This window comes from Staurois parvus, unplaced genomic scaffold (assembly GCF_062004578.1).
Source record: "Staurois parvus isolate SC_StPar_1 unplaced genomic scaffold, SC_StPar_1.0 ptg000575l, whole genome shotgun sequence".
Taxonomy (NCBI): domain Eukaryota; kingdom Metazoa; phylum Chordata; class Amphibia; order Anura; family Ranidae; genus Staurois; species Staurois parvus.
Window position 1 is genome coordinate 2,021,782 of NW_028318371.1, and position 72,089 is coordinate 2,093,870.

The 72,089-nt window shown below is 47.4% G+C and overlaps 1 protein-coding gene across 2 annotated transcripts; it reads left to right on the top strand.

Moving 5' to 3' along the window:
* The first annotated feature begins 602 nt into the window (after positions 1–602).
* On the top strand, positions 603–31,576 carry LOC149450318 (E3 ubiquitin/ISG15 ligase TRIM25-like). 2 transcript variants are annotated; one of them, XM_089692035.1, is made up of 2 exons: positions 603–1,272; positions 30,651–31,576. In XM_089692035.1, the coding sequence occupies exons 1-2, from the start codon at positions 603–605 to the stop codon at positions 31,574–31,576; spliced, it is 1,596 nt and encodes a 531-aa protein (XP_089548161.1). The 2 variants fall into 2 exon arrangements, with proteins under 2 accessions (XP_089548161.1, XP_089548162.1); XM_089692036.1 differs by having other exon boundaries at positions 603–1,263.
* Positions 31,577–72,089: the final 40,513 nt, after the last annotated feature.

The window sequence follows — 72,089 nt, forward strand, 5'->3', positions numbered from 1 at the left end:
GATTGAAATGTAGGTGCTGCCTGGTCTGTGCAATCATATGCCAATACCACATGTGTAAATGTGAACCGCAGATCAATACATAACATTAGGAATAAAATAGTGAAATATGCAAATATAAATGAATAAATAAAGTTTTTTCATTTATAAACATTTACTTTATCCACAAACTTCCAGGCATGAGGAAAAAACAAGTTAAAAAATATATTATAAAAATGCTAGGGGGTTGGTGGGGGAGGGGGGGCTCAGCCTGGAAAAGTATGAAGCCTGAAGTTGGGCTTTGACAATGCCGCCAATGGGGTTCTATAATGTGATGCCGGTAATGACTTTAATAACCCTCCAAAGTATTTTGTTTCCTCTCTTTTGGAGCCCCTCAAATTATACAAAGGGTTTTTACTCCTGACAAACTCTGACCTCTAAATTAAATATTAACACCCCAACACTGCATGAAAAGAAAAAAATCACAGCAAAGGTGGAAATAATAAAATAAAGACATTGTAGATAAACCCAGCTCAGCCCCGCCCTGTGCTGAGAAATGTGAGATGACCTTTAGATTTTCCGTGTCGGAGACTTTTTCATTTCATTTCTCTCTTCTGCGGTCAGCGATGGCGTCTGCTGATCTGAGAGAGGAGCTGGACTGTTCCATCTGTCTGAACATTTATACTGATCCTGTAAACCTGAGATGTGGACACAACTTCTGCCGGGTCTGTATTGATCAATCGTTGGATACACGGGAGGGGTCTGGAGGTTATTCCTGTCCTCAGTGCAGAGAAGAGTTCCAGGATCGGCCTGCATTGCAGAGGAACATCACACTACGTAACATAGTGGAGACCTTCCGTTCTACTCAGCCAGATGAGAAGAAGACTGGAATCTTCTGTACTTACTGCATTCACTCTCCTGTACCCGCTGTTAGATCCTGTCTGATGTGTGAAGCTTCTCTGTGTGATAATCACCTGAGAATCCACAGCAAGTCACCAGAACATGTCCTAACTGACCCCACCACTTCCATGGAGAACAGAAAATGCGCCATCCATAGGGAGCTTCTTAAATATTACTGTGCTGTAGATGCCGCCTGTATCTGTGTGTCCTGCAGTTTGGCTGGAGAACACCAGGGACACAAGGTGGAGACTCTGGATGAGGCTTCTGAGAAGAAGAAACAGAAACTGAGAAAAGTTCTGCAGAAACTGATGACAGAGACAGAGAAGATGGAGAAAAGAGTCCAGAGTCTGCAGGAACGTAAGGGAAAAGTACAAGAAAAATCAGCTGGTCTAACAGGTCTAACAATTTTTTATTTATAATTTTTTATTTATATTCTATTTTTTCAAATTGTTTTTCATTATTATTTTTTCCGATTTTTTTTTTTTTTTTTTAATTTTCCCAACTCCGTCCCAGATTATATGGTCCTTCTACCACAACATCGTGATCCTATCTATGCATCATCCCCCCGCTGCTTCATAAATAATTAATAATTCCATTCCCCATACCTACATATATATATATATATATACATATATATAAATAAAATAAAACATTATATAATTTATTATCTGGCCATACTAGCCGTATCAACTTACTTTCATTATATTATCACTAGAGATGAGCGAATCGAAGTAGGCGAAGTGGAATTCGTTTCGAATATTAGGAAAATCCGAAAATAAGCAGACTTCGGATGCGCGAATCGAAATTTTTCCTAAAATGGCGGCGACATGTGCGGCGACGGAGCGGGGATGTCTGGGAAGGCACGCAGACAAGGCGCGCTGACCCATAATGCATTCATTCATGACATGTGATCGCATTAGCCAATCAGCAGCCAGCCAGCACTGTGTAATGGTCGAGCTATAAATGGCGGCCATTTTAGAATTCTCCATTTGCCTCCAGTCATTCAACAGAGGCAGACCTGGCTGTATTCAGGGAGAGAGTTAGGGACAGAGAAACGTTACTTAGGGACACAGAAACGTTAGTTAGGGCCACAGAATCGTTACTTAGGGCCACAGAAACGTTACTTAGAGCCACAGAATCGTTAGTTAGTGCCACAGAAACGTTACTTAGGGACACAGAATTGTTACTCAGGGACAGACAGAATTGTTACTGAGGGATACAGAATTGTTACTGAGGGCCACAGAATCATTACTTAGGGCCACAGAAACGTTACTTAGTGCCACAGAATTGATACTTAGGGACAGACACAGAATTGTTACTGAGGGACACAGATTTGTTACTGAGGGCCACAGAATCGTTACTTAGGGCCACAGAATTGTTACTTAGGGACAGACACAGAATTGTTACTGAGGGACACAGATTTGTTACTGAGGGCCACAGAATCGTTACTTAGGGCCACAGAAACGTTACTTAGGGCCACAGAATTGTTACTTAGGGACAGACACAGAATTGTTACTGAGGGACACAGATTTGTTACTGAGGGCCACAGAATCGTTACTTAGGGCCACAGAAACGTTACTTAGGGCCACAGAATTGTTACTTAGGGCCACAGAATTGTTACTTAGGGACAGACACAGAATTGTTCCTGAGGGACACAGATTTGTTACTGAGGGCCACAGAAACATTACTTAGGGCCACAGAAACATTACTTAGGGCCACAGAATCGTTACTTAGGGCCACAGAAACGTTACTTAGGGCCACAGAAACGTTACTTAGGGCCACAGAATTGTTACTTAGGGACAGACACAGAATTGTTACTGAGGGACACAGATTTGTTACTGAGGGCCACAGAAACGTTACTTAGGGCCACAGAATCGTTACTTAGGGCCACAGAAACGTTACTTAGGGCCACAGAAATGTTACTTAGGGCCACAGAATTGTTACTTAGGGACAGACACAGAATTGTTACTGAGGGACACAGATTTGTTACTGAGGGCCACAGAAACGTTGCTTAGGGCCACAGAAACGTTACTTAGGGCCACAGAATCATTACTTAGGGCCACAGAAACGTTACTTAGGGCCACAGAAACGTTACTTAGGGCCATAGAATTGTTACTTAGGTTCAGACACAGAATTGTTACTGAGGGACACAGATTTGTTACTGAGGGCAACAGAAACATTACTTAGAGCCACAGAAACGTTACTTAGGGCCACAGAATCGTTACTTAGGGCCACAGAAACGTTACTTAGGGCCACAGAATTGTTACTTAGGGACAGACACAGAATTGTTATTGAGGGACACAGAATTGTTACTGAGGGCCACAGAACCGTTACTTAGGGCCACAGAAACGTTACTTAGGGCCACAGAATTGTTACTTAGGGACAGACACAGAATTGTTACTGAGGGACACAGATTTGCTACTGAGGGCCACAGAAACGTTACTTAGGGCCACAGAAACGTTATTTAGGGCCACAGAATCGTTACTTAGGGCCACAGAAACATTACTTAGGGCCACAGAAAGGTTACTTAGGGACACAGAATTGTTACTCAGGGACAGACACAGAATTGTTACTAAGGGACACAGAATTGTTACTGAGGGACACAGAATTGTTACTGAGGGACACAGAATTGTTACTCAGGGACAGACACAGAATTGTTACTCAGGGACAGACACAGAATTGTTACTGAGGGACACAGAATTGTTACTGAGGGACACAGAATTGTTACTGAGGGACACAGAATTGTTACTGAGGGACACAAAACTGTTACTTAGGGACACAGAACTGTTACTTAGGGCCACAGAAACGTTACTCAGGGACACAGAATTGTTACTCAGGGACAGACACAGAATTGTTACTCAGGGACAGACACAGAATTGTTACTGAGGGACACAGAATTGTTACTGAGGGACACAGAATTGTTACTCAGGGACAAAGAATTGTTACTCAGGGACAGACACAGAATTGTTACTCAGGGACACAGAATTGTTACTGAGGGACACAGAATTGTTACTGAGGGACACAGAATTGTTACTGAGGGCCACAGAACTGTTACTTAGGGCCACAGAAACGTTACTCAGGGACACATAATTGTTACTCAGGGACACAGAATGGTTTAATTAAAGAGTATGTCAGACAACATGCAGAGGAGTGGCAGAGGAGGCAATGTTTTAGGAGCGAGCAGACGTGGCAGCAGAGGAAGGGGTCGAGGCAGCACTATTCGCAGCCAGAAGCCAGTGCTCCCGGTGTCATCCACTACAGTGAGGAAGAGCTAACAGAGGGCGGTCAGGAACGGGGGGAGACATCCGCCTCTTCAGCAGCCAGGCGAAGAACTAGTGGCGAGGAGAGTAGCTCGGTAGCCGGTCAAGAGACAGGTCTGTCTCCTGACCCACACGCAGCCGAGGGGGCTAGTAGTGAGGCGGAGACCCTAATTGATGATGATGAGGCTGATGGCACTTGGCAGCCTCGTCGTCATCAGGCTATTGCTTCCGCATCATCAGGAGAAGAGGGTGGCAGCTTGGCAGCGAGCAAAACAGTCGGTGGGTTGTCTCCATCGCCACACTCTGCCATGTGCCACTTTAAGGTCTCCGCACACACTGCTGGTGTGTTCCATTTTTTGTCATAGGGTGCTGGCAGATTACGGGCCTCCCATAGCTGCTGCCAGGCCCCTAATCTGCCATGGGCCCCTATACCGCCTCCTCATGCTGCTGCCAGGTCCAGAGTGTCTCATGGGTCCCTGTACGGCCTCCCATTGCTGCTGTCTCCATCGCCACACTCTGCCATGTGCCACTTTCAGGTCTCCTCACACTGCTGGTGTGTTCCATTTTTTGTCATAGGGTGCTGGCAGATTACGGGCCTCCCATAGCTGCTGCCAGGCCCCTAATCTGCCATGGGCCCCTATACCGCCTCCTCATGCTGCTGCCAAGTCCAGAGTCTCTCATGGGTCCCTGTACGGCCTCCCATTGCTGCTGTCTCCATCGCCACACTCTGCCATGTGCCACTTTCAGGTCTCCTCACACTGCTGGTGTGTTCCATTTTTTGACATAGGGTGCTGGCAGATTACGGGCCTCCCATAGCTGCTGCCAGGCCCCTAATCTGCCATAGGCCCCTGTACCGCCTCCTCATGCTGCTGCCAGGTCCACAGTGTCTCATGCCATGTGCCACTTTCAGGTCTCCTCACACTGCTGGTGTGTTCAATTTTTTGACATAGGGTGCTGGCAGATTACGGGCCTCATATAGCTGCTGCCAGGCTCATAATCTGACATGGGCCCCTATACCGCCTCCTCATGCTGCTGCCAAGTCCAGAGTCTCTCATGGGTCCCTGTACGGCCTCCCATTGCTGCTGTCTCCATCGCCACACTCTGCCATGTGCCACTTTCAGGTCTCCTCACACTGCTGGTGTGTTCCATTTTTTGTCATAGGGTGCTGGCAGATTACGGGCCTCCCATAGCTGCTGCCAGGCCCCTAATCTGCCATGGGCCCCTGTACCGCCTCCTCATGCTGCTGCCAAGTCCAGAGTCTCTCATGGGTCCCTGTACGGCCTCCCATTGCTGCTGTCTCCATCGCCACACTCTGCCATGTGCCACTTTCAGGTCTCCTCACACTGCTGGTGTGTTCCATTTTTTGTCATAGGGTGCTGGCAGATTACGGGACTCCTATAGCTGCTGCCAGGCCCCTAATCTGCCATGGGCCCCTGTACCGCCTCCTCATGCTGCTGCCAGGTCCACAGTGTCTCATGCCATGTGCCACTTTCAGGTCTCCTCACACTGCTGGTGTGTTCAATTTTTTGACATAGGGTGCTGGCAGATTACGGGCCTCCCATAGCTGCTGCCAGGCCCCTAATCTGCCATGGGCCCCTATACCACCTCCTCATGCTGCTGCCAAGTCCAGAGTCTCTCATGGGTCCCTGTACGGCCTCCCATTGCTGCTGTCTCCATCGCCACACTCTGCCATGTGCCACTTTCAGGTCTCCTCACACACTGCTGGTGTGTTCCATTTTTTGTCATAGGGTGCTGGCAGATTACGGGCCTCCCATAGCTGCTGCCAGGCCCCTAATCTGCCATGGGCCCCTGTACCGCCTCCTCATGCTGCTGCCAGGTCCACAGTGTCTCATGCCATGTGCCACTTTCAGGTCTCCTCACGCTGCTGGTGTGTTCAATTTTTTGACATAGGGTGCTGGCAGATTACGGGCCTCCCATAGCTGCTGCCAGGCCCCTAATCTGCCATGGGCCCCTATACCGCCTCCTCATGCTGCTGCCAAGTCCAGAGTCTCTCATGGGTCCCTGTACTGCCTCCCATTGCTGCTGTCTCCATCGCCACACTCTGCCATGTGCCACATTCAGGTCTCCTCACACTGCTGGTGTGTTCCATTTTTTGTCATAGGGTGCTGGCAGATTACGGGCCTCCCATAGCTGCTGCCAGACCCCTAATCTGCCATGGGCCCCTATACCGCCTCCTCATGCTGCTGCCAAGTCCAGAATCTCTCATGGGTCCCTGTACGGCCTCCCATTGCTGCTGTCTCCATCGCCACACTCTGCCATGTGCCACTTTCAGGTCTCCTCACACACTGCTGGTGTGTTCCATTTTTTGTCATAAGGTGCTGGCAGATTACGGGCCTCCCATAGCTGCTGCCAGGCCCCTAATCTGCCATGGGCCCCTGTACCGCCTCCTCATGCTGCTGCCAGGTCCACAGTGTCTCATTCCATGTGCCACTTTCAGGTCTACTCACACTGCTGGTGTGTTCCATTTTTTGTCATAGGGTGCTGGCAGATTACGGGCCTCCCATTGCTGCTGCCAGGCCCCTAATCTGCCATGGGCCCCTGTACCGCCTCCTCATGCTGCTGCCAGGTCCAGAGTCTCTCATGGGTCCCTGTATGGCCTCCCATTGCTGCTGTCTCCATCGCCACACTCTGCCATGTGCCACTTTCAGGTCTCCTCACACTGCTGGTGTGTTACATTTTTTGTCATAGGGTGCTGGCAGATTACGGGCCTCCCATTGCTGCTGCCAGGCCCCTAATCTGCCATGGGCCCCAGTACCGCCTCCTCATGCTGCTGCCAGGTCCACAGTCTCTCATGGGTCCCTGTACGGCCTCCCATTGCTGCTGTCTCCATCGCCACACTCTGCCATGTGCCACTTTCAGGTCTCCTCACACTGCTGGTGTGTTCCATTTTTTGTCATAGGGTGCTGGCAGATTACGGGCCTCCCATAGCTGCTGCCAGGCCCCTAATCTGCCATGGGCCCCTATACCGCCTCCTCATGCTGCTGCCAAGTCCAGAGTCTCTCATGGGTCCCTGTACGGCCTCCCATTGCTGCTGTCTCCATCGCCACACTCTGCCATGTGCCACTTTCAGGTCTCCTCACACTGCTGGTGTGTTCCATTTTTTGACATAGGGTGCTGGCAGATTACGGGCCTCCCATAGCTGCTGCCAGGCCCCTAATCTGCCATAGGCCCCTGTACCGCCTCCTCATGCTGCTGCCAGGTCCACAGTGTCTCATGCCATGTGCCACTTTCAGGTCTCCTCACACTGCTGGTGTGTTCAATTTTTTGACATAGGGTGCTGGCAGATTACGGGCCTCATATAGCTGCTGCCAGGCTCATAATCTGACATGGGCCCCTATACCGCCTCCTCATGCTGCTGCCAAGTCCAGAGTCTCTCATGGGTCCCTGTACGGCCTCCCATTGCTGCTGTCTCCATCGCCACACTCTGCCATGTGCCACTTTCAGGTCTCCTCACACTGCTGGTGTGTTCCATTTTTTGTCATAGGGTGCTGGCAGATTACGGGCCTCCCATAGCTGCTGCCAGGCCCCTAATCTGCCATGGGCCCCTGTACCGCCTCCTCATGCTGCTGCCAAGTCCAGAGTCTCTCATGGGTCCCTGTACGGCCTCCCATTGCTGCTGTCTCCATCGCCACACTCTGCCATGTGCCACTTTCAGGTCTCCTCACACTGCTGGTGTGTTCCATTTTTTGTCATAGGGTGCTGGCAGATTACGGGACTCCTATAGCTGCTGCCAGGCCCCTAATCTGCCATGGGCCCCTGTACCGCCTCCTCATGCTGCTGCCAGGTCCACAGTGTCTCATGCCATGTGCCACTTTCAGGTCTCCTCACACTGCTGGTGTGTTCAATTTTTTGACATAGGGTGCTGGCAGATTACGGGCCTCCCATAGCTGCTGCCAGGCCCCTAATCTGCCATGGGCCCCTATACCACCTCCTCATGCTGCTGCCAAGTCCAGAGTCTCTCATGGGTCCCTGTACGGCCTCCCATTGCTGCTGTCTCCATCGCCACACTCTGCCATGTGCCACTTTCAGGTCTCCTCACACACTGCTGGTGTGTTCCATTTTTTGTCATAGGGTGCTGGCAGATTACGGGCCTCCCATAGCTGCTGCCAGGCCCCTAATCTGCCATGGGCCCCTGTACCGCCTCCTCATGCTGCTGCCAGGTCCACAGTGTCTCATGCCATGTGCCACTTTCAGGTCTCCTCACGCTGCTGGTGTGTTCAATTTTTTGACATAGGGTGCTGGCAGATTACGGGCCTCCCATAGCTGCTGCCAGGCCCCTAATCTGCCATGGGCCCCTATACCGCCTCCTCATGCTGCTGCCAAGTCCAGAGTCTCTCATGGGTCCCTGTACTGCCTCCCATTGCTGCTGTCTCCATCGCCACACTCTGCCATGTGCCACATTCAGGTCTCCTCACACTGCTGGTGTGTTCCATTTTTTGTCATAGGGTGCTGGCAGATTACGGGCCTCCCATAGCTGCTGCCAGACCCCTAATCTGCCATGGGCCCCTATACCGCCTCCTCATGCTGCTGCCAAGTCCAGAATCTCTCATGGGTCCCTGTACGGCCTCCCATTGCTGCTGTCTCCATCGCCACACTCTGCCATGTGCCACTTTCAGGTCTCCTCACACACTGCTGGTGTGTTCCATTTTTTGTCATAAGGTGCTGGCAGATTACGGGCCTCCCATAGCTGCTGCCAGGCCCCTAATCTGCCATGGGCCCCTGTACCGCCTCCTCATGCTGCTGCCAGGTCCACAGTGTCTCATTCCATGTGCCACTTTCAGGTCTACTCACACTGCTGGTGTGTTCCATTTTTTGTCATAGGGTGCTGGCAGATTACGGGCCTCCCATTGCTGCTGCCAGGCCCCTAATCTGCCATGGGCCCCTGTACCGCCTCCTCATGCTGCTGCCAGGTCCAGAGTCTCTCATGGGTCCCTGTATGGCCTCCCATTGCTGCTGTCTCCATCGCCACACTCTGCCATGTGCCACTTTCAGGTCTCCTCACACTGCTGGTGTGTTACATTTTTTGTCATAGGGTGCTGGCAGATTACGGGCCTCCCATTGCTGCTGCCAGGCCCCTAATCTGCCATGGGCCCCAGTACCGCCTCCTCATGCTGCTGCCAGGTCCACAGTCTCTCATGGGTCCCTGTACGGCCTCCCATTGCTGCTGTCTCCATCGCCACACTCTGCCATGTGCCACTTTCAGGTCTCCTCACACACTGCTGATGTGTTCAATTTTTTGACATAGGGTGCTGGCAGATTACGGGCCTCCCATAGCTGCTGCCAGGCCCCTAATCTGCCATGGGCCCCTATACCGCCTCCTCATGCTGCTGCGAAGTCCAGAGTCTCTCATGGGTCCCTGTACGGCCTCCCATTGCTGCTGTCTCCATCGCCACACTCTGCCATGTGCCACTTTCAGGTCTCCTCACACTGCTGGTGTGTTCCATTTTTTGTCATAGGGTGCTGGCAGATTACGGGCCTCCCATAGCTGCTGCCAGGCCCCTAATCTGCCATGGGCCCCTGTACCGCCTCCTCATGCTGCTGCCAGGTCCACAGTGTCTCATGCCATGTGCCACTTTCAGGTCTCCTCACACTGCTGGTGTGTTCCATTTTTTGTCATAGGGTGCTGGCAGATTACAGGCCTCCCATAGCTGCTGCCAGGCCCCTAATCTGCCATGGGCCCTTATACCGCCTCCTCATGCTGCTGCCAAGTCCAGAGTCTCTCATGGGTCCCTGTACGGCCTCCCATTGCTGCTGTCTCCATCGCCACACTCTGCCATGTGCCACTTTCAGGTCTCCTCACACTGCTGGTGTGTTCCATTTTTTGTCATAGGGTGCTGGCAGATTACGGGCCTCCCATTGCTGCTGCCAGGCCCCTAATCTGCCATGGGCCCCTATATACCGCCTCCTCATGCTTCTGCCAGGTCCAGAGTCTCTCATGGGTCCCTGTACGGCCTCCCATTGCTGCTGTCTCCATCGCCACACTCTGCCATGTGCCACTTTCAGGTCTCCTCACACTGCTGGTGTGTTACATTTTTTGTCATAGGGTGCTGGCAGATTACGGGCCTCCCATTGCTGCTGCCAGGCCCCTAATCTGCCATGGGCCCCTGTACCGCCTCCTCATGCTGCTGCCAGGTCCACAGTCTCTCATGGGTCCCTGTACGGCCTCCCATTGCTGCTGTCTCCATCGCCACACTCTGCCATGTGCCACTTTCAGGTTTCCTCACACACTGCTGGTGTGTTCAATTTTTTGACATAGGGTGCTGGCAGATTACGGGCCTCCCATAGCTGCTGCCAGGCCCCTAATCTGCCATGGGCCCCTATACCGCCTCCTCATGCTGCTGCGAAGTCCAGAGTCTCTCATGGGTCCCTGTACGGCCTCCCATTGCTGCTGTCTCCATCGCCACACTCTGCCATGTGCCACTTTCAGGTCTCCTCACACTGCTGGTGTGTTCCATTTTTTGTCATAGGGTGCTGGCAGATTACGGGCCTCCCATAGCTGCTGCCAGGCCCCTAATCTGCCATGGGCCCTTATACCGCCTCCTCATGCTGCTGCCAAGTCCAGAGTCTCTCATGGGTCCCTGTACGGCCTCCCATTGCTGCTGTCTCCATCGCCACACTCTGCCATGTGCCACTTTCAGGTCTCCTCACACACTGCTGGTGTGTTCAATTTTTTGTCATAGGGTGCTGGCAGATTACGGGCCTCCCATAGCTGCTGCCATTCCCCTAATCTGCCATGGGCCCCTGTACCGCCTCCTCATGCTGCTGCCAGGTCCACAGTGTCTCATGCCATGTGCCACTTTCAGGTCTCCTCACACTGCTGGTGTGTTCAATTTTTTGACATAGGGTGCTGGCAGATTACGGGCCTCCCATAGCTGCTGCCAGGCCCCTAATCTGCCATGGGCCCCTATACCGCCTCCTCATGCTGCTGCCAAGTCCAGAGTCTCTCATGGGTCCCTGTACGGCCTCCCATTGCTGCTGTATCCATCGCCACACTCTGCCATGTGCCACTTTCAGGTCTCCTCACACTGCTGGTGTGTTCCATTTTTTGTCATAGGGTGCTGGCAGATTACGGGCCTCCCATAGCTGCTGCCAGGCCCCTAATCTGCCATGGGCCCCTGTACCGCCTCCTCATGCTGCTGCCAAGTCCAGAATCTCTCATGGGTCCCTGTACGGCCTCCCATTGCTGCTGTCTCCATCGCCACACTCTGCCATGTGCCACTTTCAGGTCTCCTCACACACTGCTGGTGTGTTCCATTTTTTGTCATAGGGTGCTGGCAGATTACGGGCCTCCCATAGCTGCTGCCAGGCCCCTAATCTGCCATGGGCCCCTGTACCGCCTCCTCATGCTGCTGCCAGGTCCACAGTGTCTCATGCCATGTGCCACTTTCAGGTCTCCTCACACTGCTGGTGTGTTCCATTTTTTGTCATAGGGTGCTGGCAGATTATGGGCCTCCCATTGCTGCTGCCAGGCCCCTAATCTGCCATGGGCCCCTGTACCGCCTCCTCATGCTGCTGCCAGGTCCACAGTCTCTCATGGGTCCCTGTACGGCCTCCCATTGCTGCTGTCTCCATCGCCACACTCTGCCATGTGCCACTTTCAGGTCTCCTCACACACTGCTGGTGTGTTCCATTTTTTGTCATAGGGTGCTGGCAGATTACGGGCCTCCCATTGCTGCTGCCAGGCCCGTAATCTGCCATGGGCCCCCGTACCGACTCCTCATGCTGCTGCCAGGTCCACAGTGTCTCATGCCATGTGCCACTTTCAGGTCTCCTCACACTGCTGGTGTGTTCCATTTTTTGTCATAGGGTGCTGGCAGATTACGGGCCTCCCATTGCTGCTGCCAGGCCCCTAATCTGCCATGGGCCCCTGTACCGCCTCCTCATGCTGCTGCCAGGTCCACAGTCTCTCATGGGTCCCTGTACGGCCTCCCATTGCTGCTGTCTCCATCGCCACACTCTGCCATGTGCCACTTTCAGGTCTCCTCACACTGCTGGTGTGTTCCATTTTTTGTCATAGGGTGCTGGCAGATTACGGGCCTCCCATAGCTGCTGCCAGGCCCCTAATCTGCCATGGGCCCCTGTACCGCCTCCTCATGCTGCTGCCAGGTCCAGAGTCTCTCATGGGTCCCTGTACGGCCTCCCATTGCTGCTGTCTCCATCGCCACACTCTGCCATGTGCCACTTTCAGGTCTCCTCACACTGCTGGTGTGTTACATTTTTTGTCATAGGGTGATGGCAGATTACAGGCCTCCCATAGCTGCCGCCAGGCCCCTAATCTGCCATGGGCCCCTGTACCGCCTCCTCATGCTGCTGCCAGGTCCACAGTGTCTCATGCCATGTGCCACTTTCAGGTCTCCTCACACTGCTGGTGTGTTCAATTTTTTGACATAGGGTGCTGGCAGATTACGGGCCTCCCATAGCTGCTGCCAGGCCCCTAATCTGCCATGGGCCCCTATACCGCCTCCTCATGCTGCTGCGAAGTCCAGAGTCTCTCATGGGTCCCTGTACGGCCTCCCATTGCTGCTGTCTCCATCGCCACACTCTGCCATGTGCCACTTTCAGGTCTCCTCACACTGCTGGTGTGTTCCATTTTTTGTCATAGGGTGCTGGCAGATTACGGGCCTCCCATAGCTGCTGCCAGGCCCCTAATCTGCCATGGGCCCCTGTACCGCCTCCTCATGCTGCTGCCAAGTCCAGAGTCTCTCATGGGTCCCTGTACGGCCTCCCATTGCTGCTGTCTCCATCGCCACACTCTGCCATGTGCCACTTTCAGGTCTCCTCACACTGCTGGTGTGTTCCATTTTTTGTCATAGGGTGCTGGCAGATTACGGGACTCCTATAGCTGCTGCCAGGCCCCTAATCTGCCATGGGCCCCTGTACCGCCTCCTCATGCTGCTGCCAGGTCCACAGTGTCTCATGCCATGTGCCACTTTCAGGTCTCCTCACACTGCTGGTGTGTTCAATTTTTTGACATAGGGTGCTGGCAGATTACGGGCCTCCCATAGCTGCTGCCAGGCCCCTAATCTGCCATGGGCCCCTATACCACCTCCTCATGCTGCTGCCAAGTCCAGAGTCTCTCATGGGTCCCTGTACGGCCTCCCATTGCTGCTGTCTCCATCGCCACACTCTGCCATGTGCCACTTTCAGGTCTCCTCACACACTGCTGGTGTGTTCCATTTTTTGTCATAGGGTGCTGGCAGATTACGGGCCTCCCATAGCTGCTGCCAGGCCCCTAATCTGCCATGGGCCCCTGTACCGCCTCCTCATGCTGCTGCCAGGTCCACAGTGTCTCATGCCATGTGCCACTTTCAGGTCTCCTCACACTGCTGGTGTGTTCAATTTTTTGACATAGGGTGCTGGCAGATTACGGGCCTCCCATAGCTGCTGCCAGGCCCCTAATCTGCCATGGGCCCCTATACCGCCTCCTCATGCTGCTGCCAAGTCCAGAGTCTCTCATGGGTCCCTGTACTGCCTCCCATTGCTGCTGTCTCCATCGCCACACTCTGCCATGTGCCACATTCAGGTCTCCTCACACTGCTGGTGTGTTCCATTTTTTGTCATAGGGTGCTGGCAGATTACGGGCCTCCCATAGCTGCTGCCAGACCCCTAATCTGCCATGGGCCCCTATACCGCCTCCTCATGCTGCTGCCAAGTCCAGAATCTCTCATGGGTCCCTGTACGGCCTCCCATTGCTGCTGTCTCCATCGCCACACTCTGCCATGTGCCACTTTCAGGTCTCCTCACACACTGCTGGTGTGTTCCATTTTTTGTCATAAGGTGCTGGCAGATTACGGGCCTCCCATAGCTGCTGCCAGGCCCCTAATCTGCCATGGGCCCCTGTACCGCCTCCTCATGCTGCTGCCAGGTCCACAGTGTCTCATTCCATGTGCCACTTTCAGGTCTACTCACACTGCTGGTGTGTTCCATTTTTTGTCATAGGGTGCTGGCAGATTACGGGCCTCCCATTGCTGCTGCCAGGCCCCTAATCTGCCATGGGCCCCTGTACCGCCTCCTCATGCTGCTGCCAGGTCCAGAGTCTCTCATGGGTCCCTGTATGGCCTCCCATTGCTGCTGTCTCCATCGCCACACTCTGCCATGTGCCACTTTCAGGTCTCCTCACACTGCTGGTGTGTTACATTTTTTGTCATAGGGTGCTGGCAGATTACGGGCCTCCCATTGCTGCTGCCAGGCCCCTAATCTGCCATGGGCCCCAGTACCGCCTCCTCATGCTGCTGCCAGGTCCACAGTCTCTCATGGGTCCCTGTACGGCCTCCCATTGCTGCTGTCTCCATCGCCACACTCTGCCATGTGCCACTTTCAGGTCTCCTCACACACTGCTGATGTGTTCAATTTTTTGACATAGGGTGCTGGCAGATTACGGGCCTCCCATAGCTGCTGCCAGGCCCCTAATCTGCCATGGGCCCCTATACCGCCTCCTCATGCTGCTGCGAAGTCCAGAGTCTCTCATGGGTCCCTGTACGGCCTCCCATTGCTGCTGTCTCCATCGCCACACTCTGCCATGTGCCACTTTCAGGTCTCCTCACACTGCTGGTGTGTTCCATTTTTTGTCATAGGGTGCTGGCAGATTACGGGCCTCCCATAGCTGCTGCCAGGCCCCTAATCTGCCATGGGCCCCTGTACCGCCTCCTCATGCTGCTGCCAGGTCCACAGTGTCTCATGCCATGTGCCACTTTCAGGTCTCCTCACACTGCTGGTGTGTTCCATTTTTTGTCATAGGGTGCTGGCAGATTACAGGCCTCCCATAGCTGCTGCCAGGCCCCTAATCTGCCATGGGCCCTTATACCGCCTCCTCATGCTGCTGCCAAGTCCAGAGTCTCTCATGGGTCCCTGTACGGCCTCCCATTGCTGCTGTCTCCATCGCCACACTCTGCCATGTGCCACTTTCAGGTCTCCTCACACTGCTGGTGTGTTCCATTTTTTGTCATAGGGTGCTGGCAGATTACGGGCCTCCCATTGCTGCTGCCAGGCCCCTAATCTGCCATGGGCCCCTATATACCGCCTCCTCATGCTTCTGCCAGGTCCAGAGTCTCTCATGGGTCCCTGTACGGCCTCCCATTGCTGCTGTCTCCATCGCCACACTCTGCCATGTGCCACTTTCAGGTCTCCTCACACTGCTGGTGTGTTACATTTTTTGTCATAGGGTGCTGGCAGATTACGGGCCTCCCATTGCTGCTGCCAGGCCCCTAATCTGCCATGGGCCCCTGTACCGCCTCCTCATGCTTCTGCCAGGTCCACAGTCTCTCATGGGTCCCTGTACGGCCTCCCATTGCTGCTGTCTCCATCGCCACACTCTGCCATGTGCCACTTTCAGGTTTCCTCACACACTGCTGGTGTGTTCAATTTTTTGACATAGGGTGCTGGCAGATTACGGGCCTCCCATAGCTGCTGCCAGGCCCCTAATCTGCCATGGGCCCCTATACCGCCTCCTCATGCTGCTGCGAAGTCCAGAGTCTCTCATGGGTCCCTGTACGGCCTCCCATTGCTGCTGTCTCCATCGCCACACTCTGCCATGTGCCACTTTCAGGTCTCCTCACACTGCTGGTGTGTTCCATTTTTTGTCATAGGGTGCTGGCAGATTACGGGCCTCCCATAGCTGCTGCCAGGCCCCTAATCTGCCATGGGCCCTTATACCGCCTCCTCATGCTGCTGCCAAGTCCAGAGTCTCTCATGGGTCCCTGTACGGCCTCCCATTGCTGCTGTCTCCATCGCCACACTCTGCCATGTGCCACTTTCAGGTCTCCTCACACACTGCTGGTGTGTTCAATTTTTTGTCATAGGGTGCTGGCAGATTACGGGCCTCCCATAGCTGCTGCCATTCCCCTAATCTGCCATGGGCCCCTGTACCGCCTCCTCATGCTGCTGCCAGGTCCACAGTGTCTCATGCCATGTGCCACTTTCAGGTCTCCTCACACTGCTGGTGTGTTCAATTTTTTGACATAGGGTGCTGGCAGATTACGGGCCTCCCATAGCTGCTGCCAGGCCCCTAATCTGCCATGGGCCCCTATACCGCCTCCTCATGCTGCTGCCAAGTCCAGAGTCTCTCATGGGTCCCTGTACGGCCTCCCATTGCTGCTGTCTCCATCGCCACACTCTGCCATGTGCCACTTTCAGGTCTCCTCACACTGCTGGTGTGTTCCATTTTTTGTCATAGGGTGCTGGCAGATTACGGGCCTCCCATAGCTGCTGCCAGGCCCCTAATCTGCCATGGGCCCCTGTACCGCCTCCTCATGCTGCTGCCAAGTCCAGAATCTCTCATGGGTCCCTGTACGGCCTCCCATTGCTGCTGTCTCCATCGCCACACTCTGCCATGTGCCACTTTCAGGTCTCCTCACACACTGCTGGTGTGTTCCATTTTTTGTCATAGGGTGCTGGCAGATTACGGGCCTCCCATAGCTGCTGCCAGGCCCCTAATCTGCCATGGGCCCCTGTACCGCCTCCTCATGCTGCTGCCAGGTCCACAGTGTCTCATGCCATGTGCCACTTTCAGGTCTCCTCACACTGCTGGTGTGTTCCATTTTTTGTCATAGGGTGCTGGCAGATTATGGGCCTCCCATTGCTGCTGCCAGGCCCCTAATCTGCCATGGGCCCCTGTACCGCCTCCTCATGCTGCTGCCAGGTCCACAGTCTCTCATGGGTCCCTGTACGGCCTCCCATTGCTGCTGTCTCCATCGCCACACTCTGCCATGTGCCACTTTCAGGTCTCCTCACACACTGCTGGTGTGTTCCATTTTTTGTCATAGGGTGCTGGCAGATTACGGGCCTCCCATTGCTGCTGCCAGGCCCGTAATCTGCCATGGGCCCCCGTACCGACTCCTCATGCTGCTGCCAGGTCCACAGTGTCTCATGCCATGTGCCACTTTCAGGTCTCCTCACACTGCTGGTGTGTTCCATTTTTTGTCATAGGGTGCTGGCAGATTACGGGCCTCCCATTGCTGCTGCCAGGCCCCTAATCTGCCATGGGCCCCTGTACCGCCTCCTCATGCTGCTGCCAGGTCCACAGTCTCTCATGGGTCCCTGTACGGCCTCCCATTGCTGCTGTCTCCATCGCCACACTCTGCCATGTGCCACTTTCAGGTCTCCTCACACTGCTGGTGTGTTCCATTTTTTGTCATAGGGTGCTGGCAGATTACGGGCCTCCCATAGCTGCTGCCAGGCCCCTAATCTGCCATGGGCCCCTGTACCGCCTCCTCATGCTGCTGCCAGGTCCAGAGTCTCTCATGGGTCCCTGTACGGCCTCCCATTGCTGCTGTCTCCATCGCCACACTCTGCCATGTGCCACTTTCAGGTCTCCTCACACTGCTGGTGTGTTACATTTTTTGTCATAGGGTGATGGCAGATTACAGGCCTCCCATAGCTGCCGCCAGGCCCCTAATCTGCCATGGGCCCCTGTACCGCCTCCTCATGCTGCTGCCAGGTCCACAGTGTCTCATGCCATGTGCCACTTTCAGGTCTCCTCACACTGCTGGTGTGTTCAATTTTTTGACATAGGGTGCTGGCAGATTTCGGGCCTCCCATAGCTGCTGCCAGGCCCCTAATCTGCCATGGGCCCCTATACCGCCTCCTCATGCTGCTGCGAAGTCCAGAGTCTCTCATGGGTCCCTGTACGGCCTCCCATTGCTGCTGTCTCCATCGCCACACTCTGCCATGTGCCACTTTCAGGTCTCCTCACACTGCTGGTGTGTTCCATTTTTTGTCATAGGGTGCTGGCAGATTACGGGCCTCCCATTGCTGCTGCCAGGCCCCTAATCTGCCATGGGCCCCTATATACCGCCTCCTCATGCTTCTGCCAGGTCCAGAGTCTCTCATGGGTCCCTGTACGGCCTCCCATTGCTGCTGTCTCCATCGCCACACTCTGCCATGTGCCACTTTCAGGTCTCCTCACACTGCTGGTGTGTTACATTTTTTGTCATAGGGTGCTGGCAGATTACGGGCCTCCCATTGCTGCTGCCAGGCCCCTAATCTGCCATGGGCCCCTGTACCGCCTCCTCATGCTGCTGCCAGGTCCACAGTCTCTCATGGGTCCCTGTACGGCCTCCCATTGCTGCTGTCTCCATCGCCACACTCTGCCATGTGCCACTTTCAGGTTTCCTCACACACTGCTGGTGTGTTCAATTTTTTGACATAGGGTGCTGGCAGATTACGGGCCTCCCATAGCTGCTGCCAGGCCCCTAATCTGCCATGGGCCCCTATACCGCCTCCTCATGCTGCTGCGAAGTCCAGAGTCTCTCATGGGTCCCTGTACGGCCTCCCATTGCTGCTGTCTCCATCGCCACACTCTGCCATGTGCCACTTTCAGGTCTCCTCACACTGCTGGTGTGTTACATTTTTTGTCATAGGGTGATGGCAGATTACAGGCCTCCCATAGCTGCCGCCAGGCCCCTAATCTGCCATGGGCCCCTGTACCGCCTCCTCATGCTGCTGCCAGGTCCACAGTGTCTCATGCCATGTGCCACTTTCAGGTCTCCTCACACTGCTGGTGTGTTCAATTTTTTGACATAGGGTGCTGGCAGATTACGGGCCTCCCATAGCTGCTGCCAGGCCCCTAATCTGCCATGGGCCCCTATACCGCCTCCTCATGCTGCTGCGAAGTCCAGAGTCTCTCATGGGTACCTGTACGGCCTCCCATTGCTGCTGTCTCCATCGCCACACTCTGCCATGTGCCACTTTCAGGTCTCCTCACACTGCTGGTGTGTTCCATTTTTTGTCATAGGGTGCTGGCAGATTACGGGCCTCCCATAGCTGCTGCCAGGCCCCTAATCTGCCATGGGCCCTTATACCGCCTCCTCATGCTGCTGCCAAGTCCAGAGTCTCTCATGGGTCCCTGTACGGCCTCCCATTGCTGCTGTCTCCATCGCCACACTCTGCCATGTGCCACTTTCAGGTCTCCTCACACACTGCTGGTGTGTTCAATTTTTTGTCATAGGGTGCTGGCAGATTACGGGCCTCCCATAGCTGCTGCCATTCCCCTAATCTGCCATGGGCCCCTGTACCGCCTCCTCATGCTGCTGCCAGGTCCACAGTGTCTCATGCCATGTGCCACTTTCAGGTCTCCTCACACTGCTGGTGTGTTCAATTTTTTGACATAGGGTGCTGGCAGATTACGGGCCTCCCATAGCTGCTGCCAGGCCCCTAATCTGCCATGGGCCCCTATACCGCCTCCTCATGCTGCTGCCAAGTCCAGAGTCTCTCATGGGTCCCTGTACGGCCTCCCATTGCTGCTGTCTCCATCGCCACACTCTGCCATGTGCCACTTTCAGGTCTCCTCACACTGCTGATGTGTTCCATTTTTTGTCATAGGGTGCTGGCAGATTACGGGCCTCCCATAGCTGCTGCCAGGCCCCTAATCTGCCATGGGCCCCTGTACCGCCTCCTCATGCTGCTGCCAAGTCCAGAATCTCTCATGGGTCCCTGTACGGCCTCCCATTGCTGCTGTCTCCATCGCCACACTCTGCCATGTGCCACTTTCAGGTCTCCTCACACACTGCTGGTGTGTTCCATTTTTTGTCATAGGGTGCTGGCAGATTACGGGCCTCCCATAGCTGCTGCCAGGCCCCTAATCTGCCATGGGCCCCTGTACCGCCTCCTCATGCTGCTGCCAGGTCCACAGTGTCTCATGCCATGTGCCACTTTCAGGTCTCCTCACACTGCTGGTGTGTTCCATTTTTTGTCATAGGGTGCTGGCAGATTACGGGCCTCCCATTGCTGCTGCCAGGCCCCTAATCTGCCATGGGCCCCTGTACCGCCTCCTCATGCTGCTGCCAGGTCCACAGTCTCTCATGGGTCCCTTTACGGCCTCCCATTGCTGCTGTCTCCATCGCCACACTCTGCCATGTGCCACTTTCAGGTCTCCTCACACACTGCTGGTGTGTTCCATTTTTTGTCATAGGGTGCTGGCAGATTACGGGCCTCCCATTGCTGCTGCCAGGCCCGTAATCTGCCATGGGCCCCCGTACCGACTCCTCATGCTGCTGCCAGGTCCACAGTGTCTCATGCCATGTGCCACTTTCAGGTCTCCTCACACTGCTGGTGTGTTCCATTTTTTGTCATAGGGTGCTGGCAGATTACGGGCCTCCCATTGCTGCTGCCAGGCCCCTAATCTGCCATGGGCCCCTGTACCGCCTCCTCATGCTGCTGCCAGGTCCACAGTCTCTCATGGGTCCCTGTACGGCCTCCCATTGCTGCTGTCTCCATCGCCACACTCTGCCATGTGCCACTTTCAGGTCTCCTCACACTGCTGGTGTGTTCCATTTTTTGTCATAGGGTGCTGGCAGATTACGGGCCTCCCATAGCTGCTGCCAGGCCCCTAATCTGCCATGGGCCCCTGTACCGCCTCCTCATGCTGCTGCCAGGTCCAGAGTCTCTCATGGGTCCCTGTACGGCCTCCCATTGCTGCTGTCTCCATCGCCACACTCTGCCATGTGCCACTTTCAGGTCTCCTCACACACTGCTGGTGTGTTCCATTTTTTGTCATCGGGTGCTGGCAGATTACGGGCCTCCCATTGCTGCTGCCAGGCCCCTAATCTGCCATGGGCCCCTGTACCGCCTCCTCATGCTGCTGCCAGGTCCACAGTCTCTCATGGGTCCCTGTACGGCCTCCCATTGCTGCTGTCTCCATCGCCACACTCTGCCATGTGCCACTTTCAGGTCTCCTCACACTGCTGGTGTGTTCCATTTTTTGTCATAGGGTGCTGGCAGATTATGGGCCTCCCATAGCTGCTGCCAGGCCCCTAATCTGCCATGGGCCCCTGTACCGCCTCCTCATGCTGCTGCCAGGTCCAGAGTCTCTCATGGGTCCCTGTACGGCCTCCCATTGCTGCTGTCTCCATCGCCACACTCTGCCATGTGCCACTTTCAGGTCTCCTCACACTGCTGGTGTGTTACATTTTTTGTCATAGGGTGATGGCAGATTACAGGCCTCCCATAGCTGCCGCCAGGCCCCTAATCTGCCATGGGCCCCTGTACCGCCTCCTCATGCTGCTGCCAGGTCCACAGTGTCTCATGCCATGTGCCACTTTCAGGTCTCCTCACACTGCTGGTGTGTTCAATTTTTTGACATAGGGTGCTGGCAGATTACGGGCCTCCCATAGCTGCTGCCAGGCCCCTAATCTGCCATGGGCCCCTATACCGCCTCCTCATGCTGCTGCGAAGTCCAGAGTCTCTCATGGGTCCCTGTACGGCCTCCCATTGCTGCTGTCTCCATCGCCACACTCTGCCATGTGCCACTTTCAGGTCTCCTCACACTGCTGGTGTGTTCCATTTTTTGTCATAGGGTGCTGGCAGATTACGGGCCTCCCATTGCTGCTGCCAGGCCCCTAATCTGTCATGGGCCCCTATATACCGCCTCCTCATGCTTCTGCCAGGTCCAGAGTCTCTCATGGGTCCCTGTACGGCCTCCCATTGCTGCTGTCTCCATCGCCACACTCTGCCATGTGCCACTTTCAGGTCTCCTCACACTGCTGGTGTGTTACATTTTTTGTCATAGGGTGCTGGCAGATTACGGGCCTCCCATTGCTGCTGCCAGGCCCCTAATCTGCCATGGGCCCCTGTACCGCCTCCTCATGCTGCTGCCAGGTCCACAGTCTCTCATGGGTCCCTGTACGGCCTCCCATTGCTGCTGTCTCCATCGCCACACTCTGCCATGTGCCACTTTCAGGTTTCCTCACACACTGCTGGTGTGTTCAATTTTTTGACATAGGGTGATGGCAGATTACGGGCCTCCCATAGCTGCTGCCAGGCCCCTAATCTGCCATGGGCCCCTATACCGCCTCCTCATGCTGCTGCGAAGTCCAGAGTCTCTCATGGGTCCCTGTACGGCCTCCCATTGCTGCTGTCTCCATCGCCACACTCTGCCATGTGCCACTTTCAGGTCTCCTCACACTGCTGGTGTGTTACATTTTTTGTCATAGGGTGATGGCAGATTACAGGCTTCCCATAGCTGCCGCCAGGCCCCTAATCTGCCATGGGCCCCTGTACCGCCTCCTCATGCTGCTGCCAGGTCCACAGTGTCTCATGCCATGTGCCACTTTCAGGTCTCCTCACACTGCTGGTGTGTTCAATTTTTTGACATAGGGTGCTGGCAGATTACGGGCCTCCCATAGCTGCTGCCAGGCCCCTAATCTGCCATGGGCCCCTATACCGCCTCCTCATGCTGCTGCGAAGTCCAGAGTCTCTCATGGGTCCCTGTACGGCCTCCCATTGCTGCTGTCTCCATCGCCACACTCTGCCATGTGCCACTTTCAGGTCTCCTCACACTGCTGGTGTGTTCCATTTTTTGTCATAGGGTGCTGGCAGATTACGGGCCTCCCATAGCTGCTGCCAGGCCCCTAATCTGCCATGGGCCCTTATACCGCCTCCTCATGCTGCTGCCAAGTCCAGAGTCTCTCATGGGTCCCTGTACGGCCTCCCATTGCTGCTGTCTCCATCGCCACACTCTGCCATGTGCCACTTTCAGGTCTCCTCACACACTGCTGGTGTGTTCAATTTTTTGTCATAGGGTGCTGGCAGATTACGGGCCTCCCATAGCTGCTGCCATTCCCCTAATCTGCCATGGGCCCCTGTACCGCCTCCTAATGCTGCTGCCAGGTCCACAGTGTCTCATGCCATGTGCCACTTTCAGGTCTCCTCACACTGCTAGTGTGTTCAATTTTTTGACATAGGGTGCTGGCAGATTACGGGCCTCCCATAGCTGCTGCCAGGCCCCTAATCTGCCATGGGCCCCTATACCGCCTCCTCATGCTGCTGCCAAGTCCAGAGTCTCTCATGGGTCCCTGTACGGCCTCCCATTGCTGCTGTCTCCATCGCCACACTCTGCCATGTGCCACTTTCAGGTCTCCTCACACTGCTGGTGTGTTCCATTTTTTGTCATAGGGTGCTGGCAGATTACGGGCCTCCCATAGCTGCTGCCAGGCCCCTAATCTGCCATGGGCCCCTGTACCGCCTCCTCATGCTGCTGCCAAGTCCAGAATCTCTCATGGGTCCCTGTACGGCCTCCCATTGCTGCTGTCTCCATCGCCACACTCTGCCATGTGCCACTTTCAGGTCTCCTCACACACTGCTGGTGTGTTCCATTTTTTGTCATAGGGTGCTGGCAGATTACGGGCCTCCCATAGCTGCTGCCAGGCCCCTAATCTGCCATGGGCCCCTGTACCGCCTCCTCATGCTGCTGCCAGGTCCACAGTGTCTCATGCCATGTGCCACTTTCAGGTCTCCTCACACTGCTGGTGTGTTCCATTTTTTGTCATAGGGTGCTGGCAGATTACGGGCCTCCCATTGCTGCTGCCAGGCCCCTAATCTGCCATGGGCCCCTGTACCGCCTCCTCATGCTGCTGCCAGGTCCACAGTCTCTCATGGGTCCCTTTACGGCCTCCCATTGCTGCTGTCTCCATCGCCACACTCTGCCATGTGCCACTTTCAGGTCTCCTCACACACTGCTGGTGTGTTCCATTTTTTGTCATAGGGTGCTGGCAGATTACGGGCCTCCCATTGCTGCTGCCAGGCCCGTAATCTGCCATGGGCCCCCGTACCGACTCCTCATGCTGCTGCCAGGTCCACAGTGTCTCATGCCATGTGCCACTTTCAGGTCTCCTCACACTGCTGGTGTGTTCCATTTTTTGTCATAGGGTGCTGGCAGATTACGGGCCTCCCATTGCTGCTGCCAGGCCCCTAATCTGCCATGGGCCCCTGTACCGCCTCCTCATGCTGCTGCCAGGTCCACAGTCTCTCATGGGTCCCTGTACGGCCTCCCATTGCTGCTGTCTCCATCGCCACACTCTGCCATGTGCCACTTTCAGGTCTCCTCACACTGCTGGTGTGTTCCATATTTTGTCATAGGGTGCTGGCAGATTACGGGCCTCCCATAGCTGCTGCCAGGCCCCTAATCTGCCATGGGCCCCTGTACCGCCTCCTCATGCTGCTGCCAGGTCCAGAGTCTCTCATGGGTCCCTGTACGGCCTCCCATTGCTGCTGTCTCCATCGCCACACTCTGCCATGTGCCACTTTCAGGTCTCCTCACACACTGCTGGTGTGTTCCATTTTTTGTCATAGGGTGCTGGCAGATTACGGGCCTCCCATTGCTGCTGCCAGGCCCCTAATCTGCCATGGGCCCCAGTACCGCCTCCTCATGCTGCTGCCAGGTCCAGAGTCTCTCATGGGTCCCTGTACGGCCTCCCATTGCTGCTGTCTCCATCGCCACACTCTGCCATGTGCCACTTTCAGGTCTCCTCACACACTGCTGGTGTGTTCCATTTTTTGTCATAGGGTGCTGGCAGATTACGGGCCTCCCATTGCTGCTGCCAGGCCCGTAATCTGCCATGGGCCCCCGTACCGACTCCTCATGCTGCTGCCAGGCCCGTAATCTGTCATGGGCCCCTGTTGTCGCTTGTTGGCATATTCCGCTCGTTCAGATGCTCCTTCTCCTGCTACTCCTCTTCACGGATTCCGTCAGCAGTCTTTCTTGGAATCCGTTTCCAAGAGACAACAGTTTGCGAGCACGCACCCGACGGTGCAGAAGCTGAACGTCGTCCTGTCCAAGTTGCTGCTGCCAGGCTCGTAATCTGTCATGCGCCCCTGTACCGCCTCCTCATGCTGCTGCCAGGTCCAGAGTGTGTCATGGGCCCCCGTACCGACTCCTCATGCTGCTGCTAGGCCCGTAATCTGTCATGGGCCCCTGTACCGCCTCCTCATGCTGCTGCCAGGTCCAGAGTGTGTCATGGGCCCCCGTGCCGACTCCTCATGCTGCTGCCAGGCCCGTAATCTGTCATGGGCCCCTGTACCGCCTCCTCATGCTGCTGCCAGGTCCAGAGTGTGTCATGGGCCCCCATACCGACTCCTCATGCTGCTGCCAGGCCCGTAATCTGCCATGGGCCCCCGTACCAACTCCTCATGCTGCTGCCAGGCCCGTAATCTGTCATGGGCCCCTGTACCGCCTCCTCATGCTGCTGCCAGGTCCAGAGTCTCTCATGGGTCCCTGTACGGCCTCCCATTGCTGCTGTCTCCATCGCCACACTCTGCCATGTGCCACTTTCAGGTCTCCTCACACTGCTGGTGGGTTCCATTTTGTCATAGGGTGCTGTATGGCCTCCCATTGCTGCTGCCTCCACCACCACACTGTGGCTCCACAGTCTGGTTTTGGCCCCGTGACTGCCCAAATGAGTGAAGTGTGCGGTGATTCTAAGATCGACGGCACTCATCTGCATGTCATACTGACTGTCAGTATTATTTCTCTTCCCCAGCAGACTCCAAGGTCATTTAAATTAAAGGTACAGTGTTCTGCACTAATATAAAGGCTCTCTGAAGCCTAGAAACACCCTTTTATAAGTTAAATTCGCAGCGAATATATTCGACTCGAATCAAAATTTTTCCACGAATTCGCCGAATCAGTCGAATTGAATTTTTGAATACTTCGCTCATCTCTAATTATCACCTAAGGGCGGATTATGCATAGACCATTATCATCATTATTGTTATTAGTACTTTTATTTTTATAATATTGTCATTGTTCTATTTGATTATCATCATTACCGTTACCATGGTTATACTGCATTTTTTACTCACCTAATTATTTTATATACCACTGTTGCAAGGTGATCTTCACATCCTATGCCACTAGCTAAATTTATGAGCCATCTCACCAAGCATACACCATTGTGTGGGACATCGCCACTACACAGACACTCACCCCACTTACCGTTCCTCGTACCATACCTCCCTCAACACTTTCCTCGTTTGACCTCGCTACCACCGAAGAGGTCCTTAAGGTCTTCTCAGACAACCTTCTCGACCCCTTACAGTCTGGCTTTCGCCCCCTACACTCCACCAATACTACCCTACTAAAGCTGTCTAATGATGTACTAACTGCAAAAACCAATGGCCACTATTCAATACTCCTACTACTCGACCTCTCCGCGGCTTTTGACACGGTTGACCATCCCCTCCTCCTCAAAAAACTCCACTCTTTTGGCCTCAGAGACTCTGCTCTCTCCTGGTTCTCCTCCTATCTATCACAGCGCTCCTTTACTGTTACCTATAATGCTGCCACCTCCTCCTCACTCCCTCTCTCTGTAGGGGTCCCCCAAGGTTCTGTCCTTGGACCCCTTCTCTTCTCCATCTACACCTCCTCCCTTGGTCTCTTGATAAACTCCCACGGCTTCAACTACTATCTCTATGTTGATGACACACAAATCTATCTGTCTACACCTCACCTCACCCCTTCAGTCTCCTCTCGCATCGCTAGCCTACTAAGAGACATTTCGGCTTGGATGTCACTCCACTTCCTCAAACTCAACCTTTCCAAAACTGAGCTCCTAGTATTCCCCCCAGCCCCGCCACCCCCACTGACTTCACCATAAATATCGCTAACACCATCCTCAGTCCATTCCCTCATGCCAGGGTACTAGGTGTAATCCTAGACTCCCATCTGTCCTTCCAGCCCCAGATAAAATCGCTGACAAAATCATGTAGACTTCACCTCCGCAACATCTCCAAGATACGACCGTTCCTAACCTCGGAAATCACTAAGCAACTTATTCACTCCCTTGTTATCTCTCGCCTCGACTATTGTAACTGCCTCTTCATTGGCCGACCTCATCGCAGGCTATCCCCCCTCCAGTCTATCATGAATGCTGCTGCCAGACTCATCCACCTCACTAATTGTTCTGTATCTGCCACCCCTCTGTTCCAATCCCTCCACTGGCCTCCACTCAGTGTCCTCCACCGCTCTCTGCCAATCCCTCCACTGACCTCCACTCAGTGTCCTCCACCCCTCTCTGCCAATCCCTCCACTGACCTCCACTCAGTGTCCTCCACCCCTCTCTGCCAATCCCTCCACTGACCTCCACTCAGTGTCCTCCACCCCTCTCTGCCAATCCCTCCACTGACCTCCACTCAGTGTCCTCCACCCCTCTCTGCCAATCCCTCCACTGACCTCCACTCAGTGTCCTCCACCCCTCTCTGCCAATCCCTCCACTGGTTCCCACTTGCCCAATGCATAAAATTCAAAATACTAACAATGACATATAAAGCCATCCACAACACTGCCCCAATTTACATATCCAATCTTATCTCTAAATATCACCCAAACCGTCCTCTCCGCTCCTCGCAAGACCTTTTGCTCTCTAGCTCCCTTATCTCCTCCTCCCACGCTCGTCTCCAAAGACTTCTCCAGGGTGTCACCCATCCTCTGGAACTTCCTACCCCAATCTATCAGACTATCACCTACTCTACTTGCCTTTAGGCGATCACCGAAAACCTCTCTCTTCAGGGAAGCCTATCCCGCTCTCTGATAATTCTGGAATTCTCTACTCTTCCAACCACTCCATCCCACACAGTGACTACCTACTGTACCATTCACCCCTCCCTCCTAGAGGGATCAGGGCCCTCAAATCCCTCTTGTATTGAACTGTATTGTTACTATATTGTCTCCCACTATAAAACGTAAAGCACTGAGCAAACCGTTGGCGCTATATAAATCCTGTATAATAATAACAATAATAATATCTAGTTTTATATATATTTTAATTTTAATTATTTTTAAATTTTTAATTTTTATTAACTTTTATTTTATTTACTTATTTTTTATTTTTCATTTTTATATTTTGATTATTTTTAAAATTTTACAGTTTATAATTTTTTAATTTCCCAATGTATATATATTTTTCATGTATTTTTATTTTTTATTTTATAATAATTTTTTGTGTATATATATTTTTTAATATATATATATATACACACATTTTATTTATTTTTTGCATATATATTATTAAATTTGATTTTACATTGTGGTGGTTTATGTAAGGATATATTTTATTTATAAAGGGCGTGTCCCTTTCCCTTAGATGAAATATTACAGTGCCTCCAGCCGTTAAAATACGGCAAATATTTAGTAAACCAATAATTTGGACACCTTGATAATTTGATCACCACTTATTATTATACCTTGAATTCTTTTAGCCAATATGATTTTGTACCATACACACAAAATTTGCCTTATAATAGATAAATATAAAAATTTATTTATGTACAAAAATTATATATATATTAACACAAAACGCAAAAGACTGGTGATAAATGAATATTGGTACACACAATCAAAGATATACCCTACCAATGTAATATACAATAATAAGGTCTCTGACTAATTACATCAATATCACACTTTTTAAATGATCTGATTATTTATTAAATTTATTAATAATTAATAATTTCGAGTATCTCAAAGGTTATATTCTCACAAGCCGTGGCCATAGGATTGCAAGAAGCTAGCCCTTGATATATTATACTCTGATTATTAATATTCAATAAATTATGAAATATGAAAAAAATTATAATATGGCAACAAACAATTTTTAACAGTAAACAGGATCTCTCTACATATATCTAACTACCCAATATTGTTGTGATACACTAAGGTAATTTTATGATTCCACACAACAGAGAAAATAGGTAATACAAAATCAAATAAACAATCTCACCGCACCCGGCATTCAGACTAGGCAACTCTCCCGTGGATTTAGCTGGCAGTGGAACGCCTTTAGAAATGATATTATAGGGCAAGTGATAGATATTTAGTATGGGAGAATGTAGGAAGTTATAAGGATAGAGGTTTAGAAATTTAGTAAAGTTTTAGGAAGTTTGAAAGGATGGAAGAGTAGTTATTCAGAATCAGGTCTTTCTTCAGTCAGGTTTTCTTTTGCTGAGGTCTTTTCTTTTGATGAGTTTTTCTTGATGAGGTTTTTTTTCTTAAAGGTACAAGGGCTTTTATACCAACTAATCCATTGTTCTAAGATACCTTCCCACCAGGCTTCTTGATTGGCTAGTTGAGAAATGTGTGTACATAAGCTATTTCTCACCTGCCCGCCAGGTGGCGGTCATGTATCATAGAACAATTTGAGTATTTGAGATGACTCATACCTCGGGTGGAATCTTAAGGTAATTTCAGGGATCAAATATATGTCTTTTTCCAGATATAGAAGTGATCATACCTATAATATTCTAAATAGGGACCATGGAATATAGGTGTATATTCAGTTATTCCTTCTTGAAATACCATCCTGTTTGTTTCCTGATAAGACATGTAACTAATGCTAGTTTATAATACATCTTACTTTCCATCATCTCAATACTCAAGTTAGTGATATATAGTTCCCATTGCTGAATATTTGGTGGTGTGTAAAACCTATCCTTTATAACATCTCATTTATAATATGTTTTTGTAGTATATCTTTGTAGTTATATACAGTCAGTTTTTAGACTTGAATGTCCTGAATTTAACTTCTTTGTTTTAGAACCAACATTTTCTATGTGTAGGGAAAAACTCTCTGTTTGCCTGGCTCTTGTATTTGAGTCACGGTAAACAATTCTTAATACTTTCACCCTTGGTGGACAATAGTATATTGTGATAGTTTCAGAGGTCTGTTGGTTTATCACACTCTACAAGGTTTGGGTAAGCTCTCAGACAATCAGTTTGGTTCCTCTATTGTCATGTCCAGACCTTGTATATGTTTACCTGCTTATTGAAGTCTGAATAATGGTGTTTGACCACCTGTAGAACTTCAAAATAGTAGATTGTCTCTAGGAGGAAAAAAAAATCCCTTCACCCACCGTCTACACCTCTCCAGCCAGATGGTCATTCGACTTTCCAACCAAGCCAAATTAACCCTTAACATCCGGCTATGCTGAGCTGCTTGTCATATAATATTATGTCTTGATAAAGTCATATTTTTGAGACATAATTCAAAAGGCCCACAACAACATTATTATTTTTCATTTTGACCATTTCTATTTCTATTCACATTTTATAAATATTGATACCCAAATGTCTTTTTTCCTTGTTCTTTTCTTTTCATTTCCTCTATTTTCCATTTTCATTTTTTCCCATACCATTTTATTTTCATTATTAATAACGTCTTATTTTTCATCCATTTACAATTTTAATTCTCTTCCCGTACTCTTTTAACCACACAGTGTCACCTTACAACAATGGTAGAATCACATTATTGCTGAAACAATTGGTTAATTAATTGCCAATCAGCCCATCTGAGGATTAACTCCGTATATATACAACTATCGGACTCACACTTCCCCCTGCTTGATAAAGGAGCGCACTTCCACCTCTCCAGGCCAGCGCATGCTCCAAAACGTGTCGCAGTGCACCTTGGGTAACTGACGTCATCACGCCCACGTTGTCGCTGCATTCCAGCGTGCGTTGCCCCCGGCTTTGAGGAGGACGTGCATGCCGACCGGCTCCACAGCTGTCCCCCTCCAGCCACCACGCTGCTCCAGCGGAACGCTGACACATTGTTACCGATGACAGCTCAGTGACACCGATGACAACCCCCTCCTGTCCCATGTTACACCACACCACTTTATTTCATGCATTACTTGTACCTCATACATGGGAGGGTTCCTACTTCTCATCTTCATTAAAGTGTTATGCTGCACTTAGAGGCGCTTCTTCTCCTTCTCTTATCCTAACAGAGAGAGTCACTGCCCTGTTCATAGAGCTCAGGAGACAACTGGAGGACCTGGAGAAGAGAGTCCTGAGGGAGATCGCCAGCCAGGAAGAGCGGCTTTCATGTCCATTGTCTGAGATGATCCATCAACTGGAGATAAAGAAGAAGGATCTGTCCAGGAAGATGGGGGACATTGAGGAGCTGTGTAACATGACCGACCCCCTGACTGTCCTCCAGGAATCAGACACAGGGGACTTGTGTGATACTGAGGAGGGAGATGATGAGGACAGAGAGAGACATGATAGACTCCTCCATGATGGAGGGGATCTGGATGGGGCTGGAATCTCACACACATTACACACAGGGATATCTGATATGATAAAAGGGGGAAATGTATGCTTCAATATACAGGAAGCTTCAGACTTATTACTGGATGTGAACACAGCTCATAATAATCTACAGATATCAGATGACATGAAAACTGCATCCTGGTCAGATACAAAGCAGAATCGTCCACAAACACCAGAGAGATTTCAGGACTATAGCCAGGTATTAAGCAGTCAGAGTTTTTCCTCGGGGCGACATTACTGGGAAGTGGATGTCAGTGAGGGAGATTGCAGAGTCGGGATGTGTTATCCCAGTATAGAGAGGAGAGGAGGGCAGTCAGGCATTGGAAGGAATAACAAGTCCTGGGGATTGTGGATGTATAACAGTGAGTGTTATCTATTACATGATAATAAACCAATCCGCATATCTCCCAATACCCCCCCTGATAGAGTCAGGATCTATGTGGATTATGAGGCCGGGCAGCTGTCCTTTTATGATCTGTGTGACCCCATCAGACACCTCCACACCTTCACCACCACCTTCACTGAGCCCCTCCATGCCGGGTTATGGGTAGGAAAAGGTCGTATAAAGATCTCTGGGGGGGTCAGGAGACGTGTAAAATGATCATATGACAGGAAATCTGACCTGAATCTGGTGAAATCTGCTGAGAAATGTGAATCTGGTTCATAGGATGACACCGTTTGTAGGGATAATATATTTCTTCAATCGGTAGATCTGGTAGATCTCAGCCGAGGAGAGTGTCCTCCATCACTTCCACACCCAACAAGGCAAGATTTGGGGGGGAGGTTATTTAGCATTAGGCTGACCACACACTATACAATCTGATTGTACAATAACCTTTAGATCTCCCATCAGCTGTGTAGTATACGGGTCTGCCTGATGTGACCCAATAAAGAGCTGATTCACACATGTGCGGTGCGGATTGAAGCTCAGGATTCACAGCTAATTGGCACAGTAGTTGTTCAGCGGTTTAGATCAGGTTTACATCAGGTTCAGGAAAGGTTCAGGTCAGGATTTTATCCAGTTCACACACGTGTGGTTTAGAAACGTTTCCCATAGAAGTCAGTAGCCTGTAATCCGCACCTGAACCGGACCGCACTGCTCAGAAATCTCACATGACTCCTTCTCACCGCCAGTGCACTGGACCTATGTGGACAGGCACCATAGGAAGCAATGTTATGTCACATGTCATGCGGATTGGATGCGGTTCAAACCAATCCAATCCACATATGTGTGAACCGGCACTCAGAGGATTGTTTAAGTTTGTCTTCATAGGAGATAGTTTTGGTAAAGCTAAAGGGGATTTGGTGGTGTAGAGTGTGGTCAGCCTTAGATTTACCAAAAGTATGTCATATAAAGCCGGACATGAGCAATCCACTCATATTGTATCCAGGCAGACCCTCGCATTATATACAGTAGTTGCTGGAAGATCCGAAACAGATTGTATAGTGTATGGTCAGCTTTAGAGGTTAGGGGTCCAGGTTGGGGGTTATGCTATGGTTGGGGGTTATGCTGAGGTTGGGAGTTATGTAACTTTAGCTCCCGCCCCCTGTTTTCTGAACTTTTGGACAAGCTGTATAAATTCTGCACTTTGAACAGATGTAGAGAAGAGAAGACTGTAGATACACAGGTACAACTTATGTAGGAGGAATTGTTTCCTCTCTGTGTATCTCCTGAGGCCAGTCACTGCACTGGGTATAGGTAAGGGTTTACAACCCCTTTGAAGATTTAATCATGAGTCGGTTTTATGGCCCTTTTACCCGTCTGACTGCTGAACAGCAGAGATTATGCTGGATGGTTATTCACTGTTATAAATAAGTCATCTAGAAAGGTGAAAATATTTTATTCTGTAAAGTGGTTATAAGGGAAGGACATTCTGTACCTCAAAGCCGTATTAAACCCAAAGGGAAACATTTATTATATTGCAGCTTACCAATTCTTAGATGTGATGGCTGCATTAGTTTTATTTTTTAGGCTTTCTTTCCTCTTTTTATCTGGTGATCCTGCCAGTATGTCTCTTGTTTTTCAAAGGAACAAGCTCTCTTCCAGATATAGCGGTTACAGGGATGAGACAAACCATCTGCCAATGACAGGGGTGATTACAATACTCAGCTTTTATTTATATAAAAACTTTATCCTAAGAGGGAAAGCATGTTTGCTGTAACTGCTTGGAGTTTGGCTTCAATTTGTTAGTGTATTTAAATCTGCTAGTCCATTTAACACTTCCCTCCCCCCAGACAGATAATGCTGCTGTCCAAAGGTGCCCCCTGTGCTCCTTCCTCCAGAGCGGGGGCGATCTAATACAGGAGGTGTGTTACTGACCAGCAGTGCCGGGACAAGATCATCTAAAGCCCAGGGTGAATATGCTGAATTGTGCCCCCCCCCCCAAGATGTATGAGCATTATGCGTTAGCAAAAATCCCCTTCCCCACAAAAAAATTGACTAATCTGCCTGCTTATCCCCTAAGCATTCCCCCTCCTCCCAGTACAAATCTGCTCTTTGCTGAAATCCCCTTCCCAGTACAAATATTTGCGCCCCCCCCCCATCCAACCCCCCAGCTCAAATCCACTCATTCCTCATATTCCCCCAGCACAAATCCACCCCCCCCAAAAAAAAAAATCCCTGCTCCTAGTACAAATCCTCTACCCCTCATCTCAAATTTCACTTCTGAGCACAAATCCTCTCCCCCTCTCTAAATCCCCCCTCCCAGCACAAATTCTCCCCAATCCCCCTGTAGTGGATTGTGATAGACAGTCCACGTTCTATTAGATGATCAGTAAAATGACAATTTTATAGTCTTGCTACTTTCTGCTTCTTGCTCTTTATAATTCCTTACTCTCTTAAGTAAACAATCAGATATAGGTTGACAGAACAATGATGATAATTAAGATGGCGCCTTCATCCGGAGTCTCACCCTTGGTGACTCATTAGGAGAAAAGTATCTTTTAATGTAAACAACCCCCATAAAAGGGAATGAGTCTTTTTGGGGACAATGATTGGAAGATATCAACACGGATGGAAGAACACGCAGAAACCCAGTGGACTTTTCACCCAATCAATGTATATGCTTTGCCTGCATCATAAGCCCTATAAATGATACTGTTAGTTCCTCAATAAAACAGAATTTTAGAAAGTTGACAAACTGCAACAGTGTCAGTGTCTTTCTTCCACGTGCACGTAATTCTCTATTAATTTGGCTCACTGGTAGATCACGGTAAATGGTCTGTAAGTGACTGAGTCCAAAACATTTTGGCGCCCAACGTGGGGCCCGGGTTTTGAACACCGGATCAGCCGACCGAGAGTGGACGAGGGGGACCGTGGAGCATTCCAGACGCGGAGACTGATCACCTCCTAAAGTGGTAAGTGAATTTTTATGTCTAATTATTCCTTACCTGCGTAGTCTGGAATTGCCCAGCGGGACTACTCACCCGTCTGGCTGTCTGTTGGTCAGCAAAGGACAGGTATACTTGCCTGGGGCTCTTTTGAACCCACCTGTCTGTGTAACGTCATCTACCAGTGTGATATGTCTTGTCTTTTGTGTTGTCTGTGTGTACCAGTGTGATTGGTTGGGTTGTTGTTGATGTGCCTGTGAGGGAGGGGAGAATTACGGCACAATATTCCTCATCAGGAGTGGACAGGATACACCCTGATTTGAGAGAGGGTGCGGGGAACTCGCAGTCGCAGTAATGGCGACACGAGGGGACTCGCAGTCACAGTAATGGTGACACGAGGGGACTCGCAGTCGCAGTAATGGCGACACGAGGGGAACTGAACTCGCAGTCGCAGTAATGGCGACACAAAATAACCACAGCCAGGGATTGGTCTTGTGGGGGAAAAAAAAAAATTTTACTCCCGACAGGCGTGTCTGAAATACTATGTCATGGTCACACTATGTATGTGGATTATTGGTGTACATGAAAGAGTGAGGATTGGTGAAAGTAGTACAGTGACGCTCGTATCTTAGCTCCTGATATATTGCTTTACAGGGTTAATGTACATTACTCTCAGTGGAGCTGAAAAATAGGGAAGTCACTGGGAGGAGAAGCAGGGGGGGAAGTGCTGCGTGCTGTCCGTGGGTTCTGCTTAAACTGTCTCATGACACTGCACTCTCAGAACAAGAGGGAGTGACGGCTTTGGGGTCCACCTTAGGGTCCCCGGGAGGGAAGTAAAACAAAATGGGACAGAAACTTACAAAGCCAGAGAACAGTTCATTTGCTTGTGAACTGGTGGAGGAAACTGTGTAAAGAGAAGAAGGGCTTCTAATGAAGCATAACATGTTAAAGACAGCAGAAACTTGGTTTAATGTGGCCCGCGCCCTACATCAGGAGGGGTGGGTGGAGCAAAAACTGAATCAGGACGGGGGAGTTGTATATGTATATTACAGGAAAGGAGATGCGCCCGGCAAGGTGCCGCCCCCCTATGATGATGGCCCGTCCTGGAGGTGCGAGGCATGTGGAAATACAGGAAGGCCCCACCCCGAGAGTCCAGATTTTTGCATACCGTGTAGTCAGAACCTCCGGATATGTAAGGGGTGTTCAGTTAAGAATCCGGGGTGGGAGGAGATTTGCAAGGGATGTGACCAGAAGCTGACTATGCAACATCTGATGCTTCCAACTCAGTCACCTCCATTTCCGCCTCCGGCCCCGCCCCTTCCGCTTCCGCCCTCATCAAAGATGAGGCCACCAGAAGCCATGTTGTCTCTGGGCCTAGCACACCGATATACCACACACACCTCATGCCAGCTGCCCCCCCTTGCCCAGTGCTTACTGTCCCTGGCTCCCAACCACCTTCAGCGCTCCATACACCCCTAATGCCTGTAATAACCTCAGACCAGTTTAAACCAAAAATGCCCAGGACATGGAAGGGCTGGAAGTTTACCAACCCGGACTCCCTGACCCCCCAAATAGATAGAAGGGCCCCAGAAGTGACAGCAGCTACGGCGGATCGCCGGGTCACACAGGCAGATGATGCCAGCTCCATCTGCCCCCAACAGGACTATCCTCCCCCAAAGTTTACCTATGTATGAGTCTGATATGGGGGCATGCACGATGCCCCAGTCCCCCACTCCCCTACTTACCCCCATATCTGATGCCCCTATCATGTATGTGGCCTTCACCCCATCCCAAGCACCTTCGCTGTTCACTACTCTCCCAAACCCGGAAAAACACCCGATGCCTTTTTACCGGCGCATAGCCCAGATCCACAAGACCTATTCCACAGCTTGGAGGGACCTAGTGAGTCTGTGTGAGATCAAGGCTGGGGATGCATATTGGCCTATAATGGAAGAAGACATCACCAGAGTAAGGCCAAATGAGGACACCACTTATGCCTCGGGAACTTCCTTCTGTGACCAGTTGCAGCAGTGGGCCAGAGAGAGACTGGCGGACCAGGCCACCACGTTGCAGGACATTACCCAAGACATGACTGAGTCGGTGGAAAAGTTCCATACCAGACTAACACAGGTGTTTACAGACCTGGGATTCAGTGTCCATAACAAGGTACATACTCAAATGCTGGCCTCTGCATTTGTATCAGGACTAAAGGAGTCTGTTCGCAAGGGCTTGATCACTGCCTGTCCAGAGTACCGTACCCTCCACCTGGATATACTGCTATTAATGGCAAAGGGTCTGGAGACCACCCAGGTGGCCCGGAAGCCGACACCGCTCATGTTGTCAGCTAGAGAGCAGGTCCCCAGAAGAAACCCACTTGTTTGTTTCAACTGTGAAAAACCAGGACATTTAAGAAGGGAATGCAGAGCTCCCAGACGTTCACGATGACTCAATGAAGAGTCTGCAATGCCACCACCTCCACCGCTTCCAGGATCCCCACGGACAGGTCCTACCCAAGAACATCTGAATCTTCTCCAATAGGACAGGGGCAAGCCTGTGTCCACTCCCCCTATGACAGTTTCTTCTCATGGATATTGTGCTAGTGGGCCCCTAGCAAAGGTCACTGTCCCCATTGAGGGACATCCTACACAATTCTTAGTGGACACAGGTGCAGCCAGAAGCGTTTTGCGGAGAGAAGATTTACCCAATGAAACATACCTCTCAAACATTGATGATTCCTGCGTTGGAGTAGACGGCTGCCCACAACGCAGTTGGCTTACAAAACCTCTACATATCGGCACCTTACCCAATCTTCTGTCTCGCTTTGTGGTGTCAAATAATTGCCTGTTGAACCTGCTGGGAGCTGATGTCTTGTCCAGGTTGCAAGCAACTATATCCTACCAACCAGATGGCACCATTCAGCTCTCCACCCCCTTGGGAGAGGAGGACACCTCGGCTCTATGTTCATTACCACTGATGATGTCTCTACAGGAAGTTTCAGGCCGCCCCTTGCCAGACCATGTAGAACAGGCCTTACAGGAGCTGCCACTCACTCTTTGGTCCACCGGCCCTGAGGATATTGGCCATCTGAAAGTTGCTCCAGTGTTAGTCCAGCTTAAGCCTGGAGCACCATTGCCACGGAAGCCCCAATACCCTCTGAAGCAAGCCCAGATGGACGCCATCTCCAAACAAGTCAATATACTTCTGGAAAACGGGGCATTAATTCCCTGTGTGTCCCCATGCAATACACCCCTTTTCCCAGTGAAGAAAAGAACTCCAAAGGGTGAGCCCACCAAATATCGCATGGTTCAAGATATGAGAGCGGTCAATGAGGCAACTATTTTGGAAACCCCCATTGTACCAAACCCCCACACCCTGCTTGCAGGGGTACCTCACACAGCCCAAGTGTTCACAGTTATTGACTTGGCAAATGCCTTCTTCAGCGTTCCGCTGGACCCCTCCTGCATGTACCTCTTCGCCTTTACCCATGCTGGCCGACAGTATACCTGGAGAGTTATGCCCCAAGGGGCCCAAAATTCGCCAAGCCAATTTACAAAGGCCATGACAACTATCCTCAGCACCTGGCAACAGTCACACCCGGAAGTCATAGTGCTCCAATATGTGGATGACTTGCTCCTATGTGCCACCAACCACTCTGAAGGAAAAATCGCCTCTCTGAGCCTCCTCCACCACCTGGCTGAACAGGGCTGCAAGGTTTCTAAGGACAAGTTACAGTGGTGCCAAACTTCTGTCATTTTCTTGGGACATTGCATTTCCCAAGCCACTCGTCACCTCACGCCGGATAGAGTACGGGCTATCCAGAATGTCCCAATACCTCAGGGACCAAAAACCCAGCATGCTTTTCTAGGGTTGGTTTCCTATTGTCGTTCCTGGATCCCAGAAGCCTCCATCTTGATGCAATCCCTTTATGATGCCCTGAAATCTGAACCCTTTTTCCTGACAGAAGAAGCTGTACTTGATTTCTATCGCCTGGAAAAAGCCATCTCCACTGCACCTGCATTAGGTCTACCAGATTATGATGAGCCCTTCAAACTTTTTGTGGCTGAGAGACAGGGTTATGCAACAGGAGTTCTGGCACAACGCCATGGGGGTCGCCTCCGGCCTCTGGGTTATTACTCCTGCAGGCTAGACCCGGTTGCACGGGGTGGTCCCTCCTGTCTGAGGGCTGTTTTTGCTGCTCATCTTCTCCTGGATAAAACAGCAGATTTGGTCTTAGGACATCCACTCACACTTCTGACCCCCCATGACATTACCGCAATACTGAACCAAACCCAACCAAAACATCTATCTCCCGCCAGGCATCTGCGACTGCAAGGCTCCCTTCTTTTACCTGATCATGTCACCCTGGTCAGATGCACCCAGATAAACCCTGCAACTCTTCTCCCTCTTCCAGGGGGGGGGGGTAGAAGAAACAGAAGAAGACACCGAAGACATGGCACCAGAGGATGTGGTGCATGACTGTTTGGAACTTATGCAGGCAGAAACTACACACATACCAACAGTTTATGATATGCCCCTATCAAATCCTGACCTAATACTTTTTGTGGATGGATCCCGCTTTGCAGATAATGCTGGCACCTACCACACTGGATATTCTGTGACTACCGACACAATGGTACTGCAAGCTAGACCTCTTCCTCCTTTTATGTCTGCACAAGAGGCTGAACTAAGGCCCCTCACCAAAGCCTGTGAATTAACAAAAGGAAAGACAGCTAACATTTACACGGACTCCAGATATGCACTGGGGGTTGCACTTGACTTTGGCCTAATCTGGAAAATGAGGGGCTTTCTCACGGCAGCTAGGATTCCTGTAAAGCATGGAAAGGCGATCAACCGCCTTATGGAAGCACTCTTACTACCAGCCCAAGTGGCCATACTGAAGGTGAAGGCCCACGGTAAATTGACCACTATGGAAGCAAAAGGAAATCATCTGGCAGACATGGCTGCTAAGCAAGCTGCGGTCAGGGAGCAGGAAGAGGATGAAGAGATGTGCAGTGAGGAGGTGCCTGTGTTAATTCATCAGCCCAAGGACAACCAACTCCGGGAAGCCCAGGATAACGCTTCAGAAGAAGAAAGGAAGGAATGGATACAGAAAGGAGTAGTTGAGGACAAAGGATTGTGGGTGGTGGGGAAGAAGGTTTTGTTTCCCAGATCTTTATATCCAGCTACAGTGCAGTGGGCACATGGAGTGTCACACCTGTCCAAGATGCTAATGAACTCTTTGATCAGTAAATACTACGTGGCATCTGGAATTACGGCTTACACAGACAGATTCTGTAAGTCTTGTGTTGTATGTGCCAAGTGCAACCCTGGAAGACCTGAGAAACCTCCAAGCAAACATCTGGCCAGGGCACTATATCCATTTCAGAGGATCCAGATAGACCATATCCAGATGCCAAAAAGTGGACGATTTGAATATGCCCTAGTGGTGGTGGATATGTTCTCAGGATGGCCAGAGGCATTCGCAGTAACCAACCAGACGGCAAGAACCACTGCCAAGAAGCTGCTCACGGAGATAGTCTGCAGATTTGGGGTGCCCGAGGTGGTTGAAAGCGATCAGGGACCGGCTTTTACTGCCAATGTCACAAAAGAGATCTGGGGGGCTCTGGGGGTCACACTTGCGTTTCACACACCCTATCATCCCCAGAGTAGTGGGAAGGTAGAGCGCCTGAATGGGGTCCTGAAGTCAAGAATGTTAAAAATGGCCCAAGAGGTAGGCATGGGATGGCCGGACAGCTTGCCTATTGCTCTTTTCAGCGTTAGATACACACCAAGGGGGAGTCATGGGTTGTCTCCCTATGAGATTTTGTTTGGGTACGCCCCTAGACTGGGTACCTACTATCATCAACAATTACAATTGCAGTCTGACTCATTGACAAAGTATGTGATATCTTTGGCACGTGTGTTGACTAATATCCATGTGCAAGTATTCTCCTCCATTCCAGATCCTGAGGCGGACATAGGAACACACACTTTGCAACCTGGAGACTGGGTCTTGGTCAAGAAGTTTCTGCAAAAACATACATTGGAACCCAGATATGGCGGTCCTTTCCAGGTGCTCCTAGTGACTGCCACTTCAGTGAAGTTGGAGGGAAAGTCCACCTGGATACACGCCTCACATTGCAAGAAGGTTCCAGCTCCAGAGGACGAGGCCCTGTCCGTGTCACCCACACCACAATGATTGTGTTGCATATCCTTTTTTTTGGTGGAAATGGGAGGGGGTCAACAGGTGGCCATCACTCACAAGGGTGACTCCACCCAGTTTTGGTATAATTCATCCAACACACAAGTAGCAACATTTTTCTTCAATCATAGCCTGTGCAAGAACACACCTGTCCCCATTGCCTCCACAATACTGTATATATATGTGTTAGAGATAACTATTGGGGAGCAGATTGTGGCTACTGGGGATCAGCGGGATGGAACACGGGACCGGATTGGGGGTATAAGCCACAAAGTGCAGTAGAGAGGAAAGACCAATATGGAAAATCTCTAATTTCCTGAATGACACTCACTTACCCCTAAGGTAGATAGGTGATCCACAAAAATGAACAAGCAATTCAATGTAGCCATCCCCCTTACTCTGACCATAGAGAAACCCAGTCCGGGAGATCAGGGAACTTACCTTCTAGGGGTGTTATACCCCGGAGGCCATAACTATATGTCCACCATTGTGCGTTCCAACTGAAAGATATGTACCTTTCAAAAGAGTGGTTGGCCCCCCTTAATCATTCTCTCCCTTCTCCCAATCCCTTGATGCCTAAATTTCAGGAGTTGGGAGAAATGGTGGCTCTGGCAAACCCATCCTTTGAGGACACTATGGCAGTAGAGACAGGATTCTCAGACATTAACTTGTGGTTAGAATGTATGAGGTATAATGCCAACTCTCATAATAGGTCCAACTGTTATGTGTGTGGTCATGCCAGACCACATCTGGGGACGGTGCCACTAACCCTACCAGATTCCATAGAGGAGTGTGTCTTAAGCCTGTATACTAACATCTCTACGAACCAGTCTTTATGTGAGGACTGGAAGAAGCGTTACCCCCTAGTCCAAGGAGACGAAAAGGCCCCAAATGGTTTAACTATATATCCCGGTAATTATACCTGCTATGCCAATTACGAGGGAGGAGGAAGGTTCCTGGGGAATTTCACAAAGGGATTCTGCGCTGCTTATAGTACAGCCCAGTCGGATCTAACCCAGAACCAGGTCATATCATTGGGGGATATAGTCTGGATCTGTGGTGATCAGAAGATTAGGACCCGACTGACAGGGAAATGGAGAGGGGAATGTACCCTTGCCAATGCCATAATGCCACTGCACATCCTCTCAGATCCATTACTTAAGGGGCCGCTCAACCCCCCATGCAACCAAGCACAAACAAAGTGCCCCACAAGGGAGTTTTGACCCCCATGTCTATATAGACGCAATAGGAGTCCCAAGGGGGGTACCCGATGAATTCAAGGCCAGAGACCAGGTGGCCGCAGGATTTGAATCCCTATTCCTCTTCATCACTGAGAACAAGAATGTAGATTGGATAAACTACATCTACTATAATCAACAACGATTTGTAAATTACACACGAGATGCCCTAAAAGGGATAGCAGCGCAGTTGGAGGCTACTTCTAACATGGTCTTTCAAAATCGTATGACACTCGATATGTTATTAGCTGAAAAAGAGGGGGGTCTGTAAAATGATACCAAAGACCATGACCTGCTGTACGTATATCCCAGATAACACAGGCCCAAATGGGAAGGTGACGCTGGCCATCAAGAGGAAAACTCAGGTATTACACATCCCTGGGATCAGTGGTTTGGATGGCTGAGTGGCTGGCAGAAAGCCCTTGCCCAAGCAGGGGTGGTTATCCTGGGTATTATCATTCTAATGGCAGTAGTCTGCTGTGTGATCCCTTGCATTAAGAGGCTAATAGGGAAAGCTGTGAACGAGATCTCCCCTACATTCCTGAACTATAACAATGTTGAACTCCCCGTGAAGAAAGGGAATCCTATACTCCCTTACAGACCATGGCCCCTGATCATCATATTTCAGACTTATAAAAAAAAAAAAGGAATACTACAACTTTCCCCCCAAAAGACAACTATAAGCAGGGAAAGACAGTGCCTGACTGTGACCTTCTTAGGACGCATCGAGACTCTAGGGATGGATTAGCCACTCAGGGGCTCTATATGCGTCTTAAAAGAGTTCCAAGGGGAGGGCCACCAGGCAGTTAGGACATCAGAAGACATAGGGACAGTCAGGAATAAAATAGCCATTTTAAGGGGGGATTGTAGTGGATTGTGATAGACAGTCCTATGTTCTATTAGATGATCAGTAAAATGACAATTTTATAGTCTTGCTACTTTCTGCTCTTTAAAATTCCTTACTCTCTTAAGTAAACAATCAGATATAAGTTGACAGAACAATGATGATAATTAAGATGGCGCCTTCATCTGGAGTCTCACCCTAGGTGACTCATTAGGAGAAAAAGTATCTTTTAATGTAAACAACCCCCATAAAAGGGAATTAGTCTTTTTGGGGACAATGATTGGAAGATATCAACACGGATGGAAAAACACGCAGAAACCCAGTGGACTTTTCACCCAATCAATGTATATGCTTTGCCTGCATCATAAGCCCTATAAATGATACTGTTAGTTCCTCAATAAAACTGAATTTTAGGAAGTTTACAAACTGCAACAGTGTCAGTGTCTTTCTTCCACGTGCACGTAATTCTATATTAATTTGGCTCACTGGTAGATCACGGTAAATGGTCTGTAAGTGACCGAGTTCAAAACACCCCATCCTAACACAAATCCTCCCAAATTTCCCCTCCTAGCACAAATCCCCCAATCATCCCTGCTAGCACAAATCCCCCACCCCACCTCACAAAAAAAACCTCCCCTACTTGCACAAATCCCACCCCCAACCTCCTTTTGGTGCCCCCCCACCTCACATGATATCACAGTGCCCAGGGAAGCCGCCCCCCCTACCCACCCCTTGTCCCAGCTCTGCTGACCAGATCACCAGGTGAAAACAGAGGGAAAAAAGCCTAAAAAAAAGAAATCTAATGCAGCCAAGAGAAAAAAAACACATTGGGTGGTAAAAAAGCAAAATCCACCTGTTGGTTGTCTCTGTGGAATTCTACTGAGAAGTCATTTTACCCTTTTATATGTGTTGTTTTATATATTCCATGCATTTTAAGGTTTTAGATTCCACTTTTATGCATTTTATCTTGTCTCTATTTTTGTGCCATTTTATGTTCTGGGATTTGATTATTGTGTGCTGACATTTTATTGTACATTTTATTGTCCAACTTTCATCTTTCATGTTGCAATAAAGTTTTGTTGAATCCTTGAAGTGTTCGGTTTAGTATTTTGAAGCGTTCATTTTCAGGCTTTGGTTACAATGTATCTAAAGCCTTCCTTTGTTTTAGTTTTGATAGAGTAGGGAAGGGTTAGAACCTCGCTCAGTTTTTTTTTACATATTTTCATTTCCTGTTCACAGAGACACAAGGAAATCTCTCTGAGGTCAGAGGAATCCCCCTCTTAGTCTAGGGTCACACCTATGCAGGTTGCGTTTGATGTGTTTCTGCATTGCGTTTTGCATTGTGTTTTGCATTTTTGCCACGTTTTTGATGCATTTTGTGTTTTTGGGGGGGTTCATTTTTTCTTGTTGCTAGGCAGATATAAAATGCAAAACACAGCAAAACCACAGCAAAAATGCAATACATGCTTTTCTGCAGCGTTCCCATTGAAATCTATAGAACCAAAAAAGCAATGTTTTGTGTTCAAAAAAGTCCCTGACCCTTTCCAAAAAATGCAACGGGTGAAAACGCCGAGATGTGAACCTGTCCCATAGGAAATCATGTTATATGGACTGCTGTGCATTTCTTCTAAATGCTGCAGAAAACGCTTAGGTGTGAACCTAGGGTTAGATAGGTGTCACTGGAACACATGGGGGGTACAAGAACTGGAGCACTCAGAATCTGGTGCAGGTGTGCATGGGAGCCAATCAGCTTCTAGCTTCTGCTTGCTCAATGAGCTCTTTCAAGCCTAAGGGTAAAACAAATGTTAATGCCTAAGAACAATTTTACAACTTTGACATGTGTTAGTGAAACCGTACATATCATCACTACTACTTTGTGCATCCAGGTTTAGCTGTATATTTCCTGCTGCTGCCATAACCTATCACCAAAGAACAACCCAAAATAAATTCTCCTGCTCCTCATGATCGCAGCGATACCACATGTGTGTATGTTAGTTGTGTTTGTACCCGTAGTACAGCCTAGAATCAACAGTGCGCATTCTGATTTTGTATCCTACCTAAAACACACCGACACTAACTGACACTGATACTGATTTAATAAAAAAAAATGCTCAAAAAAATACTGACTCTGACCCAAACACTAACCCTGGCACTGACCTAGACCAAACCTTGATCTAGGGTTTTTGTATTTTTTTTTTAATTATTTTTTATTTTAAATAATTTTTTTTACAGTTTTGTTTCCTCTCTGCAAGGAGAGAGAGAGATAAAATATATTTATCTCCTCCATTCAGAGAGAGAAAACACGGGGGATGGGCTTCACACTGACTGACCCTGACCTTGACCCAAACACAAACCCTGGCACTGACCTAGATCAAACCTAGATTTATTATTTTTTTTTTTTAACTGTATTATTTATTTATTTTAATAATATTTTTTACACACAGTTTTTTTTTCTCTCTGCAAGGAGAGAGACAGATAAAATGTTTCAGAGAGAGAGAAAACATGGGGGCGTGCTTCACAGTGACAGATCACTGTGCTAGCCAACCAGAGGCCATCACAGCAATCAGGTGACCTGGAATCGGTCTATGTGCTGGCAGAGCGCAGCATTTAGAGGAGGGGGCAGAGCTCCCCCCTACAAACCTGGGGAGTGGACCCTGATGGAAGAAAGGGGGGGGCTCTGGGAACCATGATGTAAGCAGGGGGATTCTGGGGGACCCTGATGTAAGCAGGGGGACCCCAATGTAAATGGGGGAGGAAACTCTGGGGATGGTCATAAGTAGCGTGTCCCAGACTGGTCTGGAGAGGTAAGTGGGGTACCCAAGGCTCTGTCCTGGGACCTCTTCTGTTGAACTTATTCATACATAATCCAGAGGTCGGTACGCTCTAAAAACTAATTTTTTGGCTCAACAAAAAAAATGAACACAACAGTTTGCGTCGAGCTTTTTAAGTGACGACAATGTCTGGTGAAATGAAGTAGAAGCAACAAACTACATTGCATAGAGGTCATTCTCTTTCCTGCTAGAAATGAATGCATTTTATTTACCGCCAACTTCATTCCTGGCATTATAAACATGTTTGTAAGTTGAATACTTAAACATATTAAGTCACTTCAAATAGTTTTTCCAGTTTTTATAAGAAACCTTCAAGTCACGTGCACTTAATTGCTACAATTATCAGCAAGTTTTTCAAAGTGAATAAGCAGTTACAAATCAAGTTGGTCCAAATAGATTTTCTGTATTAGTTTTCACTTTTTTGTTTTTTTTATACTAGCTTTCAGAAATGAATTCATCCAGTTTGGGCTCACACTAGAATGTTGTGCAGAAAACCCGCAATCTGTGTGCATTTCATGCATCGCATTCAAATCGCACTGCCCTTGCAATCCGCAGTGGGTGTCAGTGCATTCTTAATGACAGGTTGCAAAAGCAGTGCATTTGCCTGCACCAAATTGCATGATACAAAACAATCAGGAATCCGGTTGCACTGCGGTTCCAAAATCGGTGCATTCACATCTTTGGTGCGATGTGGTGTGATTTGAGCTCATTCAAAATGAATGGGCTCAGATTGCATTGCACTGAATCACATGTGAATTGCACAGGAGTGTGTTGCAGTTCCTTCATGATTCACTTGCACTTCATTGTGTGAACCAAGGCTCAGCAATACAATTGTCACACAATGAACATTTTTGCACACAATAGTTGTGTATTCCAACATAAGTATTAAACAAACGTCAATGAACTGGCACTTTATGTTTCAATGTTCTTATTAGGTTTACAGAAAAGTAAAGTACAACAGATGGCATAGTACGTATACATACGTCCATTACCAACCATCAATAACAAATGACATCCCATCTCTTACAAAGAACAATATATACCTATGTGTGATGTCAATTTAGACATGGAGGGAAACACAATATATTGTATAAGATTGGAGCCAGTAAGAACAAAGACTTTTATATACCAAAAAAAGCACCAGAGAGACCTTCAAGGGATCCTTGAAGCCTTAAGAGTAGATAACCAAACGTTCTATAAAGCTGTTATATGATTTAATTAGGTGTGTGCCAAAATTTGTTACATTACTCAAACTCATTTCTTTTCACCCCGAAATCAAATCCTCAAAGTTGTAGTGATGAATGAGGAAGCACTTTGCATTAAGATTGTTTTATATTGTCTGTCTGGTGCAGAAATTGTTTCTCTACCAGACCTTTGCTATGTGTTGCAGCAAATGGTGGCAATACAGGGAAGCTATTGGTGGATATTGAAAGCTGATATTTTGTGAGCTTTCTTACAATTTGCTATATTCTTTCCGCATTACCCTGTGGCAACCATTTTGTGAAATGAAATAAAAGTGAAATATGTCATCTGAGAACAGTGTGAATGCGCTATAGAACTTGTACATTCTTCAGAAAATACTGTACTTGAGACCAGGGGTGGACTGACAACTCATGGGGCCCCCGGACAATAGGGGATCATGGGGCCCTGTGTCCTCGCCCACACCTAAACCACTCCTACAAAATCCTATGAAAGGTACCAGGGGCATCTCATGGGGCCCCCTACTGACCCCGGGCCCTCGTACAATGCCCGAGTGACCGAATGATCAGTCCGCCCCTGCTTGAGACCCATTACTTTTGCACTGGCTTTCAGTCCATCAAGTTCAAGGAACAGTTTCTGAAACACTTCAAAATTGTATTTAAGTTCCTTGGGATAGCACAGATTCAGAGCATATATTATACCCATCAGCAAAGCACGGCACCTTGGAATATTAAATCCCTCCAGGATTTTGGTTCCCTCCACCAGAATGGTTGCTGTCTTGTGGTCATATCCTGAGGTGGGCTGGTTACTGATGATAGCAATTTTCATCACTTGCATGTCAAGGTTTGCTCTGAACTCTTCCAAATCCTTGTAAAAGGAATTCAAAGAAATGTTAGCTTGTTGAAGATAATGAATTTGATAATTACCACGGACTTCTTTGTACTATGACACCCTTTATTCTATTGGAAACCTGGCCATACATTGTACAGTTTTTTGTACAATTTCTGAACAATCTCCTCTAGATTTACCTTCAGGTATGTAGTACAAGGGCCTGCCTGACTGGATAGAAATTGGAAGTGTTGTTTAGGTTTGACCTCATATTATATGGTTTGGTGAATCTAAAGAAAAATGATCCGATAAGATGATATAATATATGGCCATCCTAAAAGAGAAATACAGGGTTTAAAAAAATGAAGCTCATCTCAGACCAATGCTGCATCTATCCCCTGCCACTTCTAAGACTGAGAACTGACTTATCAAAGACTGCTGATCTTTCAGTTCTCAGTCTTCTGTGTGCAGAGAGTGGTGACCGTCAGTCACCGGCTCTCTACTCTGCCCCTCCAGCACTCACTGGAGCGCTGGGCTGTGGAGGGGGAATGCTCTCAGGCTCTCAGCGGCATGCTGAGAGGTTGAGCCAACTGCTGATCAGGCATCCGGGTGGATCCTGGCCATATCATTGGGTTCTTTTGGGAGCCTGGACTGGCTATGTGATGTCAGCCAACAGCAGGCTTTAGGCCACTGTCAGCTGAAAACAGTCACAGGAGTGCAGAACGAACTGCAGTTCGGTGATCCATAGAAGAAGTACAGCCAAAAGAGCTTTGGCCATACTGCTCCATGAAGTCTTAAGCAGGCCATAGATTACGCAGTTTTCTTTCCTTCTACCACAGGTAGAAGGGAAGAAAATTGTTTGTTATGGTTTCTCTCAAACTCTGTCTTAGTTTTGAGGATTTGTCCATAGTTACCATTGGTTATCAACGAGAACTCAGGAAACCAAAAGTAAAATGAAAGTGGAAGTTAATGTAAAACCTAACTAATCTACTCCCACCCCCATTCTAAGGTATTCTGTCTACCCTTTATATTCAAATATTCTTTATTGAAGGGTTTTAACATATAAGTGGGGATATAGAAACATAAACATGAAAGGTTCACATTGGTATGAGCACAGCATAAGGGGTAGAAAACATAATGATCCCCGCTAATAGGCCGGGGACCTAGAGGTTCTTGTCTTTAATACATGAGAGGTATGCTTGATGAAATGTGAACCAAGTTGGTGCAGTAGTAGCGTGTAGTTAGGAAAACAAATTAAGATATCAAATAAACATGGGGGGGGGGTGAGGGGGGGAATAGGGAGGCACCAAAACAGTTAGGATAGGATATGATAGGTCAGTATTTGTTGGCTATCAGTGTAATGAGCAATTGGGATTTTTTAACCATCGAGACCACTGGTTGGTGAACTTGTGGTAAGAAGAGTTGTGGAGGGAAAATCTTTTTTCCATCTCACATTGGTGATTTAAATCTGATATGAGGCGAGACAGAAGGGGAGTGGTGGTGGATCGCTATAGTTTGGTGATGTTAATTTTTGCGGCTGCTAGAGTATGGATGATAATGGTACGTGAATTTATAGGGAATTTATCGATTCCGATGTGGAGAAGAGCTAGAGCCGGATTAGGGGTTACCTGAGTTCCCGTGATTGAGGAGATTATCTGAAAAATCTTGTTCCAATAGGATTTGAGGGATTTACATGCCCAGAGTAGGTGGAGGAGTGAGCCCGTTTCTCCGCAGTGTCTCCAACAGGCTTGAGAATGTTGGGGGTAGTATAAAGATAGTTTGGTAGGGGTTAGGTACCATTGGTGGAGGGTCTTCAGATATGCCTCCCAATGGGTGCTGCATTTTGAAGCTTTAAAAGTGATGGTGAACGTTTTTTCCCATGTGTGTGGAGTTATTGATTGGGAAAGATTTTTTTCCCAGTTGGTTATTGAAGTGGTATATGTGGTGAATAGTGATTCAATTATCATTGTGTAGAAAGTTGAGATTCCTTTCTTCGGGTGGGATGTTCTCTGAAAGAAATGGTGCGCCTTTACGGAGATGTTCACTGCCAGTGGTAAGTTTGTTCCGTGCAGTGCGTGGGCTATTTGCATGTATGTAAATTGTTCTTTATCAGTGAGGTGAAACTTCTTTTGGATATTAGAGAATGAGTCTAATGTATTTTTAGTATGGATGTCCTGCATATGGAGTAAACCAGCAGCTTTCCACATTGTCAGGTTTAGTTGAGGAATGAGGAAATGTAGGGAAGATAATGGGGTAGGGATTCGCAGGGCGCCTTTGTTTAGCTGGTTACACTTTAAAAAGTCAAACCAAGCAGTCAAAGAGGCTTGTATGCAGGGGTGTTTTTGTAGAGGCTTAGGTTGGAGTATTTGGGGTATGAGTAGACTGTCAGTTAGTTTATGTGGTAAAGTCAGGGAGGTTTCCATAGTGGACCAGGTCTTTTCAGAGGTAGGGTGCCACCAGAAAAAAAGTTGGTCTAGTAGGGCAGCTTGATAATACGATTTCAAATGCGGGAGTCCAGCTCCTCCCCTGGAGGGTGGACGTATGAGGAGATTCGTGGTATATCTGGGTCTTGTTGAGTCCCATAAGAATTTGTTTAGAGTTACTTGTATTTTAGAAAAGAAAGTGCTGGGAACCGGGATAGGGAGTGTACGGAATATATAGAGAATTTTGGGCAGTATGCACATTTTCAAGGTAGCTATTCTGCCTAGTGTTGATAACATGGATGTGCGAAGGTTTTTGAGCTCCTGTGGGATAGTGTCAAGCAGTGGTTGGTAATTATTGGTATAAAGCTGATTGGTAGAAACAGTGAGTTTGATCCCCAGGTAGAAGATGCTGTTTGTTTCCCAGGTGAACAGGAAATGTTTAGAGATTAAATTTTGGGTTGCAGTAGGTGTATAAAGGTTCAGTATAGATGATTTGGGTTCATTAAGTTTATAATATGAGACTGCCGTATAGTTATGGATATGGGTGTGTATTGACTGATGCGACTTATAGGGATTTGTGACCATTAGATAATGTCATCCGCAAACAGACTAATTTTGTGTTCCTTATGTAGATAGGTGAAACCCGTGAAGTTCGGGTCATTTCTAAGGTTATATGCTAACGGTTCAATAAGTAGGGCAAAAATTATAGGGGAAAGTGGACAACCTTGTCTGGTTCCGTTAGATATAGAAAAGGGTTGTGAGAGAGTGCCGTTGGTTAGGACTCTGGCAGAAGGATTTGAATAGAGGGATAGAATTGCCGATAGCATCCAATCCGTTATTCCAAATTTTTGGAGTGTAAGTGTCATAAATTGCCAATGGATTCTGTCAAATGCTTTTTCCGCATCTAATGATAGGAGGAGGGAAGGTTGTTTATTAGACTCGAGGTGGTGTAGAAGGGATATAATTCGCCTGGTAGCGTCTGGTGCTTGTCTACCCGGTATAAACCCCACCTGATCTGGGTGGATCAGTTTAGGTAAAAGAGGAAGCAATCGTTGAGCGATTATTTTGGCGTATATTTTTATGTCCGTGTTGAGAAGTGAAATCGGTCTATAATTTAGGACTAATTGGGGATCTTTGCCAGGCTTCGGGATAGTAGTGATTATTGACTGGAGCATATCGGGGGGAAATTCCCCTTTAGAAGCAACATGATTATATAGGACAGAGAGATGTGGCGTAAGGTTGAGTGTAAAAGTTTTGTAAAATTCATTTGTGAAGCCGTCATTGCCTGGTGATTTGTTTAAGGGGAGGGTTTTTATGATTTTTTCAATTTCTATGGAAGAGATCGGCTCAGAAATAGATTCAAGTTGAGACTGAGTAATTTGGGGTAGGTCGATGTTGGATAAAAAATGTTCAATGGACAATTTTGTTGGTTGGGTTGTAATTGGGTCGTCTTTTATGTTATATAGTGTTTGGTAATATGAGGCAAAAGCATTGGCTATATCCTGTGGGTTTGTTAGCGGGGTGTGTGTGGTGGGGTGCTGGACTGTGGAGATTTTGGTTTTAAGGCATTTTTGCTTAATGGTTTTGTTTAAAAGAGAGCTTGCCTTGTTACCAAGAGCATAAAATTTGGATTTCGTTTTTTGAAGGTTAATATCGTAGTAATGGAGTAAGATGGTGCGTAATTTGTTTCTGTCTCGGTTTAGGGCCGTGGCAGTGGAGGGAGTTGGGTTCTTTTTGTTGATCTCTTCATTCGATTGAATGGAGTTTAGTAGTTGGTCAATTTGTTGGGATCTTTGTCTGTTAATACGGGAATTCAGCTGTATGAGGATACCTCTCATGTAAGCTTTGTATGTTGACCAAAGTGTAGTGATAGAGATATCAGGGGTGGAATTTATGTCAAAAAAGAGATTATGGGCTTCTAGCAGATGTTTCTGGTTCTCTGGATTCTTCAGAATTGCGGAGTTTAGTCTCCATATGGGCGGGATTGCCGAGCGTTGATTGCTGTCCAAGGATATATTGATTGGAGCGTGGTCAGACCAAGTTATAGTGCCGATTTTGGACGATGTTACGTGTTGTAGGGTCCATTTGTCAGTCACAAAAAAATCGATTCTAGAGTATGACAGATGAGGCGGGGAATAGTATGTGTAGTCTCTTTCAGTACCGTGATGACATCTCCAGATGTCATACAGGTCATGGTTATGCAGAAATTGATTAAAGTTGAGTTTGGTGGGTCTTTGGCTGGAGGATGAGTCTAGATGTGGGTTGTTCAGGATGTTAAAGTCACCACCAATAATAAGTCTGCCTTGTTTATGGCGGGCAACGACTTTGTGGAGCTTATGATAGAAGCGCATCTGCTTGCAGTTTGGGCCGTAGACGTTCACTAAGGTGTAGGTTATGTCATTAAGCTGGCATACAAGGATGTGGTAGCGCCCTTGTGGATCGGCTATTTGCGAGATGATGCGGCATGAAACAGAGTCATTAATGGCAGTAAGAACTCCATTCTTCTTTTGGATGTTGGTTGCCAAAAACATTTGGGTGAAGCGGTGAAGAAATAATTTGGGAGTTTTTCCCGTAGCGAAGTGGGATTCTTGTATGAAGAGTATGTCGGCTTGGGATTTCCGGGCTTCTTTGGCTAGCATCGATCTCTTGAATGGAGAGTTTAGGCCTCGTACGTTGAGAGACGTGATATTAATCATTGGTACGTATTTTCTCTGGGTTCACAATTAGTCGGAGCGTTATTTGAAGGGATCGTAGGTTAACAGGTATTTCTATGAGAGAGAGGGCGGTGCAACTGTTGTAGTTTGAGTTAGGCTCGATTGGAGAATTAGGGTGAGCGTTCCAGACATGTGCGGGGTATTCAACGCTGGGGTTGTAGGTGCGCGTCTGATGGTGCCTCAACTGGGGGAAGGTAGGGATACAAAAAACAGTAAAAAAACACTTGCAAGAAATGCAAGTAGACCAAGTAGTATCCATTGCTACTTGGGAACTGGGGGGCGAGAGCAGGCTTTGACCACCGAAGGGGTCATGCCAATTAGAAAAATGTTGAACAGGTAACATCGGGTTTTGGCCGATCGCCAGAAAATGGTATGTTGGGAAAAAAAAGCCTCTAGGGAGAAGAGTATATATGTTTAAGGAGAAAGTGTGCCGCTTCCTGGTTACAGTTGTGACCAAAATTATTCAACCCCCACTGAAATTGAGTGTTTTGGCCAGTTTGACATTGCTTTTGATCATTCAGTCATCTTGCTTACATTTACATTAAAGAGGCACTTGTAGGTCAGACAAATATAACATAACAGTTATAATGAAATAACCACAAATGTCTTTTCTGTGCTCACAGCATTATCAGTTTTATTCAACCCCCAAGTGACATTCAATCTTAGTACTTAGTACAGCATCCTTTTACAGTTATAACAGCTTTTAAACGTGAAGCATAGCTTGACACAAGTGTCTTGCAGCGATCTACGGGTATCTTCGCCCATTCTTCATGGGCAAAGGCCTCCAGTTCAGTCACATTCTTAGGCTTGCGCACTGCAACTGCTTTCTTTAAGTCCCACCAGAGGTTCTCAATCGGATTTAAGTCTGGTGACTGCGATGGCCACTCCAAAATGTTCCAGCCTTTCCTCTGCAACCATGCTCTAGTGGACTTGGAGGTATGCTTGGGATCATTGTCCTGTTGAAAGGTCCAACGTCTCCCAAGCCTCAGGTGTGTGACGGACTGCATCACGTTTCCATCCAATATCTCCTGGTACTGAAGAGAATTCATGGTACCTTGCACACGCTGAAGCTTCCCTGTACCTGCAGAAGCAAAACAGCCCCAAAGCATGATTGACCCTCCACCATGCTTCACAGTAGGCAAGGTGTTCTTTTCATCATAGGCCTTGTTCTTCCTCCTCCAAACATAGCGTTGATCCATGGGCCCAAACAGTTCTAATTTTGTTTCATCAGTCCACAGAACACTATCCCACAACTTTTGTGGTTTGTCCACATGGCTTTTGGCATACTGCAGTCGACTCTTCTTATTCTTTGGAGACAGCAAGGGGGTACGCCTGGGAGTTCTGGCACGGAGGCCTTCATTACGCAGTGTGCGTCTTATTGTCTGGGCTGAAACTTCTGTACCCACATCTGACAAATCTTTTCTCAGTTCCTCAGCAGTCACACGGGGACTTCTCTCCACTCTACGCTTCAGGTAGCGCACAGCAGTCGAAGTCAGCATCTTCTTTCTGCCACGACCAGGTAGCGTTTCAACAGTGCCCTTTGCCTTGAATTTGCGAATGATGCTTCCTAAGGTGTCTCTTGGTATGTTTAACATCTTTGCAATCTTCTTATAGCCATTGCCCTTCCTGTGAAGAGAAATCACCTCTTCTCTTGTCTTCCTGGACCATTCTCTTGCCTTCACCATGTTTGTAACCACACCAGTAAATGTCTAGAAGGAGCTGAGTATCACAGTCATTTTAAAGCTGCCTAATTGGTGCTTATTATGCTTGATTGCTGCTCGGTGACATCCACAGGTGTTTTCAATACCTGATGGAAAGCACCTGTATGAACCTCTGTTCTTCAGAGTGGTAGTCTTTAAGGGGTTGAATAATTGTGGCAATGAAGAAACCACATAAGAACCATTTACTACTGTATTACATAAACAATTGATGTCATTTTAGTTGCATTTGGGTAGTTACAACGTCCTTGTAGGATTTGATTCTGAATACAATTCCAAATGTACACTATAGTCCCTAAACCCCTTTACAGCATTGGGGGTTGAATAATTTTGGTCACAACTGTATGATGCCTCCATATGTTGAATGGAGGCAGATGCAGTTCCTGTGCATCCGCGGGAAGGATGTTCCAGGCTTTAAGTAGGTCCAGGCCTGCTTCCAGGGTTTTTATCGTAAATATTCTGCCTAGGTGCCGTATTGTGAGCTTTGTGGGGAAACCCCATTGGTATGATATACCGTGGTTTCTCAGAGCTTTGGTTATGGAAATCATTTTTTTTCTATTGAGGAGTGTGGCTTTAGATAAATCCGCGTATAGTCGGAGATTAGCATGTGATGGCGGAACCGGGGGTGGACTCCTGGCCGCCATCATGATTCTTTCTTTAACATGGTAGAAATGTATACGGGCTAATACATCTCTTGGAATAGATGCTGACAAAAATGTCGGTTTTGGCAATCGGTGAGCACGATCAATTGCTAGCTCCAGGTCAGGAATTGATGGGATAAGGAATTTGATATATTGCTGTAAGTAGGGTAATAGTGTCTCATTAGTGACTGATTGGGGGATCCCTCTAAATTTAATGTTGTTGCGTCTTGATCGATCTTCCAGGTCAGCCAATTTTAGGTTAATTTGTTCGATGTCAGATGTGTGGTCAGCGTGAGCATCGATCAAATCATTGTGTGCTATTATTACGTCACCCATGTTACTTTCAATATGGCGAATTCTGCTTTCCTGACGCTGTACCGTGATTTGACTCAGCGATGTGGAGATATCATTATATAATGTTTGTCGCAGTGATGTCAGCATACTCTTCATAGAGATTTCCGTCAGCGGCTGATCTGACACTGGGAACAAATCAATGTCGGGCAATACTGCGTGGGGTGGCATAGGCGGAAGGTTTAGGGCCTGAAGTGAGGGTTCAAAGTCATGGTCTAGTCGTGGCCGAGACTTGGCTGGGCTACTAGTTGTGGGGGACAGTGGGGGTGACAACTCACCAGGGTCCCCTGGATAGAGCGAATGTCGCAGCCTGGCATCTGTTTGCTGGTCATTGTGGTCCCCCTCAGGCCTCCTGCTGCCTCCCTGGACGCTGCTGCCGGCGCCATCTTGGATTCCCGGCATGACGGCCGGGAAGAAGTTTGTGAGTTTACCCGGCTGTTCCGGGGTTTTCTGTCGGCGGGGCATGCCTGGAGAGTTGCGGGCACGCTTCAGGGATGACACCTTGGGATTGTTATCTCCCTGGGCCGGTGTGTGCCGGGTTAGTGCTGGCGGGTGGACGGAGCTCTCAGATCAGAGCGTCCATCAGAGCCGGCCGCGCATGCGCCCTCTCTCTGTCTACCCTTTAACCTCCCTGGTGGTCTGATTATGTCAGTATTTTTGAATGTCAAAGCGGTACACGGTACATTTGCATGGAAATTTGTTGTTTTATATTGTAGGCCTGTAATTCTTAGGAATAACTCACTTAAATCTGTCCAAACAAGAGTCTAGTAAACATCCCGGGTATAATAAAGTTTGAAACACAAAATTATAAATTATAATATAATAAATAATTATAAAAAAATAAAATAATAAATTTAATTCAATAATGTAATCAAACCAAAAGCACTGACATTTGTCCAAACAAGGGGGCAATATTACTAGACACTGCATATTGGTTTAGTAAACATCCCGGGTATGAAATATTTTGAAACATTGGACTGCACAAAGTCCGACGTCACAATCAGGACAATGGAACCTGGTTTCCTTTCTGATTTTCTTTCCACTGTCATCTCGCTTCCAGCAACAAACCACGCACATCCTTGTAGGTGCTGACGTTTTCTCGGTTGGTAGGATGTAGTCCATGAAGTGACGACCAGTCAGGTGTTCCGGGTTGACAACGCCAACAGCACGACGTCTAGCTCTATTCACAGCCATTGATGGTGTTTGGTGGTTCACAAAGATACGTTTGGCAACTTTCTAAATGAAATCAGAATGAATCACAGGCTTGTCACTCTTTTTTTTTAGCACAATGTAGTCATTCCCCAGCATTGCTCAAGAAGATGCCTGAAGATCTTCTTGTAGTACTTCTTTTGCTGTTTCCTCATTGCTGGGTAGTATGTCATTGCTTGGTGGGCTCTGTTGACACCTCCCATGGTGTTATTGTAGTCTATCACTACTTGTGGCTTCTTGATTTCTTTCCCACCTTTTGTGCGTACCATAACAGTGGAGGTTTTATGAATTGTACTGATTAGGCACACATCTTTCTTGTCACGCCATCGCAGTGCCATCATTTTTCCTTTCTGCCAGGCAACCCATTTCTCCAGTCTTCAGCTTCTTATTGCCAAACATTGGTGGCATGTCACACCGGTTAGCCCTAACGGTTCCATAGGCATCTGTTTTGTTTTGCAAAAAAAACTCATAAAGTTCAGGAGACGTATAAAAGTTGTCGGTTGTTACGCAATAGCCCTGATTTAGCAATGGATCAATGAGTGAAAGACCAGAAGATGTTGCCATTCCAGAGTTGCTGTATTTTGGATTGAATTTTGTTCCTTTTCCAGTGTATATGACTGAATTCCAAATGTAGCCAGTTGACGATTTGCATAGCATGTAGAATTTTACGCCAAATCGTGCTCTTTGATGCAATGTATTGTACCCAGCTGAGCCTTCCCTTGTAGGCCATTAGACTTTCATCTATGCTGATATCTTTTTCTGGCACATAGCTCCATTGGAAATTCTTTAGAATCATTTGAGATACTTCCCAAATTTTGTTTAGTTTTGGTGCAGGATGAGTAGTTTCATCAAATTCTTTGTTGTTTTCGAAGTGTAAAAATTTCATGATCAGGGAAAATCTGTACTCTGACATGACCGTGCCAAAGAATGGAGTGACAAGTCATTTATTAGTTGTCCAATACCACTTCTGCAGGGGTTTCCCCACCACTCCCTGAAGTATTATTAGGCCCAGAAATTTCCAAATGTCATCTTTGGTCACTGGTTCCCACTTTCTGCTTCTTGGAAACCTCCGATGCAGAGTAGCCAATTGTTGCTCTTGGTACTGGTTTGTCTAAGTAACTATTTTTTCAATAACCTCATTGGTCAGAAATAATTGTAAGTATGCCAAGAGGTTGTCGTGTTCAACATCTACTTTCATACCAAATGCTCCAGTAAATGGGAATCTTGGGGGCGCTGCCTGATCCGTACCACAGTCAATAGAGCACCAAGTTCGCACATCACTGAGCTCAGTTGCAGAATGGTCGCCACTTTCAGTGTCTGATGATGAATTTCCCCACAAATCACTATCGTTCAATTCTGCAAGTTATTCTAATTCACTATCGCTGTTTTCTAACCGGTCTAAAACCACCTTTGACCTAAAGGGACGCTTTTTGGATGCCACGGACGTTCTCAAGTCTCCAGTCAGAGAGAACGGTAAAAGTGCAGGCAGGGCGCCGGACAAAGCACTCGGGACAAAACTGAGGGGAAATGGTTTGATACAGTAATGGAATCCTAACAGATGACAATGTATTGTGTGTATGTCATGTTTTGTTTACTTTTTTGAATCTCCCGCTGATTCCGCCCCCTGCGTCACGGCACTCGCAGGGAACCCAGACAACAGATGCCGGCAATGGCCAGAGGACACAGTGGGAGGACATCGGGGGATCGCAGGGACAAGGTACATTACACTACAATGTAATCCTGAGTGTGTCTCGGGATTCCCTCTTTTGGTACTGAAAATTAACCCCGAGCCACACTCAGGATTACCGCCAGGGAGGTTAAAGAAAAGATCTGTATACTTCCAGTAGCTATTCTGAAGCCGCTACGGTCCGGTCACATGGTCTCTCCAGCGCTGGCTTCTGTGTACAGAAGAGATCGCCAACAACAGCTGCAAATGCCTAGGAGATGACATCACCCATAGGCTTACTCTGGGGCATCCATTGTTGGCTGCCTCTCCTCTACACCGGAGCTGCCACTGACAGCTCATACTGGGACCAGGCCAGAGTGGCTTCAGAATAGGTAAGTATACAGATCTTTTCTTTATAGGGTACATAGAATCGCCTTAGAATGGGGGATGGGAATAGGTGGAACCTAGATTTTGCTGAAGATTTCACTTTCATTTAAAGTCATCAATAATGAATATCAGCTTAAGTTTATGAATGAAATATTTTACTATTTGAATAAATTCAGAGAATACAGACAGCTGTTCTCCTGGGTGTTTCAGTGTGGATTGAATGTTTGCCAAATATTTACTTACACCAAACTCCTGGAGAAGTCTTCCTCCCTCTCTCCAAGGTACAGGATAAGGCAGCGGATGGCGACTTTTCTGTGTATTTCATTGTATTGTGCTAATGAGGAAACAAGTGTAACAAGGATCAGGAGAATGTCCCTTTAACCCCTTCCATACCGGGCACTTTTACCCCCTTCCTGCCCAGGACAATTTTCAGCTTTCAGCGCTCTCACACTTTGAATGACAATTGCGCGGTCATGCAACACTGTACCCATATGAAATTTTTATAATTTTTTTTCACACAAATAAAGCTTTCTTTTGATGGTATTTAATCGCTGCTGGGGGTTTTATTTTGTGCGCTATAATAAAAAAACAAAAAAACAAAAAAAAAAAGTTTTTCATTGTTTTTATTATAAAATTTGGCAAAACAGGTATTTTTTTCTCCTTCACTGATGAGGTGGCACGGATAGGCAGCACTGATGGGCACTGATAGGAGGCACTTCTGGGCAGCACTGATGGGTGGCACTGCTAGGTAGAACTGATGGGTGGCACCATTGGGAACAGCTGGGTGGCACTGATGGGCACAGGAGGGTGGCACTGCTAGGCACAGGTGGGTACCACAGGTGGGTGGCACTGCTAGGTACACTGTGGGTGGCATAGGTGGGTGGCTCTGCTAGGTACAGGTGGTTGGCACTGCTAGGCACGGGTGGTTGACACTGCTGGGTGGCACTGCAGGGAACAGGTGGGCTTCACTGATGGGTACAGGTGGGTGGCACTGCTGGGCACTGATCATCAGTGCCCTGATGATAAGTGTCGATCACTTCTCTGACAATTGCCGGTTATCAGCAATACTTTCTTCACTGTGCGACAGCGTGAGGAAAATGCAGCCAACAACCGGCAACTGTATGTACCCGGTGATCTGCTGTATCATTGGACACCGCTGATCACGTGGTAAAAGGCCGCCATGATTGGCTGTTTACCGTATCCTGTGATCAGCTGTGTATCCATGTTCTACATTTTCACAAGTAAAACTACGAGGGATTAAACTGCCGTGTCTTATTGGAGTGTTGAGCTGTCTGTGGTGAACGCTGACCCAGCAAGTGATCATATTGGCCAGACAGACGGAGGTCTAACAGAGGAATGTGAATGCACAAAGCAGTGCAGGAAACAGAACAATATTAGTATAGAACGATAGAATATACCAAAATAGAAAAGGGGAAAAGGCAACGTGTGTACTGTCTCATTTTTTTCAAGCCACTTTGGAGATTTATTTCCAATTGTCTAAAAAAAAAAAAAAAAAAAAATCGAAAAAAAAAAACCTTACACATAAAAGTAATAAAGCTTAAGGAAATGACCAAACAACATTTTAAAAGCAATCAAATACAATTATAAACACTCCACAGCACAAATACATTTTAAATTAAATTAGATACTATAAATAAAAGTCTAAAAATAAAGTCCAAACAAATTATTTTCAAAATCTATGAATTGTGCTCAATCCCTCCCAAAAAAGTGCTCCACAATTCTTCAAACAAATGTGCTCCCCCCATCCGTGATGAATGCTCCTCCCCCCTCACCAGATGGAATGGACTCTTCCTGATAGGGCACAAGAGTCAGACAAGTGTAGAATGAGTGGGCGTGTCCTCCCAGATAACTCTGTACTCAATATCCTCCAGAAACGACTCCCACGATTGGATGACAATGGAAAACAAAACAAAAACAACAAATAGTGCAATACTGTAAAAAACTCTTTAATTATAAAACAAGTCTGCCTTCTATACACTCACATGATACAAAATATAGTCAGGCTTCATAATAGGCCCAGAGGCTCATATTATATGACAGATTTCCATTTGTAGAAGTGGACTAGCAAAGATAGATAGAAATCCCTTCTAGACAAGCAGGAAGTCACTCCGGAACACCGCAAACCAGCGTGCGTTCCACTCACCAGACGTGACGTCACCACGCACCCACCGGAACTGGAAATATGTCAACACGTTTCACCCTCCTCCAAGACGTTATCCAAGACATCATTTTCCAGCTCTTAACATCTTATATACCTCCCCACTACTCCTCCCCTTTCTCCATTAAGCCAAATCCATCTCATTAACTTTCTAACACCTCATCCCTCCAATCCACTTCCCAATTGCAATCTCCAAGCCCACATACACATACCAATATTGATATTTTAATTCCACAGACACCTAATTACCTCTCTATTTATTTTAAATCATCATAATAACAAAAATTTACTCCATGCTAATCAATCTAATATACCCCAAAAACAATAGTTCTAATACAAAAAAATGATATATAAAAATAAAAGTAAATAAGAATAAAAAAATAAGAAAAATAATAAAAATAAAAATAGATATAAATAAATAAAAATAAAAATGAAAATAAAGATAAAAATAAAAACAAAAAATAAAAATAAAAAACAAAAAATAATAAAATAAAAAACTAAAAATATTTAAAATTTAAAAATTTAAAGTAAATAAAATAAAATAAATGAAAATAAAAACTACAAAATTACACAATAAACAACAATCAAGGAATTCATATCTAATAGACACTACCAATTGTACAAGAAACAATTAAGATTGACATCTATATTCAACCCCTTCAGGGATGAAGTATTCTATTTTAGGATCCATCTTGTCTCATTCTGAAAAATCCACCTAGTCATGTTGCCACCACGCCAATGAGGCTCAACTTTGTCGATCCCACAGAACCTGAGCAAAGATGGATGCCTATTGTGGCACTTCCTAAAATGGTAGGACAAACTGTGACGCCTAAAACCTTTTTTAATGTTTCTAATATGCTCACGCAGTCTTACAGATAATTTTCTAGTTGTTCTTCCCACGTATTGAAGGTGACAGGGACATTCCAACAAATACATTACATGATGTCTATCACATGAAACAAATTTCTTACTATTATATAATTCCCCTTTAGCCTGTGACTGAAATTGTAAGATTTTCCTATTCCTGTCACCCTTCATCACTTTACAAGCCATACACCTCCCACATTTGAAAAATCCCACCTGATCCAAAAAAGTCATTTTCTTGGAAGGTGGGTCTGGGACATTTCTCACAAGTTTATTCCTAATAGTTGGTGGTCTCCTATAAATGAATTTAGGGTGCCTCGGTAAAAGCCTCCCCAATACCTCATCTTGCAGTAATATTGGCTAGCCAAAGTGATGAAGGGTGACAGGAATATAAACATCTTACAATTTCAGTCACAGGCTAAAGGGGAATGATATAATTAGAGATGAGCGAATCGAACTAGGCGAACCGGAATTCGAGTCGAATTTCAGGAAATATTCGATTCGTGTCGAAACCGAAATTTTGCCTACTTCGGGTGCGCGAATCGAACATTTCCCGATCAGCCGGCAAAAGTGTCCCTGCAGTGAGCTCCGCTATTTCTGACAGTTCTCTGACAGAAGGAACACATGTTTAGCGGTTGAAACATTGTATCTATTAGTTTACATTTAGGATACAGATGTTTCAACCACTGTACATGTGAAGAAGTTGTGAGAGAACTGTCAGAAATAGAGGAACTCTGCACATACACTTTTTGCCGGCTTGGAATTATTCTTCTTTTCATCCTACTTCTTCTTCTTCTTCATCCTCAGAAGAAGAGGATGAGGATGAGGATGAAGAAGAAGAAGAAGAAGAAGAAGAAGAAGAAGAAGAAGTAGGATGAAAAGAAGAATAATTCCAAGCCGGCAAAAAGTGTATGTGCAGAGTTCCTCTATTTCTGACAGTTCTCTCACAGCTTCTTCACATGTACAGCGGTTGAAACATCTGTATCCTAAATGGAAACTAATAGATACAATTTGTATCTATTAGTTTCCATTTAGGATACAGATATTTCAACCGCTGTACATGTGAAGAAGCTGTGAGAGAACTGTCAGAAATAGAGGAACTCTGCACATACACTTTTTGCCGGCTTGGAATTATTCTTCTTTTCATTCTTCTTCTTCTTCCTCATCCTCATCCTCATCCTCATCCTCTTCTTCTGAGGATGAGGATGAAGAAGAAGTAGGATGAAAAGAAGAATAATTCCAAGCCGGCAAAAAGTGTATGTGCAGAGTTCCTCTATTCTGCAGATACACTTAGAGGAGCTCTGCAGATACACTTAGAGGAGCTCTGCACATACACTTTTTGCCGGCTTGGAATTAATCTTATTTTCATCCTACTTCTTCTTCTTCTTCTTCTTCATCCTCATCCTCAGAAGAAGAAGAGGATGAGGATGAAGAAGAAGAAGAAGAAGTAGGATGAAAATAAGAATAATTCCAAACCGGAAAAAAGTGTATGTGCAGAGCTCCTCTAAGTGTATCTGCAGAGCTCCTCTAAGTGTATCTGCAGAATAGAGGAACTCTGCACATACACTTTTTGCCGGAAACCGCTGTATGGAGTGAATGTCCCAGAACTGTCAGAAATAGACTATTTATGACAGTTCTGGGACATTCACTGCATACAGCTGTTTTAACCGCTGTATGGAGGGAATGTCATGGAACTGTCAGAAATAGACTATTAATGACAGTTCTGGGACTGTCCTTCAATGCAGCGGTTGAAACATTGTATGTATTTGTTTCCATAAATGGATCCATTTATGGAAACAAATACATACAATGTTTCAACCGCTGTATGGAAGGACAGTCCCACAACTGTCATTAATAGTCTATTTCTGACAGTTCCATGACATTCCCTCCATACAGCGGTTAAAACAGCTGTATGGAGTGAATGTCCCAGATCTATCAGAAATAGACTATTTATGACAGTTCTGGGACATTCACTGCATACAGCTGTTTTAACCGCTGTATGGAGGGAATGTCATGGAACTGTCAGAAATAGACTATTAATGACAGTTGTGGGACTGTCCTTCAATGCAGCGGTTGAAACATTGTATGTATTTGTTTCCATAAATGGATCCATTTTATGGAAACAAATACATACAATGTTTCAACCGCTGCATGGAAGGACAGTCCCAGAACTGTCATTAATAGTCTATTTCTGACAGTTCCATGACATTCCCTCCATACAGCGGTTAAAACAGCTGTATGAAGTGAATGTCCCAGATCTATCAGAAATAGACTATTTATGACAGTTCTGGGACATTCACTCCATACAGCTGTTTTAACCGTTGTATGGAGGGAATGTCATGGAACTGTCAGAAATAGACTATTAATGACAGTTGTGGGACTGTCCTTCCATACAGCGGTTGAAACATTGTATGTATTTGTTTCCATAAATGGATCCATTTATGGAAACAAATACATACAATGTTTCAACCGCTGTATGGAAGGACAGTCCCACAACTGTCATTAATAGTCTATTTCTGACAGTTCCATGACATTCCCTCCATACAGCGGTTAAAACAGCTGTATGGAGTGAATGTCCCAGATCTATCAGAAATAGACTATTTATGACAGTTCTGGGACATTCACTGCATACAGCTGTTTTAACCGCTGTATGGAGGGAATGTCATGGAACTGTCAGAAATAGACTATTAATGACAGTTCTGGGACTGTCCTTCCATGCAGCGGTTGAAACATTGTATGTATTTGTTTCCATAAATGGATCCATTTATGGAAACAAATACATACAATGTTTCAACCGCTGTATGGAAGGACAGTCCCAGAACTGTCATTAATAGTCTATTTCTGACAGTTCCATGACATTCCCTCCATACAGCGGTTAAAACAGCTGTATGGAGTGAATGTCCCAGATCTATCAGAAATAGACTATTTATGACAGTTCTGGGACATTCACTGCATACAGCTGTTTTAACCGCTGTATGGAGGGAATGTCATGGAACTGTCAGAAATAGACTATTAATGACAGTTCTGGGACTGTCCTTCAATGCAGCGGTTGAAACATTGTATGTATTTGTTTCCATAAATGGATCCATTTATGGAAACAAATACATACAATGTTTCAACCGCTGCATGGAAGGACAGTCCCAGAACTGTCATTAATAGTCTATTTCTGACAGTTCTATGACATTCCCTCCATACAGCGGTTGAAACCGCTGTATGGAGTGAATGTCCCAGAACTGTCAGAAATAGACAGAAACTGTCACAGAACTGTCCTTCTTCTCATCCTTCTCCTTCTTCTCATCCTTCTTCTCATCCTTCTTCTCATCCTTCTCCTTCTTCTCATCCTTCTCCTTCTTCTCATCCTTCTCCTTCTGCTCATCCTTCTTCTCATCCTTCTCCTTCTTCTCATCCTTCTCCTTCTCCTTCTTCTCATCCTTCTCCTTCTCCTTCTTCTCATCCTTCTCCTTCTCATCCTTCTCCTTCTCCTTCTCATCCTTCTCCTTCTTCTCATCCTTCTCCTTCTTCTCATCCTTCTCCTTCTCCTTCTTCTCATCCTTCTCCTTCTCCTTCTCATCCTTCTCCTTCTTCTCATCCTTCTCCTTCTCCTCATCCTTTTTCTTCTCATCCTTCTCCTTCTCCTTCTTCTCATCCTTCTCCTTCTTCTCATCCTTCTCCTTCTTCTCATCCTTCTCCTTCTTCTCATCCTTCTCCTTCTTCTCCTTCTTCTCATCATTCTCCTTCTTCTCATCCTTCTCCTTCTTCTCATCCTTCTCATCCTTCTTCTCATCCTTCTTCTTCTCATCCTTCTCCTTCTTCTCATCCTTCTCCTTCTCCTTCTTCTCATCCTTCTCCTTCTTCTCATCCTTCTCCTTCTTCTCATCCTTCTCCTTCTCATCCTTCTCCTTCTCCTTCTTCTCTTCCTTCTCCTTCTTCTCATCCTTCTCCTCCTTCTTCTCATCCTTCTTCTCATCCTTCTTCTTCTCATCCTTCTCCTTCTTCTCATCCTTCTCCTTCTCCTTCTTCTCATCCTTCTCCTTCTTCTCATCCTTCTCCTTCTTCTCATCCTTCTCCTTCTTCTCATCCTTCTCCTTCTTCTCATCCTTCTCCTTCTTCTCATCCTTCTCCTTCTTCTCATCCTTCTCCTTCTTCTCATCCTTCTCCTTCTCCTTCTTCTCTTCCTTCTCCTTCTTATCATCCTTCTCCTTCTTCTCATCATTCTCCTTCTTCTCATCCTTCTCCTTCTTCTCATCCTTCTTCTTCTCATCCTTTTCCTTCTTCTCATCCTTCTTCTTCTCATCCTTCTTCTTCTCATCCTTCTCCTTCTCATCCTTCTCTTTCTTCTCATCCTTCTCCTTCTCCTTCTTCTCATCCTTCTCCTTCTTCTCATCCTTCTCCTTCTCCTTCTTCTCATCCTTCTCCTTATTCTCAGCCTTCTTCTTCTCATCCTTCTCCTTCTCATCCTTCTCCTTCTCATCCTTCTCCTTCTTCTCATCCTTCTCCTTCTTCTCATCCTTCTCCTTCTCCTTCTTCTCATCCTTCTCCTTCTCCTTCTTCTCATCCTTCTCCTTCTTCTCATCCTTCTCCTTCTTCTCATCCTTCTCCTTCTCCTTCTTCTCATCCTTCTCCTTCTCCTTCTTCTCATCCTTCTCCTTCTCCTTCTCCTTCCTCATCTCCAAGGGCATTTAAATTAAAGGTACAGTGTTCTGCACTAATTTAAAGGCTCTCTGAAGCCTAGAAACCCTTTAAATAAGTCATCTTCGTAGCGGAGAAATTCGCATCGAATCGAATTTCACACTGGAATTCGCCGAATCAGCCGAATCGAATTTTTCATTTCTTCGCTCATCTCTAGATATAATATTCAGAAATTTGTTTCATGTGATAGTCATCATGTCACGTATTTGTTGGAATGTCCCTGTCACCTTCAATATGTGGAAGAACAACTAGAAAATTATCTGTGAGACTGGGTGAGCATATTAGAAACATTAAAAGAGGTTTTAGGCATCACAGTTTGTCCCACCATTTTAGGAAATGCCACAATAGGGATCCATCTTTGCTCAGGTTCTGTGGGATTGACAAAGCTGAGCCTCATTGGTGTGGTGGCAACATGACTAGGTCGATTTCACAGAATGAGACCAGATGGATCTTAAAATAGAATACTTTATCCCTTAAGGGGTTGAATATAGATGTTGATCTTAACTGTTTCTTGTCCAATTGGTAGTGTCTAGTAGATTTGAATTCTTTCATTGTTGTTTATTGTGTAATTTTGGGTTTTTTATTTGTAATATTTTATTGTAATTTTTTATTTTTATTTTATTTTTTTTCATTTTATTTTTTATTTATATTTTTATTTTTTTTTATTTTTTTCATTTTTGTTATTTTTATTTATTTTTGTTTTTTTCTTATTTTTTTAAATATTTGTTTTAAGTTTAATTTTTTTAATTCTTTCATTGTTGTTTATTGTGTAATTTGGGTTTTTTTATTTTTATTATTTTATTGTCATTTTTAATTTTAATTTTATTTATATTTATATTTATATTTTTATTTTATTTTTTTTTATTTTTATAATTTTTTTTCATTTTTGTTATTTTTATTTTTATACATTTTTGGGTTTTTTTCTTATTTTTGTTATTTTTTTTAATATTTGTTTTAGGTTTAATTTTTGTTCATGTATTTTATTCATCATATTAGATTAATTAGTGTGGAGTAATATTTGTTACTAATAAAATAAATAGAGAGGTAATTAAGTGTTTGTTGTTTATAATATCGAGATTGCTATGTGTATGTTGGCTTGGAGATTGTAATTGGGAAGTGGATTGGAGGGATGAGGTGTTAGAGGGTTAATGGGATGGATTTGGCTGAATGGAGAAAGGGGAGGAGTAGTGGGGAGGTATATAAGATGTTAGGAGCTGGAAAATGATGCCTTGGATAACGTCCTGGAGGAGGGTGAAACGTGTCGCCGTATTTCCAGTTCCGGTGGGTGCATGGTGACGTCACATCCGGTGAGTGGAACGCACGCTGGTTTGCAGTGTTCTGGAGTGACTTCCTGCTTGTCTAGAAGGGATTTCTATCTATCTTTGCCAGTCCACTTCTACAAATGGAAATCTGTCATATAATATGAGCCTCTGGGACTATTATGAAGCCTGACTATATTTTGTATCATGTGAGTGTATAGAAGGCAGAAATTTTTTTTTAAATTAAAGCTTTTTTACAGTATTGCACTATTTGTTGTTTTTGTTTTGTTTTCCATTGTCATCCAATCGTGGGAGTCGTTTCTGGAGGATATTGAGTGCAGAGTTATCTGGGAGGACACGCCCACTCATTCTAAGCTGGTCTGACTCTTGTGCCATATCAGGAAGAGTCCATTCCATCTGGTGAGGGGGGAGGAGCATTCATCACAGATGGGGGGGAGCACATTTGTTTGAGGAATTTTGGAGCACATTTTTTGGGATTGAGCATAATTCACAGATTTTTTAAAAAAATATTTTTTTTTTGTGTTGACTTTATTTTTTTTTTAGAACTTTTATTTATATTATTTAAATTTTTATATATAATTTATTTGCGCTGTGGAGTGTTTATAATTTTACTAAAATAATTCCATTTCCATGGTCTGTGTTCCATGGGAGACCGGATATAGTGAATGCAGGGTCCAGGCAGACCAGATATAGTGAATGCAGGGTCTGGGGAGAGCAGATATAGTGAATGCGGGGTCCGGTGAGCGGATATAGTGAATTCAGGGTCCGGGGAGACCAGATATAGTGAATGCAGGGTCCGGGGAGAGCGGATATAGTGAATGCAGGGTCCGGGGAGAGTGGATATAGTGAATGCAGGGTCCGGGGAGAGCGGATATAGTGAATGCAGAGTCCTGGGAGAGCAGATATAGTGAATGCAGGGTCCGGGGAGACCAGATATAGTGAATGCGGGGTCCGGGGAGAACAGATATAGTGAATGCAGGGTCCGGGGAGAGCGGATATAGTGAATGCAGGGTCCGGGGAGAGCGGATATAGTGAATGCAGGGTCTGGGGAGAGCGGATATAGTGAATGCGGGGTCCAGGGAGAGCGGATATAGTGAATGCAGGGCCCAGGGAGAGCAGATATAGTGAATGCAGGGTCCGTGGAGAGTAAATATAGTGAATGCAGAGTCCTGGGAGAGTGGATATAGTGAATGCAGGGTCCAGGGAGAGCGGGTATAGTGAATGCGGGGTCCGAAGAGAGAAGATATAGTGAATGCGGGGTCCGGGGAGAGCGGATATAGTGAATGCAGGGTCCGGGGAGAGTGGATATAGCGAATGCAGAGTCCTGGGAGAAAAGTTATAGTGAATGCAGGGTCCAGGGAGAGCGGATATAGTGAATGCAGGGTACAGTGAGAGTGGATATAGTGAATGTAGAGTCCTGGGAGACAAGATATAGTGAATGCGGGGTACGGCAAAAGCAGATCTAGTGAATGCAGGGTCCAGGGAGAGTGGATATAGTGAATGCAGTGTCCGGGAGGAGTGTGTGGATGACGTCACAACGTTACCATTCATCAGGACAGTGGTTATAGTACTCTGTAAGCGGCTCCTGGAACGACATTCCAGCAGGCAATAGCATTCATTAAGTGGCCCCGTGCTTTGCCTGGCATTACATTACGGATGGGGTCTGGTTTGAGCATGTACAGGACTCTGCTGCTGAGATGATACTGCCATCTAGTGTCTAATCAGTACATCACTGGATGTTCATCATACCTGGTGCAATATACACCTCCTGAACGTGAGTGCATTTCTTATGTTTAATTGATGAATAAAAGTGTAAAAGGATAAAGCACTATGTGGAGTTCTTTGTAATGAGGAATACGGCTGATACAAAGACGCTTATCAGGAGGGAGATTACTTTGGAGTCCTCATTCAACAAGCTGATCTTCTGAGTCCAAATGGGACCAAAAGTGCAGTTAGATGTAACATTGTATAATGTGCGTTCCCACTGCGTAAGGTGAGCAGATATATGGTGGAGGATGTCTTTGCGCGGGAATTGATGACAGATGCACATATTTTTCGTTATCCAAAAGGAGGGTTCACAGAAGAACACTTTATTGATTGAACTTGAGTTTTGGAATGACTTTTGCTAGATTCATACTTAAAAAATACTTTGATTTTTTTTTTGTGTGGTCCTTGTTTATCTATATAAAGTTTTATTTACTTAATTCTTTTTTCAATAATTTTTATTTTATTATTTTTTCACTTTGCATTTTGATATATAGGAATTGTGCAATTGTTTCATGTAGTGCAGCATTTTTTTCACTTCATAATATGACAGTGAATGCAGGATCTGGAGAGAGAGGATATAGAGAATTCAGGGTTCGGGGAAACCAGATATAGGAAATGCATGGTCTGTGGAGAGCGGATATATAGTGAAAGCAGGGTCTGGGGAGACCACTTACAGTGAATGCAAGGTCCGTGGAGACCAGTTATAGTGCATGCAGGTTTTCAGGCAGACCAATTGTAGTGAATGCAGGGTCCAGGGAGACAAGATATAGTGAATGCAGGGTCCAGGGAGAGCATATATAGTAAATGCAGGGTCCGAGGGGATAGCAGGTAGTGAATGCAGGTTCCGGGGAGAGCAGATATAGTGAATGCAGGGTCCGGGGAGAGCAGATATAGTGAATGCAGGGTCCAGGCAGACCAGATATAGTGAATGCAGGGTCCTGGCAGACCAGATATAGTGAATGGTTAACATTTCCACCTGGCAGTACTAGGGTCGCTGGTTCAAATCCCAACCACTGGGTCCGGGGAGAGTGGATATAGTGAATGCAGGGTCTAGGGAGAGCGGATATAGTGAATGCAGGGTTCCAGGGAATGCGGATATAGTGAATTCAGGGTATGGGGAGAGTGGATATAGTGAATGCAGGGTCCGAGGAGAGCAGATATAGTGAATGTAGGATCCAGGGAGACCTGATATAGTGAATGCAGGGTTCCAGGGAAAAATCAAATACCAGTACAGGGAGACTGGATATAGTGGATGCAGGGTCCGGGGAGACCATATATAGTGAATGCAGGGTCCGGGGAGACCGGATATAGTGAATGCAGGGTCCAGGGAGACCAGATATGGTGAATACAGTGTCCGGGAGACCAGATAGTGAATACAGGGTCCGGGGAGACCAGATATAGTGAATTCAGGGTCCGGGGAAAAGGGATATAGTGAATGCAGGGTCCGGGGAGAGCGGCTATAGTGAATGCAGGGTCCGGGGAGAGCGGACATAGTGAATGCAGGGTCCGGGGAAAGCGGATATAGTGAATGCAGGGTCTGCGGAGAAGGAATATAGTGAATGCAGGGCCCATGGATAGCAGATATAGTGAATGCAGGGTCCAGAGAGACCAGGTATAGTGAATGCAGGGTCCGGGGATAAGGGATATAGTGAATGCAGGGTCCGGGGAGAGCGGATATAGTGAATGCAGGGTCCGGGGAGAGCGGATATATTGAAGGCAGGGTCTGGAGAGAGTGGACATAGTGAATGCAGGGTAAGGGGAAAGCGGATATAGTGAACGCAGGGTCCGTGGAGAAGGAATATAGTGAATGCAGGGCCCATGGAGAGCAGAAATAGTGAATGCAGGGTCCGGGGAGATCAAATATAGTGAATGCAGGGTCAGGGGAGACCAGATATAGTGAATGCAGGGTCCGGGGAAAGGGATATAGTGAATGCAGGGTCCGGAGAGAGCGGACATAGTGAATGCAGGGTCCGGGGAAAGCAGATATAGTGAATGCAGGGTCTGCGGAGAAGGAATATAGTGAATTCAGGGCCCATGGAGAGCAGAAATAGTGAATGCAGGGTCCGGGGAGATCAAATATAGTGAATGAAGGGTCCTGATAGACCAAATATAGTGAATGCAGGGTCCTGGGAGACCAGATATAGTGAATGCAGGGTCCTGGGAGAGCAGATATAGTGAATGCAGGGTCAGGGGAGACCAGATATAGTGAATGCAGGGTCCTGGGAGAGCAGATATAGTGAATGCAGGGTCAGGGGAGAGCAGATATAGTGAATGCAGGGTCAGGGGAGAGCAGATATAGTGAATGAAGGGTCCGGGGAGAATGGGTATAGTGAATGCAGGGGCCGGGGAGGAGTGTGCAGATGATATCACAACGTTTCCATTCATCGGGACAGCGGTTATAGTACTCTGTATGCAGCTCTTGAAAAGTATGTGCATCTGTCATCAATTCCCGTGCAAAGACATCCTCCACCATATATCTGCTCACCTCACGCAGTGTGACCGCACATTATACAATGTTACGTCTAACTGCACTTTTGGTCCCATTTGGACTCAGAAGATCAGCTTGTTGAATGAGGACTCCAAAGTAATCTCCCTCTTGATAAGCGTCTTTGTATCAGCCGTATTCCTCATTACAAAGAACTCCACATAGTGCTTTATCCTTTTACACTTTTATTCATCAATTAATCATAGGAAATGCACTCACGTTCCGGAGGTGTATATTGCACCAGGTATGATGAACATCCAGTGATGTA

What these genes read in the sequence shown, in the direction of transcription:
- LOC149450318 (XM_089692035.1), top strand. Translation starts at nt 603, where the DNA reads ATGGCGTCTGCTGATCTGAGAGAGGAGCTGGACTGTTCCATCTGTCTG. An exon ending in AAAATCAGCTGGTCTAACAG is followed by an intron (nt 1,273 to 30,650) that starts GTCTAACAATTT and finishes TTATCCTAACAG; the next exon opens with AGAGAGTCACTGCCCTGTTC.